The sequence below is a fragment of the Dendrobates tinctorius genome, unplaced genomic scaffold, assembly GCF_039654945.1.
Source record: "Dendrobates tinctorius isolate UK_male_01 unplaced genomic scaffold, ASM3965494v1 ptg000059l, whole genome shotgun sequence".
NCBI lineage: Eukaryota > Metazoa > Chordata > Amphibia > Anura > Dendrobatidae > Dendrobates > Dendrobates tinctorius.
In genome coordinates, this window is record NW_027361727.1 from 21,635,222 (window position 1) to 21,707,310 (window position 72,089).

At 44.9% G+C, this 72,089-nt stretch overlaps 1 long non-coding RNA gene across 1 annotated transcript; it reads left to right on the top strand.

The window, feature by feature from the left end:
* The first annotated feature begins 1,214 nt into the window (after window positions 1–1,214).
* LOC141092463 (uncharacterized) lies at window positions 1,215–58,263 on the top strand. Its single transcript, XR_012232807.1, has 2 exons — window positions 1,215–1,258; window positions 58,058–58,263. It is a non-coding gene; the product is annotated as an uncharacterized lncRNA (long non-coding RNA).
* The last annotated feature ends 13,826 nt before the right edge of the window (window positions 58,264–72,089 follow it).

Below are 72,089 nucleotides of genomic sequence, written 5' to 3' on the forward strand. Positions count from 1 at the left end.
AGTGAGTACAATAAATAAAAACATTTTGTGTTAGTTTTTTTTTTTTTTACCATTTTCAAGATTTCTGCTTGCTTTCAGTGAATGAAGGCATTATTGTCCGAAGTCTGAATCCAACACGGACCATAGTTTTTCCAGGGATTGCAAAAAACAGATTTTCTCCATTAGACAGTGTTCACATTCAAATTAAAGGCAAAGCTACAGAAATGGGAATTAAAAATGGGACTCAGGCTAGTTTCACACTAGCTTATTTTCCACGCAGCGCTCGGCGCCGCAAAGCCACGCCCCCTGCCGGCTCCCTGCCCGCCCCATCCGGTCATCGCCGCCTACTATCGCACACGACTGCATGCGATCTGCGCACCCTATCTTTAGCATAGGGTGCGCAGATCGTGCGCTAGTAGGATTTTAGTGTGCGCTGCGCACCTTTGAAGGTGCGCCGTGCGCGCCAAAATGCAACATGCTGCGTTCGGCGCACACGGGCGCACCTTCAAAAGTGCGCAGCGCATGGCAAAATCCTGCCAGCGCACCCTATGCTAAAGATAGGGTGCGCAGATCGCAAGCGCCCATGTGCGCCAGTAGGCGGCGATGACCGGATGGGGCGGGCAGGGAGCCGGGAGGGGGCGAGGGCTTAGCGGCGGCCGTGCGCAGGCCGTCGCTGCGCTATAAAGCGCAAATATGAAACCGGCCTTATAGACGGAAAACAAGCAGGTGGGAAGGAGTATTTCAATGACTGGCCCCGCAGTGAAGCACCAAATTTGAACAGTCATCCTGTGCTGACAGATTCCCTTTAAAATTCACCCAAAATTTCTAGAATTAACACAGCAAAACAGTATTTACCTGCCCAGGTAATAGAATCATAGAATCGTAGAGTTGGAAGGGACCTCCTGGGCCATCTGGTCCAACCCCCTGCTCAAAGCAGGATTCGCTAAATCATCCCAGACACATGTCTGCCAAGCCTCTGTTTGAAGACTTCCATTGAAGGAGAACTCACCACCTCTCGTGGCAGCCTGTTCCACTCATTGATCACTCTAACTGTCAAAAAGTTTTTTCTAATATCTAATCTGTGTCTCCTCCCATTCAGACCCCCTTACTAATGATGAAGGCAACACAGGTGCAAAATCCTGATGAGACAACCAATCACAACCTTCCATTTCATGGAGGGGTGATTGTGTGCAATTTTAATACTAAGAAAAAAAAAAAGGCTTCTATAGGGCTCTGGGCAGCACAGATGTAGTGCACGATGTCAGTGACACCTAGGCAGGTAGATACTGCTGCCCTTTTTTGCTGTGTTAAACTCTTAACATTCATGTTGCTTTTCTGATGGAAAGTGTGATGGGAAAATGACGGCACTGTCACGAAGAGAGCATAAAGTAAACACGCAGATCTCGAGTCGCTCCTGTCTTTATAGTTTGTTGCAATGTATCAGCGCAGGTAAAATGTATCTGCTTGGAGTATAACATATTATAATAGTGATGATACTTCGGAGGCTGGGATTTTTGGGATCTCCTCTTTAGTCCGCCTTGCACGTTTCTCATTTTTGGCTGTATATTCCCCCATTGTGTCGTGTCGTGGGATCAGCAGCCCTGGAGGGGTACAGATTTCGTGCAGGTTGTGTTACCGTCTTCTGCTTCCTTACTGCTTTTGGAAGACCTTTGTTGTTTGTTCTTGAGGGTAAGAGAAGCTTACAGCATGGCTTAACTATGTCGAATGGGGGTTTTAACTAATACAACATGTGAGGAATTTTAGGCAGTCATATTTCACTGGAGAAAACAATGTTGGAGCGGCCAGCCCTGGCCGCACAGATAGGAGGGCACTTGGCAGCGGCCTGCCCTGTGAATGTATAACACTCAGCACCGCTGGGATTGTGTATTATGTCTTCTCAGAAAGCTGGACTAATACTCCTATTATTAGTCCCTTATTTTCCTAATTGGGAATAATGGGAGTGGGGGGTGTCCACCTCCAGAGACCCCCCAACCGCTGCCTTATCCTTGTAGTAGAAAAACAATAAAGGTTGCACCATGATTTACCAAGAATGATTACTCCTTTACAGTGTTCCCCAACTCCAGTCCTCAAGAGCCACCAACAGGTCATGTTTTCAGGATTTCCATAGTATGGCCCAGGTGATGATTGCATCACCTACATAGGCAGGAATTCCATCACCTGTGAAATACTAGGAAATCCTGAAAACAAGTAGTAACACTTGAGGACTGGAGTTGGGGAGCACTGAGAAGATGAATTACTGCCATAGAAAATGGGGGAAAAAAGGGAAAAAAAGCACTATATAATGTATACGTGAAATATTCATCTGCAAAAATGGCTATGAAAAATATGGTAGAAAAGAAGATATTAACGCTTAAATTGGCCAATATGTGTGCCCAACTGCAACGTCAAGGCGTCCTTCGAAAGTTGGGTCCCTGTCCTGTTTTGTCACCTCTCCTGGGCAAAAAAGCCTACAATTTATGGGGCAGGAGTGCACCAGCTAGCTGCTTAAAATCACCTATGGTTGATGGGACTTGGGCATATATAATGGCCAATTTATATCCTACTTTTCTACTGTATTTTTCATAGCAATGTTTGCAGATGAATACTTCAAACTAGATGGAGGCCTGAGGGTGGTAATGTCACGATGGGGGCAGGCTTTGCAGCGTTGAGAATCTCTCCCCCGTGTGCTGACTTCTCCGGTCTGTGCTCTCTTCTTTGACCTGTCTACCCCATGTGCTATGCCCCTTGTCTGCTGTCTCTCTCCTTCCTGTGCTGTGTTCTCCCCTCATGTGCTGTCCCGTTTGAGCTGTCTCCTCCCTGTGCTCTGTCTCTCTCACCCCTGTGTCTGACCGTGTACAGAACATACCACAGCTCCTGGGCAGGGGAGGAAGCAAAAGACAACACTGACATTACAGCAGGAGATCGCAGAGGACACATTTTGAGAGGCAAAATATTGTTTAAAAACAGTCAGTAAAATATTTTACGTCGCAAAATGAATCCTCATCGGCCGGTCATTACACCCCTGACTCTCCCCCTATACCAGCCTTATCTGTGTGCATTTCGATGCTATGAACTCCTGCTCATGAATGAAGGATGTGTTAGTGGTTGCCCATCAGTATAGACGCTTGTGCTGTCTCTGCCTTTTATCATGTGAAGTGCACTCGGTTACATCTACGCTAACCCCTTATCTTATGGGCGATTTTTTTTTTTTATTTTTACATTTTTTTTCATTTTTTAAATTTAATTCTTTTCCTCCTTTACTTCCAAGAGATATATTGTAACTTTTTTTATTACATTTTTCCTTCCACATAGTAGTAGTAACTAAATATTCAGAACCTTGTAATAAAAAAAAAAATTGGTTTGTGTCGCCGTGTTCTGAAAACCATAACTTTTTCTAATTTTTTTTTTCCCCCTATAGATTGAACTGTGCGGGGGATTGTTTTATCGTGCACCAGCTGATGTTTTTAGTGATACCATATTGGGTTTATATATGACAATTTAATTGCTTTTTGTTGTATTACTTTGGATGGGGTTAGGTGTGGAGAGCAAAAGCTGGCTATATATATATATATATATTGCAGTTTTTTGGGGGGCATTTACCGTACAAGTTAAATTAATTTTTGATAGATCTGACCTTTATGGAGATGCCAATTATATTTATATTTTTATTGGTTACATTTTTTTATTAATTGGGTAACTAGGTAAAGTGAAGTGATTAAAACTTTTAACTTTAACTTGTTTTTTTTTTTACTACTTTTCATTTTATTTTTAGTCCCCAACTGTGAAGTTTTGTTCACTTGTATGATGCATATTTTTTTTTACAGCAGTATAAAGTTAATCTTGATGAGCGAACGTGCAAGGGATAGGGTATGTGCACACGTTGCAGATTTGCTGCGGATTCGCAAGTGTTTGACCAACCAATGTAAGTCAATAGGGGAAAAAAAAGCTTTGCACGTGCTGCGGAAAATTCCTCACGGAATCCGCAGCGGTTTATTTTCCGCAGCATGTCAATTCTTTTTGCGGATCCGCATGGGTTCTTACACCCATTCCATTAATGAAATCTACAGGGCTAAAAACGCAGGCCAATCCGCACAAAATTCCACCCCAAAAAAGCGCAGATTTTTACCTGCATTTTCTGCCAAGAGATGCAGATTCCGTGCAGAAAATTCTGCAGGCAAATCTGCAATGAGTGCACATACCCATGTGATTTGAGCACGTCCGGGCGCTAGCAGAGTATCTTCGGAGTGCTCGAATAACATGTTTGAGTCCTCGCAGCTGCATGTCTCGCGGCTGCTCGACACCCACAACAAATGCATGGATTGCATGTGTATCGGCTGTCAAACAGCCATGAGACATGCAGCTGCGGCAAATCGAACTTAGTACTCGAGCACGCCGAAGATACTCTGCTAGCGCCCTAGCAGGATCGGATAACACTTTATCCGAGCACGTTCACTCATCACTAATAGTTAAGGCTGGTCTTAATACGAGAGCAAACATGGAAGTGACGGGGTGCCATGAGTAGGCCCTCGGCTACCATGATAACTCATCAGCTCTCTGCGCAGGTAACTGAAAGGTGGCAAACCTACTGAACCGCACAATCGTAATATTTAAATGCTGCTGCCGGAGACTGATAACAATTTATTGGTTAAAATGCAAGTACCGGAGCTTATACTGGTGGATTGCTACTGTTCGTGGCAGGTACTGGGTCACTATTTGTGGGGTCTCGGATATCAGATGCCCAATGATCATACAGCTACAGTGGGGCAAAAAAGTATTTAGTCAGTCAGCAATAGTGCATGTTCCACCACTTAAAAAGATGAGAGGCGTCTGTAATTTACATCATAGGTAGACCTCAACTATGGGAGACAAACTGAGAAAAAAAAATCCAGAAAATCACATTGTCTGTTTTTTTTTCATTTTATTTGCATATTATGGTGGAAAATAAGTATTTGGTCAGAAACAAAATTTCATCTCAATACTTTGTGATATATCCTTTGCTGGCAATGACAGAGGTCAAACGTTTTCTGTAAGTCTTCACAAGGTTGCCACACACTGTTGTTGGTATGTTGGCCCATTCCTCCATGCAGATCTCCTCTAGAGCAGTGATGTTTTTGGCTTTTCGCTTGGCAACACGGACTTTCAACTCCCTCCAAAGGTTTTCTATAGGGTTGAGATCTGGAGACTGGCTAGGCCACTCCAGGACCTTGAAATGCTTCTTACGAAGCCACTCCTTCGTTGCCCTGGCGGTGTGCTTTGGATCATTGTCATGTTGAAAGACCCAGCCACGTTTCATCTTCAATGCCCTTGCTGATGGAAGGAGGTTTGCACTCAAAATCTCACGATACATGGCCCCATTCATTCTTTCATGTACCCGGATCAGTCGTCCTGGCCCCTTTGCAGAGAAACAGCCCCAAAGCATGATGTTTCCACCACCATGCTTTACAGTAGGTATGGTGTTTGATGGATGCAACTCAGTATTCTTTTTCCTCCAAACACTACAAGTTGTGTTTCTACCAAACAGTTCCAGTTTGGTTTCATCAGACCATAGGACATTTTCCCAAAACTCCTCTGGATCATCCAAATGCTCTCTAGCAAACTTCAGACGGGCCCGGACATGTACAGGCTTAAGCAGTGGGACACGTCTGGCACTGCAGGATCTGAGTCCATGGTGGCGTAGTGTGTTACTTATGGTAGGCCTTGTTACATTGGTCCCAGCTCTCTGCAGTTCATTCACTAGGTCCCCCCGCGTGGTTCTGGGATTTTTGCTCACCGTTCTTGTGATCATTCTGACCCCACGGGGTGGGATTTTGCGTGGAGCACCAGATCGAGGGAGATTATCAGTGGTCTTGTATGTCTTCCATTTTCTAATTATTGCTCCCACAGTTGATTTCTTCACTCCAAGCTGGTTGGCTATTGCAGATTCAGTCTTCCCAGCCTGGTGCAGGGCTACAATTTTGTTTCTGGTGTCCTTTGACAGCTCTTTGGTCTTCACCATAGTGGAGTTTGGAGTCAGACTGTTTGAGGGTGTGCACAGGTGTCTTTTTATACTGATAACAAGTTTAAACAGGTGCCATTACTACAGGTAATGAGTGGAGGAAAGAGGAGACTCTTAAAGAAGAAGTTACAGGTCTGTGAGAGCCAGAAATCTTGATTGCTTGTTTCTGACCAAATACTTATTTTCCACCATAATATGCAAATAAAATGAAAAAAAACAGACAATGTGATTTTCTGGATTTTTTTTTCTCAGTTTGTCTCCCATAGTTGAGGTCTACCTATGATGTAAATTACAGACGCCTCTCATCTTTTTAAGTGGTGGAACTTGCACTATTGCTGACTGACTAAATACTTTTTTGCCCCACTGTATGCTATATCCCATACAATGGAAGAATTGTGGCCTATAAATAAGGTTAAGGCCTCAAGTTTTCCAGGAAAACCTCTGTCGCCCATAGCAACCAATCACAGTGCAGCTGTCATTTTACCAGAGCAGGTGAATAAATGAAAGCTGAGTTCTGATTGGTTGCTATGGACAACACAGGCAGCTTTGTTTTTTTTTGTAAATGAGGCCCAATGTATGTACACTGCTTTACTGCACTCACTCCTAAAATAAAACCTAAATATTCTTAGCCTGTGTAACAACACATTTTATTCCTTAGCACTCCCGCAGGGATTGATACCCATCTTTTATAATGTACAGAATGGCAAACCTGTATTTTTACACAGCACTGGAATACATACTGTATATCAGAAGTAAAAAAAAAAAGCAAAATAAATACTGGGGGACAACCTCCAAAAGAGTACCTTGTTAAACATATGCCTTCGTTATTGACTCAAGGACCGTGAGGTGTCCTGTTTCTGTGACTGAAAAACCAGCCCAAATCATCCCCCCACCATTACAGCGCCGGACAGGTAGTATGAGGCATTTGCGCCGATACGTTGTGTTTGGTTTCCATCAAACGTAACACTGTAAATTAAGTCCTAACATCTCCAATTTGGCCTCTTCTGTCCAATGAACGTTGTTGTAGAATTCTTATGGTTTATTGAGATACAACTTTGCAAATTTTAGCAGAGAAGCCATGTTCTTTTTAGCTGTTTTTTTCTTTTCTTCTGGCAACCCTTCCAAACACGCCAGACTTGTTCAACCTCTTTCTAAATGTACCGCCATGAACGTTAACATTTAACATTCTATTTCTGACTTTAGTCTCTGAGCTTTAGCTCTTGATTTTTTTTTTTTAATTTCACTGAGCTTTGGACTTAGGCCTCATTCAGACATCTGTGTAGCATTTACGTGTTGTATCTGTTTTTTTCACAGGTACAACATGTACCCATTATGATCTATGCTGATGTTCACCTGTTTGCTTGAAAAGGGCAAATACAAGTCTACGGGTCCGTGAAAAACATGTACAACACACATGCTTTCCTTGTTTATAGGAGAAGCTTGTAATTTCTGTGTTTCTTTATCCATCCATGAAAAACACTGATAAAAACGGACACACGAACCATACACTGTTAAAAATGGTCTCATTGATGACACACTGATGGTAAAAATGGACACACTGATGACACACTGATGCATAACACTCATGACACTGGTACCATTTTTTCACGTACATTTTTAAAGACATATGTGTGAATCCTCCCTTAGGGTGAATTTGCTGGGATATCAATTCCTGGGAAGATTGTCAACTGTCTTGAACTTTTTCCACTGGATGGACTCCAAGTTGTTTGGAAATGTCCTTATAATTATAAATGATCTAATTTTTTGAAATTTGAAGTTGTAAGGTTGAGGTTGCATTTGCCCTGAAAATATGTGTATAACACTGAGGTTTCCTAGGACTGTATCCAACCTCTTTTAAACTATTTTACACAAACTCAGTCTTAGTACTGTCAGTGATCTCACCATAGAAATGGACAGTAACCCCCCCACCACTCCACAGAAACTGCCCTGACCAAAATTACTAATGACTTACTTACAGCCAAAGCTCCTCCTTGTCGACCTGTCCTCTGCCTTCGACACAGTCGACCACTGCATACTGATACAGATTCTTTCATCCCTTGGCATCAAAGACCTCGCCCTGTCCTGGATTGCCTCTTACCTTTCTGACCGCACATTTAGCGTTTCCCACTCCAACACTACCTCCTCATCCCGCCCTCTCTCTGTTGGAGTCCCCCTCTGTCCTGGGGCCCCTACTTTTTTCCATCTATACCCTTGGCCTAGGACAACTCATAAAGTCCCATGGCTTCCAGTACCACCTGTATGAGGACGACATTCAGATCTACCTCTCTGGCCCAGATGTCACCTCCCTGCTGTCCAGAATCCCAGAGTGTCTATCAGCCATATCCCCCTTCTTCACCTCTCGCTTCCTAAAACTCAATGTAGACAAAACCGAACTCATTATCTTTCCTCCATCTCGCGTATCTTCCCTACCTGATCTATCTATTATGGTAAACGGCATCATACTCTCTCCCGCACCTGAAATCCGCTGCCTCGCGGTAACTCTCGACTCTGCCCTGTTCTTCAAATCACATGTCCAAACTCTTACCCCCTCCTGTCGCCTCCAGCTCAAAAATATTTCCAGAATCTGTCTCTTCCTCAGCCCTCAATCTACTAAAACTCTTGTGCATGCCTTGATTACTGCAACACCCTCCTCTGTGGTCTCCCCGCCAACTCTCTTGCACCACTTCAGTCTGTCCTCCACTCTGCTGCCTGACTAATCCACCTCTTCTCGCTACTCCCCTGTTTCTCCCCTCTACAAATCCCTCCACTGGCTCCCAATTCCCCAATGAATCCAATTCAAACTACTAACACTGACTTACAAAGCCATCTATAACCTGTCACCTTCCTATATCTCTGAACTAATCTCCCAATATCTTCCCTTACACAATCTTCGATCCTCCCAAGACCTCCTACTCTCCTCCACACTTATTCGTTCCTCACACAACAGCCTCCAAGACTTCTCCCGAATATCCCCCATCCTCTGGAATGCCATGCCTCAACACGTCCGATTATCCACCACCCTCAGATCCTTCAGACGGAACCTGAAAACCCTTCTCTTCAGGAAAGCTTAACCATGCAATAACCATTCTGCCGCCTCACCACCACCTCACCACCACCAGATCTGCTGCACCGCCGACCTTCTGTCTCTTCCCCACTATCCCGTAGAATATAAGTCCGCAAGGACAGGGTCCTCTCTCCTCTGTACCAATCTGTCATTGTAAATTTGTCTACTGTAAACGATATCTATAACTTTGCATGTAATCCCCTTCTCATGTACAGCACCATGGAATTAATGGCGCTATATAAATAATAATAGTAACCAATAGCCTATTTACTAATATTTTTGTGCAAATGGAATTGCAATTTGTTCAAATTCACCGGGACCTACAAATTTAATAAAATTAATTGAATTGATTCACTACAAATCAATTTGCTCCTCTCTACTTATAAACACTTTTTAAAGACCTTCTAAGGACCAGATATTGATTTTATTTTGTCCTGCTATGTAAAACTTTGGAATTTAAAGAGAGTGTACTTAAGTTTTTTCATGACTTTAAGTAAGAAATATCTGATCAGAATTTGACTTTTTTTTGCTCTATTGCAACCTGTTTTGCACCTCCTCAGTGAGGCATCCTAGACTCCAAGCCTCATGTCGATATGAAGTCGGCTGCTCTAAGGAAGTGTTTGTCTTCCACATGTAAACAATATATAAGAAGTCAATGTCCGTTTTGCTCTGCTGCAAATTCCCTGGATGTGTTGATAAAACAGACAGACATGACGATGGTATCAGCCAGACCTGATGACTGCCGCAGACAGAGCCCTTTTATGCCGGCCTGACCTACAGATGATGATAAAGATCCTAACGTAGGCCGTGTCTGGCGCTTGTCACATGGCAATGCCAACCTGGGCAGCCTATTTATTCTCCATGACACCAGGCTGAACCTTAAACTAATAAACAGTCCATCACGGTGACAAGCGATAGACCTACAAACCTGGGAGATATTAAAAAAAAAAAAGTGCCCTCCAGCAAAAAAAAAAAAAGCAAATCACCCGTAAGTTCTTGAGTTGTTCACATATGTCACATTTCCCGTGGTTTTCGCTGCATGCGCCATACCTAAATCTGTGTCCATTTGAAGTGAAATTATCATCCAATGCAGAAGAATAAGGCTCCAGGAGGCCATTCACAGTACAAATGTTTGGGTTTGAAAAAAACATGCGGATTCCTGGAAGTGCAAGCTGTAAATCCAAAGTGATTTTTTTTTTTTCTTTTCCTCCTAGTTTTCCAAAAGTTATAATTATTTTATTTTTTGTTTAATAGACTTTGCGATATGACCTTCAATTTATATAATAATTACCATTTTCGGGTCCAAACAACTTTCTAATCCATTTTTACGGGGGGGGTGAAGTGACCATAAAATTGTGATACTTCATTTAGATTTGTTTTTCGCATTCTGGCATTCGCTGTATCAAATAAATATTACATTTTAATAGTTGGTACGGTCACGAAGAAGGTGAGATATATATATATATATATATATATATATATATATATGTGTATATATATTTAGCTTTTCTTTACGTTCTGGAACAATGGGTGTGATATGAACTTTTATATTTGTAAACTTTTTTTTTCAGTATCTTTTTTTTTTTTAAGTCCCCCTAGCATACTTGATCTAGGGATTGCTTGATCACTTGTTCTATACACTGAAATATTGCTGTGTATTGTAAAATGCCGATCTCCAATGAGACCAAGCCACAGGCTGGTGTTATGAATGAGTCAACAAAGGAGGAAAAAACAAAAATACCCCAGAGCAGACCCCAAAGCAATAGGCAGCCCCCAACATACAATGATGGTGAAGCAAGATGAAAACACTAACACAGATAGAAAGATAGGTTGAGCAAACGATGGGGCCCAAGCTAACTAAAAAGGACAGGATAGAAAAGCTGCTGTCTGCAATCCGCAAAAAACCCTACCAAAAAATGTCCCAACCGTCTGATAGGAAAAACAGGCCCTGAAGTCGCTAGGACTTCAAAATGACTATATCAGCACTCAGGTAAATTCTGAAGACAGAGCAAAGAGACAAACTGATCAGAGACAAAAATGGAACTCGGCACACCCCCAACCGGGGATGGCTGAACTCCAAAAAACAAAGTAAACAAAACAAAACTAATAAGTTCAATAGCAGAGCAAAAACTTATCTTTGGGAAGCAGGAATCAGACTGGTCTCCAAGAATCCAGCAGAGAAATCACCAGCGACTCAGAAGGGCGTCGGCTGCCTTATATCCAGTCAGAAGTTCCTGTTACCCAGTCATCATCTACCAGATCAGGTGTTTGGTAATCAGCCTCACTACCTTCCTTCACCAGAAGAGGGAGTTCATCAGACATCGACGGTGAAGGGGAAAATGAACTCACAACAGGCTGGGCTTCATAGGTGTTCAAACATGGCAGGCACAAGGGCCTTCATTACACCCCCAGCTGCCATGACTGTGCCATCGGCTCCCACAGTCATGTTGCAGAGGGACCCAATGATTTTCAGAAAGAATACTCTCCCTCTTTACAACCTATAAAGAACTGCCGTTCCGATTGATGATGACTGTTCCCAGCAATTATTCTCAGCTGCTCGCTATATAACATGTATGATGAATGCCACAAGTTGAAACCTGGCCAGAGTTGGAGCCCAAGTTGCTGAGGATCCCAGCCTGTGCCTAGATTTGCTTGGTGCAGGTTGGCCCTGCATAAATTGAATGTCTCTGCCTGGTGGTTTATGCTCAAAACCCAGACCCTCTGAAACGAATAGTACTTAAAGGGGTTGACAATTTCTTATTTCTTAAATGCATGTATTTGGGGCTAAAAATCATGTTTGCCTTCTATAGCCTCTGTTCTGCGCTGTCTATTGCTGGCTGAAGTATGAGTTATCTGAGAATCTGTCAGTGAGCTGCTTCTCATAGTTTGCTGGGAGGGTTTGTAACGCTTTTACCTTTCTTTTTCTGTAACGCTCTGAGCTAATGTATGACCACTGGTCACCTCAAAGTTTAATGTGAGGGAAACAAAGGAACCTGTAAAAGCCTACTGCTGCAAATTTTTCAATGAAATCCAATTGCAAAAATGTTGTTTGTCTATTTTTTTTTGTCCCAAATACATGCGCTTAAGTAAAAAATATAAGATTGTGTGCCCAAAGGTGGACAACCAACATATCAATAATTAGTTACCAATCCAATGTGTTTGCATAGTTTGAAGAGTTTATAGCATATTTATAGCATTCTACCTATCGGGAAAATCGAGGGTCCCATGCTCTCTCGAATGTAGTCTTTGGCTTGAGAAAGTATGTTTTTTTTTTTGTTTTTTTTTAATAAATATGCTATTTCAGCCATTATTTAGATATCTGGCCATAGGAAGGTTGGATGAGACCAAATTAATGGGATTACAGTTCTTATTTAGTTTGTCATCCAACTTATCTGCAACTCCAAATTACAAAAGTGCTTGGCTCAGTAGTCATTATAGACAAAGAAGATGCAGAGTAACATGTCCTTAAACCATTCAGAAGCCAGACAAAGGATGCATCATGGGGGCCATAATGGTTGCCACCTAATCAAATAGGGCTTTTTTAGTTTTAGGGGAAAAAGCAGACGGTAAAGCCCATAGACCATATAGGTGGGAGCTATCGGGTAGGTTATCTCCACTACAGGGTACAATTCTGCACAAGACAGTCCTTTGTCCTCTATCTTCATTGCCCCGGAGCTGATCAGTTGCAAGACGAGCGGATTTATCTTGGTACTTATTGAGGCTTTTTATTTCAGCCCATGTAATTATCAATTACAGAAAGGGAAGCTTCTTATAATTTGAACCATGAAGTCCGCTTGTTTCCTACCATCAGGTTAGAAGCTCTGTGCTGAATTAATGGTCCTATTAATTGACGGCATGTGACCACTTCAGGGGAAATATGTGGGATTTCAGTCTACTCCAAACTTTAAGCAGACTGCAGTGACCCGTGTCATGCGATAATCGCGTGAGGTCCCACTCTGGGAAGCAGATCCTCATGTCTACAACAGAAATGGGAGCAAATAATCATAATGACATTTTTCTTTATGGGACGTAAGAATTGGAAAACGGAGGCGTTGGTCACCAGCTCCTGGGAAACTAGAACTCTCGGCATGTGCCAAAAAACTTATTTGAAATTGGGACAAAGTTATTTTTAAAGACGAAACGTGAATAAGGTCTGGCTAACTGATCTAAAAAAAAAAAAGGAAGTGTAGCTAAGAGAATATTGGGCATCAAAGGGGCAACAACAAGCCAGTAATCTTTGTCCAGAGTTTGTACATGAAGGATTAGGGTTAGTAAGGTTAGAGATCAATACTTACTACACTAGAAAGTGTTCTTGCTGTGATGATGTGACACAGTGATAGTTTCACCCTTGAGTTAGTAAGTTATTTAGTTATTAAATGACATATAGTTCACTGTTGCACCTAGCCATAAAACTAATATGCACATGGAAACTCGAGAACCAATGGAATGAAACAAAAGGGAGAAGATACAGATTAGTCATTAGAAAAATCTTTTTGACAGTGAGGGTGATCAATGAGTGTAACAGGCTGCCACGAGAGGTGGTGCGTTCTCCTTCAATGGAAGTCTTCAAACAGAGGCTGACCGACATTTGCCTGGGATGATTTAGTGAATCCTGCAATGAGTAGGGGATTGGACACGATGACCCAGGAGGTCCCTTCAACTCTAACATTCTAGAATTCTGTTATACTAGACAGTCCGAAGACGTACCAAGTCTATCATGTAGCATTAATTACGGTAATAAGATTTGGCACATCGAACTCTCATCTGTTTAATTTTAAAGTGTTATTAAAAAAAGTTATCCTCTATTGATAGAATAGAGTATAATTTGCTGATCACTGGGGTCCAACTGGAGGGACTCCCAGCAATTTTGAGTACTAAACTTTGATATAGCAAGAACGGGGCTCTGCATTCTCATCTTGTTTAGAGCGGAGGTGTCCATGCTCGACCTCCAATTCATTGTCAATGTGACTGCCAAAGAAAGCGGAGCTCTGTACACAGCTGCTTTCAGCAGAGGAGGCTGAGCGTGCGCTCCTTCACTGCATTTAAGACCCGGCTGCTGCATGGCATTGAGTCCCACTGTCTTTTTTTTCCATAGCACCATTGGCCACTCTTATCCTTGGACTGTCTGGTATTGCAGCTCATACCAATCTCTCCAGCTACATTCAGGGTACGTTCCCACGTTCAGTAATTGCTGCAGGTTTCACGCTGCTTATTTATGCAGCGTCAAAACTGCAGCGGCCAGATGTTACAGCATAGTGGATGGGATTTCTAGAAATCCCATGTCCACTATGCGTGCATATGAGCCTGCGGATCTGGATCGCCCGCCAGGGCAGTGGGGTACTCGGTACCGGGCCGGTATATCACAGGGAAGTGTCACAGTAGCGGTGACCCGGTCCGTGGCCCTGGGCGTCCATGTAAGGGAGTGAAGTGATGGAATAAAGTTTATGAAGAGATGATTCGTGACGCCACCTGTGGTGTTCGGCAATGAAGATGTAAGCCGACGCTGCAGACAGATCCTCTGGGACAGATGGTGTGGTGCAACAATGATGTTATAGCCCTCCACAGGCAGGGCTGTAGTCCCAGGGCAGAGTAGGTGAAGTGACACTTAGATGGTGTAGTGTCAGGCGCAAGGGATGTAGCAGTTCTGAGTGGGTTGGCGCAGGAATAAGTGGAGGACACCAGGGCATGTAGTTCCAAAGCTTTACTCACAGTCTATTGCAGATAAAAAACACACAAAAGGAGCAATTGGGGAAACAACAGCAATCAAAATAGAGAAATCTCTAAGACCAAATGGCATATGTGCATCGGCAATCCCCAAAAGACTATATAATATTATTTAGGACAGTCAAAAAAACTGAGCAAAGCATACCACAATAAAACATTAAAAATCCATTTTATTGTGCCAATGCATATTAAAATTCCAGCAGGTACAGCATATCAGTCGGATGACTGCAGAACAACGCGTTTCGACGCCTCAGGTCTTAATCATGAACATGATTAAGACCTGAGGCGTCGAAACGCGTTGTTCTGCAGTCATCCGACTGATATGCTGTACCTGCTGGAATTTTAATATGCATTGGCACAATAAAATGGATTTTTAATTTTCCATTCCTTGCGCTGGAACTTTCTTCCCTTTTTTCTACTATTGATTGACTGCCTAGTCAAATCCGTGCGCAGGATTTGGATCCTACCAGCAAGGCAGTGCGGTGAGCTGGATTATTCTGTTCTTTTACTACAATAAAACATTGACCATAAGTCCATATATAAAAATATATTTTTATTAAGTATAAAATAAAACATAAAGTTTTCCACAATAGTAGCAACACATCAATGTACGTATATATTTATATCCTCATTACATAAAATAGGAGGGTATAACTATCCAGACGGATGGGACATAGTAATAAACATCTTGCTGGAAAAATAAATATCGTGCAAAAAAAATATAATAACAATGTGTATCACTGCAAAAAATATGTAAGTGTTTTATAATTATTATGCAAAAAACATATGAAAAATTTTTTTTTTTTATTATAACCAAAAAAGATATTTAAGAACCGTTCACATATCTGTGCAAATATACCAATATTATTCTAATAAAAAGTGAGAATTATAGTGCCAATGTGCATACAAAATAAAGAGACCAGCAGGTGTCTCAGTACTGATTGTGTGATAAACAATCAGCACCTATAATACCCATTAGAGTTGAGCGACTTTTGGTTTTTTAGGGTCGCGTTTCGTTTCGTGAAACCCGACTTTTCCAAAAGTCGGGTCGAGCAAGATCGTCCGATTATAGGGAAAAGTCGGGGTCGTCCCGAAACACGAAACCCAATGTAAGTCAATGGGGAATAAAAGTCGGCAGTGAGAGGAGGACAGGAAACACACCTACAGTGCCCATTTGAATGCCAAAAGCATCAATTCTTCTTACTTAAGCTTGTCAACCTTAATTAACTTCATAATACAAGTTACGCACTGAAAAATGGGGGTTATTTGGCTACAGACTGTGGGGGGGGGAGGGCTGGCTCCAGGTTTTCATGTGCCCTGGGCGAAAGAGCGCCCCTTTAACACATACCACAACTCATCATGCTCCGATACGGCAGAGAAATAGCGGTATAGTACAATGAAAAATACCTCACTTTTTACATCTCATGACGAGGCCCATCTATTTCTCCATACAGAATCATTGGTCCCATATAATGTTTGAAACAGTATATGATGAGCTCCACATAATGCTACAGTATATGTTGGTCCCCATGGATGAAGCTCTACTGTCTTATGGGCCCAAATAATGCTCCAAACATAATGGGCCCCATTTCTAATGCTCTAGTGTATAATGGGCCCTGTAAATGCTGCTCCAGTGTCTGATGTCCACCTTTGGAATGTTCCAGTGTATGGTGGGCCCCATCTATCATTCTCAGACGGTGTTAGGCCCAGTATGGATTGCACGTGATTGCACAAAGGTTAGAAAGGGTACCGTATCCCCGGATAACATGTATGGATAGCGTACACATTCAAAATATATGTCTCAGGAGGCAGGCTCAGACGGTGTTAGGCCCAGTATGGATTGCACGTGATTGCACAAAGGTTAGAAAGGGTACCGTTTCCCCGGATAACATGTATGGATAGCGTACACATTCAAAATATATGTCTCAGGAGGCAGGCTCAGACGGTATTAGGCCCAGTATGGATTGCACGTGATTGCACAAAGGTTAGAAAGGGTACCGTATCCCCGGATAACATGTATGGATAGCGTACACATTCAAAATATATGTCTCAGGAGGCAGGCTCAGACGGTGTTAGGCCCAGTATGGATTGCACGTGATTGCACAAAGGTTAGAAAGGGTACCGTATCCCCGGATAACATGTATGGATAGCGTACACATTCAAAATATATGTCTCAGGAGGCAGGCTCAGACGGTGTTAGGCCCAGTATGGATTGCACGTGATTGCACAAAGGTTAGAAAGGGTACCGTATCCCCGGATAACATGTATGGATAGCGTACACATTCAAAATATATGTCTCAGGAGGCAGGCTCAGACGGTGTTAGGCCCAGTATGGATTGCACGTGATTGCACAAAGGTTAGAAAGGGTACCGTATCCCCGGATAACATGTATGGATAGCGTACACATTCAAAATATATGTCTATACATCAGGAGGCAGGCTCAGACGGTGTCAGGCACAGTATGGATTTGACGGCCCAGATTACACAGCGGAGGAGCAGGGAGAGGTAAAGATTGCAAATGCTGGGGCCCTGCCCAAGCAAGGGGGGCCCACTCGTGGGCGTTGGTACTGGCACTGGGCCCCTCATAGTACAGCGGTGTGTCTGACGGCGGGTGTGCACCACCACCATCAGAGACACTTGATTGCACTATGAGGGACCCTGTGCCAGTGCCCGCGCCCAAGAGTCGGCCTACCCACCTGTCCAGGGCAACGGCACTCGCACGGTGTCGTGCGCTAGGTGGTGACCCCGGCCATGGGGGGGGAGGCAGCACAGTTAGGGAGTTTTAGAAAGTGGCATATGTTGATGTTGGACATTCAGCTGATGCAAAAGGCGAAATAGGTGAAGTACCAGGAAGAGGTGGACCAAAGCAAGCCATTTTTCTGTCACCCTATGTGTCATCAGGGGAAGGTGGGACAAAATCCTTGGAAACCCATGCGTGGTTCATTTTAATGAAGGTTAGATCATCCACATTTTGGGTTGACAGACGGGTCCTTTTTTCTGTCAGGATTGATCCAGCTGCACTGAAGACTCTTTCCGATAGCACACTTGCAGCTGGGCAAGCGAGCTCCTGTAAGGCATATTGGGCCAATTCAGGCCAGGTGTCCAGTTTAGCGGCCCAATAGTCAAAGGGGAATGACCTGTGTGGGAGAACATCGATATGGGAGGAAAAGTAGTTTGTAACCATAGTTGACAACTGCTGTCTCCTGTCACTTTCCATCGATGCAGTATTACCAGTTGTGTGAGCGGTATTTGAAAAATCAGTCCACAACATTGTCATGAAACCCCTGTCTCCAACGCCACTTCTGCTGTGTGCACCACGAACACCTCTGCCAAGCTGCCCCCGGCCCGTACGGCTCGTGTGAGAACCATCACCGCTGCTGTGTGCTGGGAATGCCTCAAGCAACCGATTTACCAGAGTTGCTTGTTTATTAGCCAATATTAGGTCAAGGTTCTCCTGTGGCATGATGGTTTTTGTAATTTGCCTTTATAGCGTGGATCCAGGATGCTGGCCAACCAGTAGTCGTCATCGTTCATCATTTTGGCAATGCGGGGGTCCCTTTTTAGGATCCGCAAGGCATAATCTGACATGTGGGCCAATGTTCCCGGTGTCAATGATGCACTGCGAGTGCTGGGTGGAGGAGCACTTTCTGGCAAATCCACATCCCTCCAGTCACGCACAAACCCTGTACCAGACATTGCCACGCCAACATTTTCACTTGCCCCACGAGATGCATCCTCCTCCCCTAAGTAATCATCCCCATCATCATCCTCCTCCTCCTCTTCTTCCTCCACCTCGTCCAGGAGAGGTCCCTGAGCAGACAATGGCTGAATGTCATCAAGGATTCCCTCCTCCTCTTCCTCCTCATCAACATTGGCTGCAGACGCCTGCTCCTTAAGGTGCGTCAAAGTTTGCATGAGCAGACGCATAAGTGGGATGCTCATGCTTAGGATGGCGTCGTCTGCGCTTACCAGCCGTGTGCATTCCTCAAAACACTGAAGGACTTTACAAAGGTCTTTCAGCTTCGACCACTGCACACCTGTCAACTCCATGTCTGCTCTCAAAGTGCCTGGCCGTGTATCCTCCCACAAATGCATTATGGCCTGCCTCTGCTCGCACAGCCGCTCCACCATGTGCAGGGTGGAGTTCCACCTTGTTGCAATGTCGATAATGAGGCGGTGGTTGGGAAGGTGGAGCAATCGCTGCAGCTTCTGCATACGAACGGAGTGTACAGGCGACCGGCGGATGTGCGCGCACAGTCTTCGCACCTTCTGGAGCAGGGCTGTTAACTCCGGATAATTTTTGAGGAAGCACTGCACCACCAGGTTCAAGGTGTGAGCCAAGCAAGGTATATGGCTGAGTTTTGAAAGGGCTATGGCTGCCACAAAATTACGGCCGTTATCACTAACTACCTTGCCTGCCTCAAGATGTACACTGCCCAGCCATGACTCAGTTTGTCGCTTCAAGTACTCGGCCAGCACCTCGGCGGTGTGTCTGTCGCCCAAACACATCATCTGCAACACAGCCTGCTGACGCTTTCCACTAGCTGCTCGATAGGGGGACACATCGTGTGCAACAGTGGCAGCTGCAGATGGAGTGCTCGTACGACTGCGCTCTGTGGACGAGCTTTCGCTTCTGGAGGAGGAGGAGGAGGAGGGTCGAACGCCTACAGCCAACTGTTTCCTATACCGTGGGCTAGGCAGCACTGTCCCACCACCGCTGTCCCCTGTGGACCCTGCATCCACCACATTAACCCAGTGCGCAGTGATGGACACGTAACGGCCCTGGCCATGCTGACTGGACCATGCATCAGTTGTGAGGTGCACCTTTCCGCTCACTGACTGCTTGAGTGCATGGACAATGCGGTCTTTCACATGATGGTGGAGGGCTGGGATGGCTTTGCGAGAGAAGAAGTGGCGACTGGGTAGGTCATAGCGTGGTACTGCATAGGCCATGAGATCGCGGAAAGCTGTGCTTTCCACCAAACGAAAGGGCATCATCTCAAACGAGATTAGTTTGGCAATGTGGGCGTTCAAACCCAGTGTACGCGGATGAGAGACTGAGTACTTTCTTGACCTACTCATAGTGTCTGGGAGGGTGAGCTGGACTTGAGAGCTGCATATGGTGGAAGTAGCGGTGGACAGGGCGGACTGAGAGAGGGTTGATGATGGTGATGGAGTTGGTGTTCTTTCTGATGGCCTAGAATCAGTCTTTCGTTGATATAACAGTGGGATTCCCTGACTGCGGTGGTCTTGCAACGACACCTCAACATTTGCTGCTGTGCTAACCGGTGGGCTTACAGTGGGGGAAACAATGTAGCGTTGCTGACTACCTTCGTTGTGATCAGTTGCACATGTGGCACTTGAGGTTTGGTGTTGTGTCCACGCTTGCAAGTGCATGCTGGTTAAATGTCTAAGCATGCAACTGGTATTCAAATTTTTCAGATTTTTTCCCTCGGCTAAAGGTCTTTGCGCACTTCTTACAGATAACCTTGGCCTGATCATGAGGATTTTGGTCAAAAAAGTGCCACACTGCACTCTTCCTACTTTGGCAGACATTTTGCGGCCTAGCACGCTGTGATCTTTTGACCCTCTGGACAAGCTGTCCAGCAACTCTTTTGATGTTTGGAACCTGTCTTTGGAGTGCTCCGGGCCTGCCAGATAACAGCTGTTGCGATGTCGATGTCTGCTGTGGATGCTCCTCATCTGAGCTATTGGAAGCAGCACCCTCTTCCCCCAATGGATGCCAATCTGGGTCAACAACTGGGTCATGCATCACCTCCTCTTCTATGTCATGTGCACCTTCCTCTGTGTCACCGTGTATGGTGGTATAGTGTGCGGGAAGGGGCACCTGAGTCTCATCAGGGTCAGAATCTGGCTCTGTACACTGCGAGGACAATGTAGTGCTCTGAGTGAATGTACCAGCAGAATCATCCATCAGCGGCTGTGCATCAGTGCACTCCATGTCAGATTCATCTTGGCCTGGGTAATTCACCATTTCACTTGATAATCCAGGCATGGTATGTGAAAACAGCTCCATGGAATAATCAGTAGTATGGCCTGCGTCATCCTTCAATCTTGGTTGGGGTGAAGGACACAAGGAAAGGTGTGGTTCATGAACATGAGCCTCCAATGACGTCTCAGTGCTTTTACTTTTTACAACTGAAGAAGAGGAGGCGATAGAGCTGGAGGCTGAGTCAGCAATGTAAGACAAAACTTTTTCCTGATGCTCTGGCTTTAAAAGCGGTTTGCCAACTCCTAGAAAACTAAGCGTTCGAGGCCTTATGTAGCCAGACGATGACGCAGGGTCAGCACCTCCTGCATTCGGTCTTATTTTGCTCTTGCCACTACCATCAGATCCACCACCAACACCATCATTACCAGCTGCCAACCCCCGCCCAATTCCACGGCCTCTTCCACCAGCCTTCCTCATTTTTGGTAGAAATGTAGACAAAATCCAACAAACTATATAGTAATGTAAAACAAGGTACAAGGTGTCTATAGGACAGGGGAGATTTTGAATTTCTGCAGACACTTGTGGACACTGGACACTTTTGGATTGTGTGAGGCCCAATGAATATCTGAGCGCTATGTGACAGGCTCGATGGCACAGCTGTGACAAAAGTGACTAGAGGATAAGGGAGATTTTGAATCTCTGCACACACTTTTGGACACTGGATGGACACTTTTGGATTGTGTGAGGCCCACTGATATCTGAGCGCTATGTGACAGGCTCGATGGCACAGCTGTGACCAAAGTGACTAGAGGATAAGGGAGATTTTGAATCTCTGCACACACTTTTGGACACTGGATGGACACTTTTGGATTGTGTGAGGCCCACTGATATCTGAGCGCTATGTGACAGGCTCGATGGCACAGCTGTGACAAAAGTGACTAGAGGATAAGGGAGATTTTGAATCTCTGCACACACTTTTGGACACTGGACACTTTTGGATTGTGTGAGGCCCAATGAATATCTGAGCGCTATGTGACAGGCTCGATGGCACAGCTGTGACAAAAGTGACTAGAGGATAAGGGAGATTTTGAATCTCTGCACACACTTTTGGACACTGGACACGTTTGGATTGTGTGAGGCCCAATGAATATCTGAGCGCTATGTGACAGGCTCGATGGCACAGCTGTGACAAAAGTGACTAGAGGATAAGGGAGATTGGATTGCTTTTAAAAAAGCAGTTTGCGGAGCAGTGGGTAAACAGCAATGCAGGAATGTCAGGAAGCCTTAGAAGGCAGCCCAACAACCAACACCACTGATACACCACTATATAGCCTCCCCTTGCACTGCACACACAGTGACTGGTGTGTTGTGCAGGCCAAATCGCTAGCAGCAGAAGCAGTTTTTTTGTCTTCTTCCCTGCCTAACGCTCTCCCTACAGAATCAGCAGCAACCTCTCCCTATACTAAGATCGGCAGAAGTAAGATGGCGGTCGGCGTGCACGCCCTTTTATACCCCCTGTGACGCCCACCAAAGCAAGCCAATCACTTGCATGCCCTTCTGAAAGATGGTGGTGACCCGTGCCTATGTCATCACATTGCCCACAGTGTCCGTGGATCCTGATTGGCTGAAAAAGAGCGCAAAACAAACTTTTGAAACGCGACTTTGGCGCGTAAGTCGCCGACCTCGTGGCCGACCTCATCCTAGGGTCGGGTTTCGTTTCATGAAACCCGACTTTGCCAAAAGTTGGCGACTTTTGAATTTTTTTGACTCGTTTCGCTCAACTCTAATACCCATCCATATAAAAGATGTAGAAGTACGGCGTGTCCTACCACAGGACAATCATCAGAACCTGCAGTCTAAAATTCCAAATACCGTTTATATAACTGATAATAACTTACAGGTATAAAATTTCCTGATCGCCTAGGGATAGTCACCCTTCCCCAACGCGCGTTTCGGCCTCTTGCCTTCGTCAGGGGTGTGGCGCTTATCAGAGACCAGTTAGATTATATACCTAGAACTACCAATCACATAGTGCAAACAGCAAAAATGGCCAATAGAAAAAAGGGGGCGTGCCAACCAGCCCACATGTTCATTCAGCATCATGTTTAACCCTTAATTGACTCATCATGGATACCATTAACATGCATACTAATCACACAGACGTCAGAAAAAAATACTTTAATCACATTAAAAATACCGCAACATGAGAGCGCATATCTGAATAATAAAAGGACGCTACTATTGGAATGTACCTGGCGTCCATCAAGAAAATATTGCGCATGACCAAAAAACAACTCTATCATTATACCCTAATTGCGCATGTCAAAAAGGAAAAAAGAGACAACGGTGTACCGTTACTAAAGTATCTCCAGTACACCGCGCTAAGATCTTACTGCGCATATCCGGAACGGTTGCAAAAACTTGACCAGAAAAGAATAGCCAGGCTTGCTCACCACAAATAGTGCGTCCTTAGGGACCACATTTAAACTAATATATGACAGTCTATTGCAGGTACTGGTGCCCGCATCCGTGCCGTGTCCTCCGGGTCAGGAGCTCAGCCAACTTCCAGGCAAGATGAAGTACTCCTTTCCAACACTCCGCCAACATATGTGCCTTTTCTGAACGTCTCCTCTTATAGCGCCTTAGAATGAAGTACTCACAGTACTGAGTTACACTGGAGTTCCTCCTGTCAGATGTTCCTATGAACTCTACTTGTACGGCAGACAGCTATAGCCTGCTTCAGGGACTCCTTGCTACCTAGTCCCGGCTCACTATCGTTGCTGTTGTACCCCCAAGTCTTGTGTGGGAATAAAGTGGTCTCTACTTCTATTCCTCCGGTGTCTGCTGCAGGACCATTAGTATCCGTACAACCTCGGGGACCGGACCCCGGCCTTGCGCTTAGAACTTGGGAAGGGTTCTCTCTTCCAACCCTGATCCTTAGTCCTCCTATTCTCCTTACGTTCCGTACTAATCCTTCTTTCCAATGGAGAATCAAGCTTCCTTTCTCTGTCTCTTTCCTGTGCCAGCAGACCCTGATCACTGTGCTGCAGCACTTCCTTCTTCCATCCCTCTCCCGGGGATCTTCTCTTTCTCACTCTCTGTCCTTCTACATCCTCACTCACTGACTGAATGAATGACTGACTGACTGACTCAACTCTTCCCGCTCTTTTATGTGAACTAAACTCCACCCACCTCCCAGCACGTTTCATGTTCCAAGCAGGGAGCCACCAAGGGGTGCTATGCTACACTCCAAGCAGGGAGCCGCCGAAGGTGCTTTGCTACACTACTTTGTGGTGTGGGGTGCAGGTGTTGGAGTGTGGTCAGGTGTCTCCACCTTACCTGGAGAGTAGGGTACTACACCTCAGGAGGAGGTGCAGTACCTCTGTGGCGACTGAACCCTCAGGGGCGCTACAGATCACCCGTGGAAACTGACATGCGGTGCGACTTTCAGGACCGCAGGATGTCAATTTATCTGGTCTCTGCAACAAACAGGAATGTTATCAATAGAATGTATTGAATGAGGTAAATCCTCATGCTTCAGTGAACACATGTGGATCTACCTATGTTCAACAGAAAGCAGCGCTTTGGATGCAGCGAAAATACGCCGCGTCCAAAGTGCTGCTACTTCCGGATCGTGGGAATGTTGCCTCATATGTCTTGCACAATACTATAGATCAGCTCTTTAAAAGTTCCTAGTAGTTCTATGCCAGAACTCAACACTGTCACGACTGCGGCCGCGGACACGGCCTAGCAGGCGCCTCCACGCCGACTGACTATGACGGCGAGGGGCAGGCGTCCCCCGGGGATGCAATATGGACACTCTATACCACAGAGGGGGGCCCGAGCCTACTCGAACAAGGGAAGGGCAGCGACCGGGATTCTGTGGCAGCTGATCATGTGGACAAGGACACTTAGAACTAGATGACACTGCACAACTTCAAGTATAAAGAACGTAAAGTTTACTAAAGTAAAGTCACACAGTACATATGTGGTAGGGGCCTGGATTGGGGGGGTGGTCCACTGGTTACCGCGCACAGCCGACACAGAGACGAGACAGAGGCAGATTTCAGTTGCAACAGGTCCGGGTTTTATTGGCCGTCCTCCGGACGACCGTAGCCATACACCGCAGTTCCTTTACAGCTCTCCGTATTCAGGCCCGGGTACCTTCACCTTTCCTTCAGTCGTAGTGACGTTCCTCGCGGATCTTTCGCTGGGGCTGTCCTAGACCTATCTACCGCCAGCGCTTCACCTGCCCGAGGTCGTCGTCCAATCGGTACCCCCGGGGCCTCGTCTGTCCTGCGGTGCTTGATATCAGGGCCACCCCCCCGACTGTCTCTTCCTGTCAGTCCCCTGGTTGAGCTCTCCACCGTTGTCAGTCTTCTGCTCCTGAGCTCCTCCTGAGACTAGAACCCTCTGGAACCCACTCCTGTTCTATTTATCTCCCTCCTTGGGAATTTCCCTCCTGGGTTCCTATCTCCCCGCCCCCCATGACTAAGCGGTTTCTATAGCCTTAAGCTGCTGTCAAGTCCTAAACTACGCTCCCCCCTGCCATCTTGTGGTCAAATCCAGGTATTGAACTCCCTTTTCTATCTTCCCCAGTTGTTACCCTTCTGTCATTGCCAGTCTCCGTCTATAGTGCACAAACCATCCCCTCTTCCTCCAGTCAAGTCCGTCCGTCAAGTCATCTTCCCCACACACAGACGAAACAGGGCTATGCCAGGCTCCCGATTCCACACCTCCCAGAAGGACCCCAGGGCACCAATGGATCACCGAGGCACACATAGGCCGGACATCGGGACTCAGGCAAGACATCAGGGTACATGAGGACATCAGGACACCGGCTGGACATCAGGACACCCACAGGACATCAGAGTCACCGGCAGACATTGAACAGGAGTTGTTCGGTTCCGGACATCCGACATAACCTACAGGCACCACTGCAGTCATCAGGTTCTAGACTGCAGTCATCAGGCTCCAGGCATCGGACCTAAGAAGGAACTCAATCATGATGGTACTAACACCGCAGGATTGCTGGGCCTGCATGGAGCTAACACCACATGGAAGTCAGAGCACAGGGTAGTAGATGCTCAGCAGAAACACCGGTTGCAAAAGACTCAGTCTCTGGGTTCAAGGCTCCAAACACAGAGGAATTCCAGGAACAGAACACAGCAGACACTGCTCAGACAGGGTCAGGTACAGGATCAAGGATTCAGGCTTGGATATACTGCCTCCAGGGCAGGGCGCAGGAACAGGACAAAGCAGGAATCAAGGCAGAGACTTTGGTACCAAAACATAGACAGGAGAGGTCCAGGGACACAGACACAAAACACACATGGCAAAGTTCAGGAACTCTGAGAGTAGCTCTGGCGACGCCCAGCAGGGAAGGGGAAGTTTATATAGGAGCTGCCCCTCAGCCATTGCCTGGGGACAGCATTTCAAGTACACACACTAACCCTGATAAAAGCAGGGGAGGTGTGGCCACGCACACAAACCATTGCAGCACAATCAGTGCAGGAACTGAGGCTTAGAGCACCTGGCAGTGTCTGCAAGCCTAGACACACGTGGAAAGTCATGCAGCTGCCACAAATGACCTTGCAACCCGCGGACAGCTTCCACACATGCGAATGGTCAAGCAGCAGAGCAAAGACCTAACAACACATGCACGGCTACGCAGCAAAGCAGGGAACTGAGCAGACTCCATACAGGTAACAGCCAACAGTATCCCAGCTCAATTAGGGGGAAAGGAGCAAAGGGTTAAAGCAAAGACATGCATTGTCACGCCAACAACCAAATACAGAAAGAAAGGCGTGACAAACACCACATATGTCCACATGAATGGGACAGAGGGGAGGGGAGATCTATAGCATGGCTCCAACCTACCAATACTCAGGTGAGGTCTTCTCATAGCGTAGAGCAGTGTTCCCCAACTCCAGTCCTCAAGACTAGAGATGAGAAAATTTGTTTGGATTCGGTTCCGAATACGATCGGAATCGAATACTGTTTTTGCAATATTTGTCGAACACTGCTGAACTTCATTAGAGTCAATGGGAGAAGAAATTACTGAATATGTTCGGAACCGATCATAAGACAAACATTCAGCACGAATAATGTTTGAATATGGCTTAAATATGTCAAAATGAGGAGGAAATGGTTGCACTCCATTGCATTAAGGTATGTCAATGTCAAATACATGAAGTGTGAATAGCATAATGGTTTTTGAAATTTAGGAAAAACACATGAGATGCTTAGCACAAAATTTGGCCCCCAAAAATTTGGGTTCGACCTTCCTATAAATACAGGCTTTGCCAAGTTATTAGCCAGAGGTAAGTGTTCACATTAGGCAGTCAGGTCAGGGACCCATTCGATGAGATCACCTTGACGTTGGTGAATGGGCTCACATTTTTTGGCCAAATTTTGTGCTTAGCATCTCATGTGTTTTTCCTAAATTTCAAAAGTCATTACGCCATTCACACTTCATGTATTTCACATTGACATGCCTTAATGCAATTGAGTGCAACCATTTCCTCATTTTGATATGTAAACTGTTTTTTGGTATGCACCTATTCAGACTAATTCTTGATGTGCCGTCAGTTTTCTGTAATTTGAATATCATACAAAATGCTCATGAACACAACCAGTAATAAAAGGCATGACCCTGGCATTGTGCTATATACCAAGGTGCCTCCAAAGAACCGTTGTGCAGGACATCAAATATAGATCAATCGCAATATAGTATCAACAAGGGGGTAGTGGAAAACCACTAATAAACGACTAAAGTTGCAGTAGTAAAAATGTTATAAAACTTTATTAAATATTTATGCAGGAAAAAGACAAAGACAGTCACAAGTGGATGCAGACACAGACAAACTGCGCCAATGTTGGGAGAAAAACGCTTGGACCCCCCAGACCCAAAGCATCAATTAGTCAGATATAAAAATAATAAACCCACGCCCCCTGACGAAGGACGAGCATCCGAAACGCGCGTCGGGGCAGACGCGCAGACCCCTGCGACCTCTACGGTGCCGCTCACTAGAGGTAATGTGAACAGTAAGATTGGGCAATTTATAGCATCGTATAATACATGACACTTGTCACTGATCTTAAAGTGATCGCTAATAAGCATGGCCCTGGCTGGCAGTCAATTGTTGACATGATATTTGTATGGTAGCTATATTTAACCCATTGAGGTGTTGTAGTAGTGACTTTGTCACTCTTTTGAGACGTAATTATCACCATGGGTTTATTATTATTTTTATATCTGACTGATGCATTGGGTCTGGGGGGTCCAAGTGTTTTTCTCCCGACATTGGCGCGGTTTGTCCGTGTCTGCATTCACTTGTGACTGTCTTTGTCTTTTTCCTGCGTAAATATTTAATAAAGTTGTATAACATTTTTATTACTGGATCTTTAGTTGTTTATTTGAAAAAATAAACCTTTAAACTCCAGCGGACAAAATCCAAAAAATTTGGATTTTGTCCGCTGGAGTTTAAAGGTTTATTTTTTCATTTGAATTTTTCGTGGCTGGCTCCTGCTCTGGTCTCCGTGCAGACTTTCTCCTGGATTGATATTGGATCTCACACACCGGGGTGTACGGGTAAGCTGGCTTTGAAAATCTAGAGTTTTCTTGTATTTTAGTTGTTTATTAGTGGTTTTCCACTACCCCTTTGTTCAATTTAAATATGTCAAAATCAGATTCGGGGACAAAATCCAAACAAATTCACTCATTTCTACTAAAGACCCACCAACAGATCATCAGAGCCATGCATACAGGATAGGGACTGGGGAGCCATGCATACAGGATAGGGACTGGGGGAGCCACGCATACAGGATAGGGACTGGGGAGCCATGCATACAGGATAGGGACTGGGGGAGCCACGCATACAGGATAGGGACTGGGGGAGCCACGTATACAGGATAGGGACTGGGGGAGCCATGTATACAGGATAGGGCCTGGGGGAGCCATGCATACAGGATAGGGACTGGAGAGCCATGCATACAGGATAGTGACTGGGGGAGCCATGTATACAGGATAGGGCCTGGGGGAGCCATGCATACAGGATAGGGCCTGGGGGAGCCATGCATACAGGATAGGGACTGGGGGAGCCATGCATACAGGATAGGGACTGGGGGAGCCATGCATACAGGATAGGGACTGGGGGAGCCATGCATACAGGATAGGGACTGGGGGAGCCATGCATACAAGATAGGGACTGGGGGAGCCACGCATACAGGATAGGGACTGGGGGAGCCACGCATACAGGATAGGGACTGGGGGAGCCACGCATACAGGATAGGGACTGGGGGAGCCACGTATACAGGATAGGGACTGGGGAGCCACGCATACAGGATAGGGACTGGGGAACTATGCATACAATGACAGGGACATACCACAAAAGGATGAGGGGACAATGCATACCCGGCTTATACTCGAGTCAATAAGCTGACCTAGTTTTTCTTGGCAAAAGTAGGTGCCTTGGCTTATACTCGGGTCGGCTTATACTCGAGTATATACGGTATTACCTGGGCAATGCTAACATAATCCTGAATACATGACTTTTTGGTGGTTCTTGAGTAGAGATGAGTGAATTTTTACATATTCGGTTCCGAATACGATCGGAATCGAACATTGTTTTTGCAATATTCGTCAAACACAGCCGAACTTCATTAGAGTCAATGGGAGTAGAAATCGCCGAATATATTCGGAACTGAACATAAGACAAACATTCAGCTCGAATAGTGTTCAAATATGGCCGGAATATGTCAAAATCAGATTCGGGGCGAAAGTCCGAACAAATTCGCTCATCTCTACTCTTGAGGACTGGAGGTGGGGAACACTTCTGTAGAGGGTATGTTGCTATCTATACAACCACTATAGCTCTGTCCCTGCTTCTAAAGGAGAATACCTCCATAATATGTTACTGAATTGCGGCACTGTGTCTTTGTGCCTTTGTCCAAAATTAGAGAATAAAAAGTTGTCTAGCATTATTATTGTTGTTGCAAAAATAACACCACTCTTGTCCACAAAGGTGTCTGTTATTGCATCTCATCCTCATTAAAGTGTGTAGGGCTGGGCTGCAATACCAGATACAACTCATAGACAGGAGTGGCACTCTCTCTTCAAAAACTTGACCCTGGTCTTAAGCTTTAGACATTGTTTCACTTTAATGAATCTATTATCTTACCAATGTTATTAATTTTTCCTGTCAATGTAGAAGCAAGGAGACCACGAGATGCCTCAACGACATTTGTCGAGTCCCATGATTTTTCCATAAGACCACTTTCCTAATTGTATCGCTACATGGGGGACACATTTTTATGGGCTAAATGGTGCTCATTTAGGAGATTTAACTGGTATACAGAGCTTTACAGGCAGTGATTCATGGGAAATGGTTATGTAAAGTAGCTCTTCTCCAGAAGAAAGAAAAATGTCTCTAGCGCCACCTATAGGTAGCTTTCCTGTATGGAGATACATTAGTATTTCACTGGTGGATCTTTTGATCTTGTCCCAAGCTGATCTCAAAACTCAATACTTTCTGAAGGATATTTTGGGCAAATTAAAGCTTGCCAGAACTATTATTCGCTGTACCACCTTCACGTTCTGGAGAATACTCTCTATGGGGTAGAAATGAAACCAGGAGATCTTGGCTGAAGATCAGAAGACATTTTGGCAAGAGTTGAGCGAGCTTCTGAAGGGAACTTCTGCATTTATTAAACAGCTTTAAATGAAACAAGTATAGAAGTGCAGCTATTTCCAAGGAGACACATGGGAAACTTGGGCATCCAGACTTTACAAAATCATAGGATTTCATAGTGCAGCGCAGAAGACCATATAGCATCAAAAAGTTCATGGGTTCAAGGCAATAAAGTTGAGATTTAAAGGAGACGTTGGATCCTTTACTATATAGTTTTGCTTTTGTGAAATAAAGTGTGTTTATGGAGGAGCTTATGCAAATGCCAGCAAGCAATATTTTTAACATTTTCCTTGTTCTCAGGCAGGCATCAGCGCTATACTGGGGCAGGAATGTATACCTATACCACCACGCATAATGCAAAAATGAGGAGGAAAATCCAGCTTCCTTTGCATGAATATTAATGAATATGAATGGTTATTGGTGCCTGTCTAAGAGCAAGCAATGTGTTCACTGCAATTTGCTTTTACATTCTTCTGGAAGAATGAAGTTTTGCCTCCTTTTTCTTTTTTGCAGGGTACGATGCATAGCTGTTATAATAGTGTAGGAACTCACTTCGGAAAATAGGTAACACACTAAAAACTGCAACTGACCCTGCTGGTTCCTGTACAGACTAGTGATGCTGACCCTGCCAATTCCTGTACAGACTAGTGATGCTGACCCTGTGGGTTTCTGTACAGACTAGAGATCTTGACTCTGCAGATTCCTGTACAGACTAGATATCTTGACCCTGCAGGTTCCTGGCAGACTAGATATCCTGACACTCACGGTTCCTGTACAGACGAGATCCTGACCCTGCAGGTTCCTGCACTGACTAAAGATCCTGACCCTGCAGGTTTCTATACAGACTAGAGATCCTGACCCTGCAGGTTCCTGTACAGACTAGAGATCCTGACCTTGCTGGCTCCTGCACATGTAGGGAGGAGGGCCCCCGCAGAGTGTCCAGGCCGGAACCAAGGGGACTGCCATCTAGGTTCCTAAGGGAACAGTACCCTGGGAACGAAGAAGGAGAGTGGGCTGCTGAGAGTGACAGGACGGCAAGGGGAGGGGCGAGTATAAAAGGGACAGGGAGCGCGCAGGGGAGTCAGTTGACTGAACGGCAGACACGAAGCAAGAGACTGCGGGACATTGGGAGAACCAGAGTGACAGACGGTGACCTGAGAAGAGACCAGCGGTAGAGGGGAGACTTTCAGTGGCCTGCGGAGAGTAAGCGACGAACCTACCAACAAGAGACTTGCGCTTTACTCCAATCCGGGGTCGCTCCCTGCCCACGGTCTTCCGCAGCTGTTACCGCTGTGCTTCAGCCTGTTGCGGCTGGTCCGCCGCCCCTCGCAGCTGCTGCCACTTCACTCTAGCCTGCGGCTGCGGCCTGCTTGCTGCTCCCCCGCCTCAGTCCGCGACTGCAGCCTCTTCATCATCGGCCACAGTGGACGTCACCCAGCCGCAGTTGGGGCCTACTCCCCACCTACAGGGTAACTCTTCGCCTAGGCCATGCACGTGCCCTGCCAACCGCCACTCCTGGGAACTGCGACACAACCCTGCTTGGAGACTGGAGTCTCATTAAACTCGCTCACAAGCCGAACCCCGCTGTGTCTACAGGGGGTCACCTCATCAAAGGACTCCTTCTGGGCCTGTTGTGCCCCAACTCCTCCTGGGCACTGGGGCGCCCGAAGACTACGACAGATCTTCAGCAGCTGGGCCCAGCGGCTGCGACGCCAATGCAGCCTCATCAGAGACGCCGAGGGACGTCAGGACGGATAAGAGACACTTTACAAAATAAGGACCCGTAGTCGGCCATATCTTGGCCCTATAGCAACTGGCTGTTGCCGGATTAGTCGCGTTTTCATTTAGAGTGCTTGTTTGTGCATAGTCCCTGCGAGGACAATATCTGTTATTGTTTTGGTTTGGTTGCTTAGCATAGCCCTAGCGGCTCAAATTTATAAAAGTTTCTTTAGTCAAAGTTCAACCCAGTCTCGCGTCTCGTCACTGCATCCTGCGTACCTGCTGTTACCTACATATGGCGTAGTCGGCAGGATGCAGTCTCCGAGTGCGGACAACGAAGCCCCAGACCAGGGCAGTGCCGTGAACTCGACAGATAGCGAGGGCCCCCGCTCCAGCATTTCGTTGGGGGCTATGCTGAGCAACCTGCCTAGGTTTTCCGGGTCTAATACCATGCTGTGGAGTTACACAGAACGGATGCGGGGGCTCTTTCGGATGCACCCGATGACTCCCAACCTAGAAGCCGAAGTAGCTCTTATGGTGTTAGACGGGGAGGCTCGGAATTCAGTAATGTTGAGGCCCCCGGGATATCGCAACATCTTTGATAAAGTTTTACACCTTTTAGAACAGACCCATGGGGACCCAACCAATGTGGGAGAGTTAAGGACCTGGTTGTTCAGTCGGATGCAGGGAGAGGGGGAGACCATCACCCAGTATATGAATGTCCTCCAAGAGTTGCATACGGCCATCGAAAGAAAGGACGGTGTAGGTGTAGGACCTATTGACATTACCCTACGCGACCTGTTGGTGACTGGACTGCGGGACCCGTTAATAAAGCAGGCATTATGGGAGCAGGTCAGAATGAATCCCCATATAGACTTTTCAGAGGTGGGAAGTCAAGCACGCGCTCAAGAGCAAGAGCAGGGGATGCCGGTCCCCGTGGGAAAGGTCCGGAGCGTGGAGGCTTTCATGAACGCAGTTGAGGAGCCTCAATGGGTGGAGGAGATGAAACAAGAATTGAAGAACATCAAGGGTGAGTTGGCCGAAGTGAAGAAAAGGACTGAGTCCGGGACTGGACGTCTAGTTTTATTCCCAATCCCTGGGGGTCCCGCTCCGCCCGGAGCAGTCGGTCTGCGCAGAATCGGTGCTATGAGTGTGGGGAGCCGGGCCACTTCGCCCGAGAGTGTCCGCGGCGTGGGAGATACCCACCTTGGTGGCCATTAACCCCTTAAGCCCCAAGGGTGGTTTGTACGTTAATGACCAGGCCAATTTTTACAATTCTGACCACTGTCCCTTTATGAGGTAATAACTCTGGAACGCTTCCATGGATCCCGGTGATTCTGACATTGTTTTCTCGTGACATATTGTACTTCATGTTAGTGGTAAAATTTCATTCAAAAATTCGCAATTTTCCAACTTTGAATTTTTATGCCCTTAAATCACAGAGATATAGCACACAAAAAATTGAATAAGTAACATTTCCCACATGTTTACTTTACATCAGCACAATTTTGAAACCAAAATTTTTTTTTGTTAGGAAGTCATAAGGGTTAAAAGTTGACCAGCGATTTCTCATTTTTGCAACACCATTTTATTTTTACGGACCACATCACATTTGAAGCCACTTTGAGGGGTCTATATGATAGAAAATACCCAAAAGTGACACCATTCTAAAAACTGCACCCCTTAAGGTGCTCAAAACCACATTCAAGAAGTTTATTAACCCTTTAGGTGCGTCACAGGAATTTTTTGAATATTTAAAAAAAAATGAACATTTAACTTTTTTTCACTAAAAAAATACTTCAGGTTCAATTTTTTTTAATTTACCAAGGGTAACAGGAGAAATTGGACTGCAAAAGTTATTGTGCAATTTGTCCTGAGTACGCTGATACCTGATATGTGGGGGGGAACCACTGTTTCGGCGCATGGCAGACCTCAGCAGGGAAAGAGCGCCATTTGACTTTTTCAATGCAAAATTGGCTGGAATTCAGATCGGACGCCATGTCGTGTTTGGAGAGCCCCTGATGTACCTAAACAGTGGAAACCCCCCCAAGTGACCCCATTTTGGAAACTAGACCCCCCATGGAACTTATCTAGATATGTGGTGGGAACTTTGAACCCACAAGGGCTTCACAGAAGTTTATAACGTACAGCGGTACAATTAAAAAATCATATTTTTTCCACAAAAATGATCTTTTCACCCCCAATTTTTATTTTTCCAAGGGTAATAGGTCCCTAAAAGTTATTGTGCAATTTGTCCTGAGTACACTGATACCCCATATGTGGGTGTAAATGACTATTTGGGCGCATGGCAGAGCTCAGAAGGGAAGCAGCGCCATTTGACGTTTTTGGCTGGAATTGAGATCGGACACCATGTCGCGTTTGGAAAGCCCCTGATGTACCAAAACAGTAGAAACCCCCCACAAATGACACCATTTTGGAAACTAGACCCCAAAGGAACTTATCTAGATGTGTGGTGAGCACTTTGAACCCCCCAGTGCTTCACAGAAGTTTATAACGCCCATGCGTGAAAATACAAAAATCGTATTTTTTCCACAAACATGATCTTTTAGGCACCAATTTTTTCATTTTCCCAAGGGTGCAAGGAGAAATTGGACCCCAAAAGTTGTTGTCCAATTTGTCCTGAGTACGCTGATACCTCATATGTGGGAGAAAACTACTGTATGGACACACGTCGGGGCTCGGAAGGGAAGTAGTGACGTTTTGGAATGCAGACTTTGATGGAATCATCTGCGGGTGTCATGCTGCCTTTGGAGAGCCCTTAATGTACCTAAACAGTGGAAACCCCCCACAAATGACCCCATTTTGGAAACTAGACCCCCTAAGGAACTTATCTAGATGTGTGGTGAAAACTTTGAACCCCCAAGGGCTTCACAGAAGTATATAATGCCCAGGCATGAAAATAAAAAAATCGTATTTTTTCCACAAGCATGATCAATTAGTCTCCAATTTTTTTATTTTCCCAAGGGTAACAGGAGAAATTGGACCCCAAAAGTTGTTGTCCAATTTGTCCTGAGTATGCTGATACCTCATATGTGGGAGAAAACTACTGTATGGGCACACGTCGGGGCTCGGAAGGGAAGTAGTGACGTTTTGGAATGCAGACTTTGATGGATTGGTCTGCGGGTGTCATGTGCGTTTGGAGAGCCTCTGATGTACCTAAACTATTGAAACTCCCCACAAGTGACCCCATTTTGGAAACTAGACCCCCCACGGAACTTATCTAGATGTGTGGTGAGCACTTTGAACCCCCAAGTGCTTCACAGAAGTTTATAACGCCTGGGCGTGAAAATAAAAAAATCATTTTTTTCCACAAAATGATATTTTTGCCCCCAATTTTTTATTTTCCTAAGGGTAACAGGAGAAATTGGACCCCAATAGTTGTTTGGCAATTTGTCCTGAGTATGCTGATACCCTATATGTGGGGGTAAAACACTGTTTGGGCGCATGGCAGAGCTTGGAAGGGAACTAGCACCATTTGACTTTTTCAACGCAGAATTGGCTGGAAATGAGATCAGACACCATGTTGCATTTGGAGAGCACCTGATGTGCCCAAACAGTGGAAACCCCCCAATTATAACTCCAACCCTAACCCCAACACACCCCTAACCCTAATCTGAGCCCTAACCCTAGCTGTTATGAATGAGTCACCGTAGGAGGCAAAAGCAGAAATACAAGCTAAGTCCAGAAAACCAGAGAAGTTGGCAACTATCAGATTGCAGACCCCTGAACCTATCAACACAACTAGCAGTAGCCGTGGGGGGTTCCTACGATGCCCTAGACCCCTCTATCACAGCCGGAGAATTACATAGGCCTAAAGAAAGAAAGGGGAAATCTAAACTGCCCCAGAGCAGACCCCAAAGCAATAGGCAGCCCCCAACATATAATGACAGTGAAGCAAGGTGAAAATACTAACACAGACAGAAAGATAGACTGAGCAAAGACGGGGCCCAAAACTACCTATATAGGAAAGGACAGGAAGGCTGCTGTCTGCAATCTGCCAAAACCCTATCAAAGACATAAGCCAACAAGCTGATATGAAAAAGGCCCTGAAGCAGCTAGGCTTCAAAAACTAAATCAGCACTCAGGTATTTTCAGAAGACAGAGCTAAATGAATTCAGCACACCCCAGCAGGGAATGGCAGAAATCCAGAAAAACAAAGCAAAACAAAGTCAAAGCACCAAAGCAAAAGGCCGAGCAGCAAACTTAGCTTTAGAGGAGCAGGAATTCAGACTGGTCTCCAAGGATCCCACAGAGAAATCACCCGCAGGGCAGAAGGGCGTCGGCAGCCTTATATCCAGTCAGTAACTCCACTCAGCCAGTCATCATCATCAGCCTCAGGTGTTTGATAATCAGGCTCACTACCTTTCTTTACCAGAAGAGGGAGTTCCTCGGGCCTCAGTAATGAAGGGGAAAATGAACTCACAACACCTAGCCCTAACCCTAGCCCTAACCCTAACCCTAACCCTAATGGGAAAATGGAAATAAATACTTTTTTTAAATTTTATTATTTTTCCCTAACTAAGGGGGTGATAACGGGGGGTTTTATTTACTATTTATGGCGGTTTTTATTTTTGGCGGCTGTCGCACGCTAAAAGACGCTTTTTATTGTAAAAATAGTTTTTGCATCACCACATATTGAGAGCTATAATTTTTCCGTATTTTGACCCACCGAGTCATGTGAGGTCTTATTCTTTGCGCGACGAGTTGACGTTTTTATCGGTACCATTTTTGGGCACGTGACATTTTTTGATCGCTTTTTATTCTGATTTTTGGGACGCAGAATGAACAAAAACCAGTGTTTCATGAATTTCTTTTGGGGGGGTGCGTTTACACCGTTCTGCGTGCGGTAAAATTGATAAAGCGCTTTTATTCTTCGCATCGGTACGGTTACAGCGATACCTCATTTAGGTTGTTTTTTTATGTTTTGTCGGTTTTTTGCAATGAAAACAATTTTATATAAAAAATAATTATTTTTGCATCGCTTTATTCTGCGAGCTATAACTTTTTTATTTTTTTTGCGGATGATGCTGTATGGCAGCTCGTTTTTTGCGGGACAAGATGACGTTTTCAGCGGTACCATGGATATTTATATGCGTCTTTTTGATCGCGCGTTATTGCACTTTTTGTTCGGTGGTATGATAATAAATCATTTATTTTTTGCTTCGTTTTTTATTTTTATTTTTTAAGGGGTTCGCTAAAGGGGTTAACTAATGGGACAGTTTTATAGGGTGGGTCGTTACGGACACGGCGATACCAAATATGCGTACTTTTATTGTTTTTTTTTTTTTATTTTTAAAAAATGAATTTATTGGGGAATATTTTTTTTTTTTTTACTAATTTATTTAGCGATTTTTTTTAAAATTATTTTTACACTTTTTTTAAATTTTTTTTTTTTACTTTATTACACAGTCCCAGGTGGGACATCACTGTCCTGTGACAGTTCGCTGATCTGTCACATCACAGATCACTGTGACAGATCAGCTATCTGTCACAGGCAGTTCTGCAGACTTCCTCATGCCTGTGCTTTGCAGGCAGTGAGAAAGTCAGCTCCCTACAGGCCCCCGAAGGCCCCTGTCGCCATCTTGGATCCGGGGGCCTGTAGGGAAAGAGTCCCCCGCAGCAGCGCTGCACATTGCGCTGCCGTGGGGGGCTTAGGGAAGCACGGAGGGAGCCCCCTCCCTGCCGATGCTTCCCTTTAACTCCCGGTACACCGCGATCGTGTTTGACACCGTGACCGCCCCTGACACATTGTTCCGGGTGTCAGCTGTGATAATCAGCTGACACCTGGCCGCGATCAGCGGCGCTCACCACGTGGGCGCCGCTGATCGCATTAGACGTACTATCCCGTCCTTGGGAATTAAGTCCCAGGGCACATGGAGTACGTCTAATGGCAGAAAGGGGTTAAACTAGAGGGCTCTGGGCTGGGGGGACGCCGCTCGGAGCCAGAAACCACGATTAGGGGTGGTGGAAGTCCCGAAGATTTGGTCGCAAAATGTCCGGTGGTATGGGCAGAAGTAGAGGGCCGGTCCGTCCGGTGCCTAGTGGACACGGGGTCACAAGTGACAACTATGCCTGCAATGTATTTCCAGCAAAACTTCCCTGAGGCAGCGAGACCCCAGTGGGGACCCATGGTCAGACTAGTAGCCACCAATCAACTATCGGTACCTGTTGCCGGGGTGGTGTGGGTACAGGTGACACTGTGCGGTAAATCCCTCGGTAGCAGAGGAGTGGTACTTACTCAAAGGGAAACCGATAAGCAGCATCCAGTCATTATTATTATTATTATTATTATTATTATTATTATTTATTTATATAGCACCATTAATTCCATGGTGCTGTACATGAGAAGGGGTTACATACAAATTACAGATATCACTTACAGTAAACAAACTAACAATGACAGACTGATACAGAGGGGAGAGAGGACCCTGCCCTTTCGGGCTTACATGCTACAGGATGGTGGGGAAGGAGAGAGTAGGTTGGTGGGTTGCAGCAGTTTCGGTGTTGGTTGATGTGAGATCACCGGTAGTGGTGAGAGAGAAGGAGGTAGCGGGGTCATTGCAGGCTGTAGGCTTTCTTGAAGAGGTGGGTTTTCAGGTTCCGTCTGAAGGATCCAAATGTGGTTGATAGTCGAACTTGTTGGGGCAAAGAATTCCAGAGAATAGGGGCTATTCGGGAGAAGTCTTGGAGGCGGTTGGGTGAGGAGCGAATAAGTGTGGAGATCATTCTGGGCATGAACATACTACGGCAGTTTGGCAATCTGCTCCTCAATGATCCCACGCACAAGATCCTGAAGCAGTGGGGTTCCCGCATGGCCCAAGAACAGGTATTCCAGCAGTTGGTGCGGGAAGCGTGAGTACATCAGGACTGCCGGGAAGGCGAGGCTCTGGGCAAAGTCATCGCGCCAGCGGCTCCCCTGCTTGTACTGCCTCCTGGGCAGACGGTGATGGCTCTGCCAATTCGAGCCTCAATACCCTTGGAGGGCGTAGAGATGCAGGTGGAGCCATGCTACTCGGAGCGCTTGCCTCCTGGCATACTGGTGGCCCGCTCCCTGACCACAGTGCAAAAAGGGACCGTCCTGGTGCGCTGCGTCAACCTTGAAGACCAAGACATCGTCCTGAAAGCCCGGACCGAACTGGCCAAGCTAGTAAGGCCTTTGCAAGAAGTGCTGCCGGCCCCTGTGGTCCAATTGAGAGTGCAATCCGAGGACCCTTGGGAAGTACTGTAACTATCCGGACTCTACAGGCTACCGAAGTCTCGTCTCAGGAGAAGGGCCGAAACATCCTGGAACAAATGCGGGCTGAGCTCTCCGGACTAACTTCAGCTCAGCTTTCTCAGATAAAAACACTGCTCGGACAGTACCACGAGGTATTTGCAAGTCATGAGGAAGATTTTGGATGTACCACCGCCATCACCCATGAAATTCCCATGGCAGGAGCGGCCCCCATCCAAGAACGATATCGACAGATGCCTCCACAACTCTACCAATAGGTGAAAACTTTGCTGGCCCAAATGTTGCGAAAGGGAGTTATTCGAGAAAGCCAAAGCCCCTGGGCGGCTCCCATTGTGTTGGTCCGCAAAAGGATGGCACCTTACGATTATGCGTGGACTATCGAAAGCTGAATGTTTGCACCATCAAAGACTCGTATCCACTACCCCGAATAGAAGAATCCTTGTCCGCCTTGGGGAAGGCGACGTATTTTTCAACTTTGGACCTGGCCAGTGGGTACTGGCAGGTGCCCATGTCAGAAGAAGACAGGGCTAAGACGGCGTTCATTCTTCCTATGAGACTATTTGAGTTCAATCGTATGCCGTTCGGACTGGCTAACACCCTAGGAACCTTTCAGTGGTTGATGGAGCGGTGTCTGGGAGATCTCAATTTTGAGGCCACGTTGATATATCTAGACGACATTATCATCTATGCTGCCACGTTTGAGGACCACCTGAAGCGGTTGGGGCAGGTACTCGGCCGGCTGCAAAAGTACGGGTTGAAGGTAAAACCCCAAAAATGCCACCTATTTCGCACCCAGATTGAATATCTGGGCCATGTCGTCTCGGCAGAGGGTGTAAGGCCGTCCCGAGAAAAGGTTGCTGTCATTCAGGGATGTCCTACCCCCGAGATGATAAAAGACGTGCGGGCCTTCCTGGGGTTGGCCGGATACTACCGTCGTTTTGTAAAGAATTTTGCATGTCAAGCTCGAGCCCTGCATGACCTGCTAAAGAGGGCTCCCGCTGGGGCAAATGGACGAAAACTCCAGTGGCTACAACCTCAAGAAGAGGTCTTCCAAGACCTTAAGGCTACGCTCTCTGATGTTCCGGTGTTAGCTTATGCGGATTTCTCGCAACCGTTCATCCTGCACACTGACGGGAGTCTTCACGGGCTGGGGGCTGTGTTGTCACATGTTCAAGACGGCTGGGAGAGAGTGATCGCGTATGGAAGCCGCTCACTCCATGATTCCAAGCGCAACCCTGACAATTACAGCTCCTTTAAGCTCGAGCTCCTCGCAGTAGTGTGGGCCATAACGGAGCGGTTCGCAGAGTACCTGGTGGGTTCCAAAGTAGTGGTGCGGACCGACAATAACCCTCTGGCCCATCTGGAAAATGCCAAACTGGGGGCTCTGGAACAAAGATGGGTGGCCCGGATGGCGAAATTCAACTATAAAATCATCTATAAAAGGGGGGCCGGGAATGTACACGCTGACGACCTCTCCAGGATTCGACATACAACCCCAGGGAAGAGTCGAGATGACGAACTAGAAGGGGAAGAGATACCGTTCGCCCTCACCACTGCCATGCTCATAGCCGCCTCCCAGAAAGCACTCCCCTCAGAGACCCTAAGGGGAATGCTGGAGCAATCCCGTGATAGATGGATTCAACAGCAGCAAGAAGACGAAGAAATTGGACTTGTCCGGACATGGGTCGCCGCTGGCAAACTCCCCACTGACTCCCAAAGACAGACTTTGACTCAGGACATGTCGCTGATGTTACGACAATGGGAGAGGCTGGTTATCCGAAAGGGACTATTGTATAGTAAAATGACATCAAGAACAACATCTATGACGATTTGGCAGGTAGTTGCGCCCGGAGCCCAACTTAACGAACTGGCTCGAAAAGCCCACGAAAAAGGGGCTTATTTCGGAGCTCAAAAGACCTTACAATGGTTACAACAGATAATTTGCCACTCACGCTTGCATGCTGTTGTGGATGAGACTTGCCAGGCCTGCCGCCTATGCGAATTAGCCAAACCGCCTGCTCAGCGAGCCTCAGTACAAACAATCGTGACCTCAGCACCCCTTGAGCTTCTGACGGTGGATTACCTGACCATTGGGCCTGCATTCCAGAGGTACGAACACTGCCTCGTCATGGTAGACCATTTCACTAAGTTCGCTGTGGTCACTCCCACTCGAGACCAGACCGCGGAGTCGGCCGCCTCTGCAATTTGTAGAAACTTTATACAAGTTTACGGCTGCCCTCAACGGATACATACCGATCAAGGAGCATGTTTTTTGGGAAAGATTATGGAGGAACTACACCGTCTCTACGGTATTGACAAATCCCGGACCACGCCATACCACCCGCAGGGAAACGAGGCCTACGAACGATTTAATCGGACATTAATTCAAATGTTGGCGTACTTTGGAGATTGACAAGAAGGCCTGTTGGCCCGAATATGTCCCTGAATTAGTATGGGTTTATAACAACAGAGTACATCGGGTTACCGGCTATACCCCCTACTCCCTGTTGTTCGGACGAGAAGGCAAAGGGATTACGGAGGTAGAGTTGGGCCCAGAGGAACCTCAGCCCTGGACCGGGGTATCATCATGGGTCTGAAATCACCAGCACCGGCTGCAAACTCTTCATCGAATCGTACATACTAAACTCCAAGACTTAGAACACCCAGGAAAGAATGTATCTCCACCTCCCAACCTCCAGAGCGGAGACCGAGTGCATATACTTGACCAACGCCCCCAAAACAAATTAGAGCCACGCTGGGAAGAGAGCCCCTATCGGGTCCTATATCGTATAAACCCTGAAGGACTTGTGTACGAGATACGACGAGAGAAAGACACGCTGCCTACTCGCATTGTGCACCGTAATATGTTACGCCCATGTATTTCCACCGACCCGAAACAACCTGAACCTACTCCTCAGATCTCCGAACCATTGCCTGTGTACTGGGACCCGGACGATGAAGAAGACTTCCCCACAATATCCAGAGACACTCTACTCAATGACAAACCAACTGACACAATTAGCCTGGCCGAAACAGCTAGCCCACCACCCCAGAAGACTCCACCCTAGTTGAACTAAGATGCTCCGAGCGGTCAACAGCTGGCAAACCCCCCGAACGATACGAACAGGATCAGTTCATATGGCAACAAAAACTGACACCTCCGCAGACCAACCGAAGTATACTGAGGCCCTCGCCTGAGGACTGGCGAGCATACAGGATGGGGAGTGTAGGGAGGAGGGTCCCCGCAGAGTGTCCGGGCTGGAACCAAGGGGACTGCCATCTAGGTTCCTAAGGGAACAGTACCTGGGGAACGAAGGAGAGTGGGCTGCTGAGAGTGACAGGATGGCAAGGGGAGGGGCGAGTATAAAAGGGACAGGGAGCGCGCAGGGGAGTCAGTTGGCTGAACGGCAGACACAAAGCAAGAGACTGCGGGACTTTGGGAGAACCAGAGTGACAGACGGTGACCTGAGAAGAGACCAGCGGCAGAGGGGAGACTTTCAGTGGCCTGCAGTGAGTAAGCGACGAACCTACCAACCAGAGACTTGCACTTTACTCCAATCCGGGGTCGCTCCCTGCCCACGGTCTTCCGCAGCTGTTACCGCTGTGCTTCAGCCTGTTGCGGCTGGTCCACCGCCCCTCGCAGCTGCTGCCACTTCACTCCAGCCCATGGCTGCGGCCTGCCTGCTGCCGCCCCGCCTCAGTCCGCGACTGCGGCCTCTTCATCATCAGCCACAGTGGACGTCATCCCGCCGCAGTCGGCAGTTGGGGCCTACTCCCTGCCTACAGGGGAACTCTTCGCCTAGGCCTAGACCATGCACGTGGTCTGCCAACCGCCACTCCTGAGAACTGTGACACAACCTTGCTTGGAGACTGGAGTCTCATTAAACTCACTCACAAGCCGAACCCCGCTGTGTCTTCAGGGGGTCACCTCATCAAAGGACTTCTTCTGGGCCTGTTGTGCCCCAACTCCTCCTGGGCGCTGGGGCACCCGAAGACTACGACAGATCTTCAGCAGCTGGGCCCAGCGGCTGCGACGCCAACGCAGCCTCATCAGAGACGCCGAGAGACGTCAGGACGGATAAGTGACACTTTAGAAAATAAGGACCCGTAATCGGCCATATCGCTGCCCTATAGCAACCAACTGTTGCTGGATTAGTCGTGTTCTCATTTAGAGTGCTTGTTTGTGCATAGTCCCTGCGAGGACAATATCTGTTATTGTTTTGGTTTGGTTGCTTAGTATAGCCCTAGCAGCTCAAATTTATAAAAGTTTCTTTAGTCAAAGTTCAACCCAGTCTCACGTCTCGTCACTGCATCCTGCGTACCTGCTGTTACCTACACACAGACTAGAGATCCTGACCCTGCAGGTTCCTGTACAGACTAGAAATTCTGACCCTGCAGGCTTCTGTACAGACTAGAGATCCTGACCCTGCAGGTTTCTATACAGACTAGAGATCCTGGCCCTGCCAGTTCCTGTAGAGACTAGAAATCCTGACCCTGCAGGTCCTAGTGGTAATTGTGTGAGCTGAGATAGGCCTAACCACAGAGTATACAATGGCAACTCAAACATATGCTGCTTGACAGGCCGTCAAGCGCTTCACGTTCTTCCTAAAGAACCTTAGAGCAGAGTGTAAATTACATACAGAAGGGAAAGTGTGCTGAAAAAGAAAAAGATCCCAGAGTGAGTAAAACAAACCACAAAATACAAAATAAAGTATTAAAGGCTTTGTTCGATCCAAATCGATAAGTTTGCAGTCACTCTGAGTGACTGCAGACTTATGAATCCCCACAGTGCACACACTGAGCCAGGACCGGAGGGTATGTATGAGTTATCATGATAGGTGGCATATCGTGCTGAAAGCTGTCATTGATGGCACTTTTATTCCTGGAACTGGATACTTCAGTTTAACTGATTTCTGAAATGGTTCATCCCATGAGTTCCCACCACATACTGGCTCTCATAAATAAAGGTGACCCTATTCTCACGGTAAGTCTCATACTGTGTTAATTCAAGCAAAAAGGAATTTTCCTCTGGGTGATATAACATGAATGTAGATTGTGTTGGCTGCTTGGTCCAGGTTAGACCTATCTGACAAGCCAATACTTTCCCAGAGCCTCTGGCACCGAACAAGGGAATTACAGAAACTGGGGATTGACACATAGAAGACCTAATAAATAGCTGGCAGTCATTTACACAGAGAGGATGAAAGCTCGGGGCAATGGTCGATTTGTTGGTTCCATCAAAGTGGAGTTCATAATTAAATTAGGAATAAGGGGAAGTCCATCTTCCTCCAGCCAGAGGCGCTCAATGACCCAAAAGGCTATTTTTAAAAATAGGAACAAGGGCCCAGCTCAGAAGATTGAGCGCAGCTTGTCGGAGTGATGGACACGTTTTCCACGGTTATCCTGTCCATCACTCAGGACAAGGTGCTTTCTTTACAGACTTCAATGTGTTTGCAATAGAAAAACAAATCTTTGCGATTCATTTACGGTACTCTCCTGGTTATCTATTATACCCTAAAACATGGCATAAAAATTAAAATTACAGATATCGTTTGACATAAATAATTCTAAATCACCGGGAAGCAATTTTCAGTGAACTCGTGCCCAAAATTTACTGCAATTTTAGTGCAATTTTCAGCATATAGTAAAGGCCTATACCAAAATTATAAATGTTTTACGCCATCTAGTTCATCTATTTTAATACATACTCAAAAACTTAAAGCTGAAAAAGAAAAGGGGGTGTGGTTAACCTCTGGGTGCGAAGTGAGACATATTATAAATGCATTTATCCATAAGTTGCATATTCTGTACAGGACATGGATATTTTAATGAAAGGCTTGGAACAAATACATATATGTTGTAACCATTTTTTTTTTTTTTGCAATGTGTAAAAAGTGACATTTTGCTCAAAATTCTAAAGGGGTTGTTTCCTACTTTTAAGTTAATGAGTTAAAAGGTGGACAATCTGTCATGATCCCAGTGCAAGTTTTTGAGCTGCACGTCAGGGGTTAATGTCTGGAGCTCAGTGCAGGCTTTGACCTGCACACCTGGGGTTAATGATTGTGGCCTCTTTCTGGTTCTGGGAGAGCTTCTTAAACCCCTGGTAAGCTCCAATCCCTGCCAGTTATACTTTTGCCTTTGGCCTAGTGTGATGACCCCTGTGTGCCTGTTCGTTGCTATAGCTTGTTTATATGGTTCTGACCCAGTTCTGTTTCCCGTTGTGAGTTTGCCTGTTGATTCTGTACTGCGCTACCCTCTCTGTGTATGACTCATTGCCTGTGATCTGACTACTCTCTGCTCGCCCCTCTTGTACCTTGCAGCTATCTCTGTGTGTGTGACTCATTGGCTACGTCCTGACTATCCTCCCTGTCTATGCCCCTTGGTAACTTTGTCTCGCAGTTACCCTGCTAGGAGTTCTCTTGCAGCTCCTAGCTCTCCGGAGTTTAGGCCACACCCCTAGCAGTCACATGCCTCAGGTCCTGCAGTTCTGAAGTACGCACCTACTCGGCTGCTGCCCGCTCCACAGGTATCTTTGATCACAGTTCGCTTTACTCAGGACACGCGCGCTCTCAGTGAGCAAGTTCAGTGCGGTGTTTCTGACACAATCCCCTTCGGGGCCCGGCAATTTTCAATCTCTTTTCGCCCCATTTTCCAAGAGCCATAACACTTTTATTTTTTTATCTACATAGCAGTATGAGGACTTGGGTTGTGTGGGACAATTTGCAGTTTTGAGTGACACCATTCATTTTATTTTATAAAATTCAAGTGGAATGCTGGAAAAAATACAATTCTAGCATCTATTTTTTTTTTTTTTTTGGGGGGGGGCTTGATTTTACGGCATTCATTGGATAGTAAAAATGGCACGGTGGCACAATTCTTCGTTTCAGTATCAGTACTGCAAAACAAAATTTATACGATTTTAAGACCCGGTTAAAGGGTTGATAGCGACTTGTAGGATTACTGCTTCCAACAGGTGGCGCTATAGAGTTTAAGACCTCTTTCTGAAGAGGGAATTTGCATATAAGTTTTTTTTTTTCCCCCATTTTAGAACTGTAACCAAAGTTCTGAAGTTTGAAAAACAAATAGATATAAATTTGGTTTGCGGCGCTGTTTTCTAGATCCAATAACTTTTTTTTTATTTTTCCATGGATGGACCCGTGCGAGGGTTTGTTATTTTGTATGGCTAGTTGTAGTTTTTCTTGGTAATATTCTGGAGGGAAAAATGGCAATATTTGATTATTTTTTTTATGCCATTTTTTTTTTTTTCATTTGGATTAATTTGTTGCATATTTTGATAAATCCGACAAATGGACAGCATGCTTATTTTTGGATTGGAAATAGGGGGTGATTACGTTTTTTATTTTCAGATTTTTACAATTTTTTTACTTTTCACTGCATTTGCCAGTCCCCCAAGGATTCTTGAATTTGCAATAATTTGATTACTTTTACTATATTCTGTAATAATTTGGTATTGCAATATATTGTACAAATCACTATCTTCTATGGAGCCAAGCCTGGGCTATTCCTCACAGGAGCGACGTGATGTCCAGCCAGCACTATGACATGTCATTGGGGTGTAGGGTGGTGATGGGCAACTGAATGGGCATCACAGCCATTGATATGCCGCTGTCAGCGATTGACAGAGGCATTTAAATGATTTTACAGAAGTGATCAGAGCTAGCCATGGTGGCTGCTGTACCAGACAGGTGTCAGCTGTATAGCACAGCCTGAACCTGTCATGTACGGACACTTTTAAAAGTAAAGACAATTTGAAACGTTGTCCTAATCAGTGGCGTATCCAGGGGGGGCAGCCGGGGCAATTGCCCCGGGCGCAGGCAGCAGGGGGGCGCAGTCGGGCCGCCCGGCCGCCTAATGCAGCGGTCCGCAGTATGCCAGTATCTCCCCCTCCCCCCGGCGGCTGCGCTCTGCCGCTACCAGTCCTGGGAGTCGGCGGTTCTCTGTGTTTTTGCTGTCAAGCTGACAGCCGATGCAGAGAAGGAGGCCGCGCCGACTCCCAGGCAGCAATTGTACTTGGCCGTCTATACAGACGCCAGTACAATTGAAGCTCTGACCGCCGGGTCAGAGCGACGTCAGCAGCGTGATCAGGTCATGTGATCACGCTGCTGACGTCACTCCCGGCGCCCAGAGCGAACGCTGGTGGTAAGTGTGCTCCTCTGTGGAGCTGAAGAACCACCGAAGATGGGGGATGGGGGATGGGGGGGTGGGGGGTGTTCATGAGTGGAGATGGGGGTTATTGTGGGGATGGGGGTTAATGTGGGAATGGGTGTTAATGAGTGGAGATGGGGGTTAATGTGTGGGGGTTAATGAGTGGAGATGGGATTAATGTGGGGATGGGGGTTAATGAGTGGGGGGGTTAATGAGTGGAGATGGGGGTTAATGAGTGGAGATGGGGGTTAATGTGTGGGGGTTAATGAGTGGAGATGGGATTAATGTGGGGATGGGGGTTAATGAGTGGGGGGGTTAATGAGTGGAGATGGGGGTTAATGAGTGGAGATGGGGGTTAATGTGGGGATGGGGGTTAATGAGTGGGGGTTAATGTGTGGAGATGGGGGTTAATGAGTGGAGATGGGGGTTAATGAGCGGAGATGGGGCTTAATGTGGGAATGGGGGTTAATGAGTGGAGATGGGGGTTAATGTGGGAATGGGGGTTAATGAGTGGAGATGGGATTAATGTGGGGATGGGGGTTAATGAGTGGAGATGGGGGTTAATGAGTGGAGATGGGGGTTAATGTGTGGGGGTTAATGAGTGGAGATGGGATTAATGTGGGGATGGGGGTTAATGAGTGGGGGGGTAATGAGTGGAGATGGGGGTTAATGAGTGGAGATGGGGGTTAATGAGCGGAGATGGGGCTTAATGTGGGAATGGGGGTTAATGAGTGGAGATGGGGGTTAATGTGGGAATGGGGGTTAATGAGTGGAGATGGAGGTTAATGTGTGGGGGTTAATGAGTGGAGATGGGATTAATGTGGGGATGGGGGTTAATGAGTGGGGGGGTTAATGAGTGGAGATGGGGGTTAATGAGTGGAGATGGGGGTTAATGAGCGGAGATGGGGCTTAATGTGGGAATGGGGGTTAATGAGTGGAGATGGGGGTTAATGTGGGAATGGGGGTTAATGAGTGGAGATGGGATTAATGTGGGGATGGGGGTTAATGAGTGGAGATAGGGGTTAATGAGTGGAGATGGGGGTTAATGTGTGAGGGTTAATGAGTGGAGATGGGATTAATGTGGGGATGGGGGTTAATGAGTGGGGGGGTTAATGAGTGGGGGGGTTAATGAGTGGAGATGGGGGTTAATGTGTGGAGATGGGGGTTAATGTGTGGGGGTTAATGAGTGGAGATGGGATTAATGTGGGGGTTAATGAGTGGGGGATTAATGTGGGGATTGGGGTTAATGAGTGGAGATGGGGGATTAATGAGTGGAAATGGGGGATTAATGAGTGGAAATGGGGGTTAATGTGTGGAGGGGTTAATAATGAGTGGGGATGGGGGTTAATGTGTGGGGGGATTTGGGAGTAGGGACGAGGGGTTATTGAGTGGGGATGGGTGTACTTAATGTGTGTGGGGGATTGGGGATGGGGGGATTTGGAGTGGGGGGTACATAATGTGTGGGGGGATTTGGAGTGGGGGTACATAATGTGTGGGGGGATTTGGGAGTAGGGACGAGGGGTTATTGAGTGGGGATGGTATTTAATGTATGTGAGGAGATTTGAGGACACAAAATGAAGAGTATGTATGAGGAAACAGTATGGGGGATGGGTGCAGACAGTAAGGGGTGCGAACGGGTGAATGCATGTGGACAGGGTATGGAGAGTCGGGGATATGTGTGAGCAGACAGTATAGAGAGAGAGGGGGTAAATATATGAGGAGACAGTATGAGGAAGGAGGGGAATAGTGTGAGGAGACAGTATATTGCAGATATTTGTATTTAGGGGCATTATAATGACACTTCTATCTTTAAGGGCATCGTGTGGGGATTTGCTGCAGAAGACCGGAGAAGATGGAAGTCTACAGAGACGGCTGTGGATGAGAAAACTCATCATGGGGTCTGGACAAGAAGAAGAAAAGGAGACCGACTGCAGAGACGACGGCATCTATAAGGTACCTGGATGTAAATATTATTTGTGATACTGACTAATTCTCATGTTTTTATTCGTTAGGAACATTAAAGGGGTTCTCCAGGTTTGTACGGAGTCTGCAGTCATTCTATGTGACTGCAGACTTCTGAATTCTCACAGTGCTCACTGAACGCTGTCAGGATTCTCTCGTGCCAGTAATTTACATACATACGGTCACATGCTGACTAGACACATGTGGCCTCACTCAGTGAAAATGAACGGAGCAAGGCCGGGCACGTCTAGTCGGAATGTGGCCAGTATATAAATCACATACTTGTGCTGACATGACTGTACATCGGCAAGGGAGAATCCTAAATGTGTGCAGTGCATTAGTTGTGAGAATTCAGAAGCTGCAATGTCAGGATTCAGCTCTGCAGGTTCCAGTACTCATCACATGGACACTTCACTCATATGCGATTTTCATAGTTATGGTCCTGTGACATCGAGCTTCTCTTCCTGCTTTCAGTTTTTTACTGAACATTGAGAGCATTAGGGAGAGCAGCTCGTGGGTACATGGCTAAGTGTGCAAGTCGCATATGTACTTGGGGGGGGGGCGCCGAACCAAATTCTTGCCCCGGGTGCCAGAAAGCCTAGATACGCCTCTGGTCCTAATGATAAACTAACTTTAAAAATTGTTAACAAAAACTTTGCAAAGTAAAGTATTAAGCTGCTATAATTAACAAACTTTATGAACACATAATATACACTATTCCTATACAGCTTATATCATATGCAGACATTTTTTTTCTGATATTTTTCATTTTTTTTTTTTCCGTTTAAATTTCCAGAATTGCTGAGTAAGATCGTAAAATTTGGTTTGTGAAGTTTTTCCCATTTCATTTCTGGAACAAATATCCTCGTTTGTGCCAAGTTCTTGGTTTAGACTCCTCTTCAGATGTTTTCTTTTTTATTATTTATAGGTTTTAAATAATTTTATGCTTTTATAATATAATTGTATAAAGTTTATGCTTCCAAGTTTTGTATAAGAGCGTAGTTCAGGGTGAGTGCTGGACTTTGGCATTACAGGTGTATTTCACAAAATTATTATATCATCAAAAAGTGAATTTATTTCAGTTCTTCAATACAAAAAGTGAATCTCATATATTCTATAGAGTCATTACAGGGTGATCTATTTCACGTGTTTTATTTATGTTAATTTTGATGATTATGCTAAGTCCTGCTGGAGAATGACATTTCCATCTCCAATAAGCTTAGCGGCAGAGGGAAGCATGAAGTGCTCTAAAGTGTCCTGGTAGACGGCTGCGCTGACTTTAGTCTTGATAAAACACAGTGCCTACACCAGCAGATGACATACACACGCGGTCAAAATTGTTGGTTCCCCTCGTTTAATGACCGAAAAACCCACAATGGTGACAGAATTAACTTGAATCTGACAAAAGTAATAATAAATCAAAAATCTATAAAAATGAACAAATGAAAGTCAGACATTGCTTTTCAGCCATGCTTCCACAGAATTTAAAAAAAATAAAACTCATGAAATCGGCCTGGACAGAAATGATGGTTCCCTTAACTTAATATTTTGTTGCACAACCTTTTGAGGCAATCACTGCAATAAAATGATTCCTCTAACTATCAGTGAGACTTCTGCTCCTCTCGGCAGGTATTTTGGCCACCCCTCAAGAGTAAACTGCTCCAGTTGTCTCGTGTGTGAAGGTTGCCTTTTCCAGACGGCATGTTTCAGCTCTTTCCAAAGATGCCCAATAGGATTTAGGTCAGGGCTCAAAGAGGGACACTTTAGAATAGTCCAATATTTTCCTCTTAGCCATTCTTGGGTGTTTTTAGCTGTTTTGGGTTGTTATCCTGTTGCAAGACCCATGACTTGCAACTGAGCCCAAGCTTTCTGACTCTGGGCAGCACATTTCTCTCTAGAATCTCTTGATAGTCTTGAGATTTCATTGTACCCTGCACAGATTCTAGACACCCTGTGCCAGATGCAGCAAAGTAGCCCCCGAACATAACAGAGCCTCCTCTATGTTTCACAGTAGGGACAGTGTTCTTTTGTTGATATGCTTCATTTTTCCGACTGTGAACATAGAGCTGATGTGCCTTGCCAAAAAGTTCCATTTTCGTCTCATCTGTCTATAGGACATTCTCCCAGAAGTTCTGTGACTTGTCAACATGTTGTTTGGCAAATTCCAGTCTAGCTTTTTTATGATGTTTTTTCAACAATGGTGTCCTCCTTGATCATATCCCATGAAGTCCACTTTGACTCATGCAACGACAGATGGTGTGATCTGACACTGATGTTCCTTGAGCTTGAAGTTCACCTTTGATCTGTTTAGAAGTGTTTCTGGGCTCTTTTGTTATCATTCGTATTATCCGTCTCTTTGACTTGTCATCATTTTTCCTCCTGCGGTCACGTCCAGGGAGGTTGGCTACAGTCCCATGGAGCTTAAATTTCTGAATAATATGTGCAGCTGTAGTCACAGGAACATCAAGCTGCTTGGAGATGGTCTTATAACTTTTACCTGTAACATGTTTGTCTATAATTTTCTTTCTAATCTCCTGAGACAACTCTTTCCTTCACTTTCTCTGGTCCATGCTGAGTGTGATACACACCATGTCACCACACAGCACAGTGAGTATCTGTAGCCTCTATACAGGCCACTCACTGATTCCAAGATTGTAGACACCTGTGATGATAATTAGTGGACACACCGTGATTTAACATGTCCCTTTTGTCACATTATTTTCAGGGGTGCCATCATTTCTGTCCAGGACTATTTCCTGAGTTTTATTTTTTTTTAAAATTCTGTGGAAGCATGGCTGAAAAGCAATGTCTGACTTTCATTTTCATAGATTTTTGATTTTTTTTGTCAGATTCAAGTTATTTCTGTCACCATTGTGGGTTTTTCTGTCACTAAACGAGGGGTACCAACAATTTTGACCACGTGTGTAGCTCCCCAAACCATCACTGATTGTGGAAACTTCACACTAGACCTCCAGCAGCTTGGATTGTGGCTTCTCCACTCTTCCAGACTTCCTTGATTTCCAAGGTCTAGTGCGAAGTGTCCACAATCAGTGATGGTTTGGGGAGCCATGTCATCTGCTGGTGTAGGTCCACTGTGTTTTATCAAGACCAAAGTCAGCGCAGCCGTCTACCAGGACATTTTAGAGCACTTCATGCTTCCCTCTGCCGACAAGCTTTTTGATGATGGAAATGTCATTCTCCAGCAGGACTTGGCACCTCTCCTTACTGCCAAAAGTACCAATACCTGGTTTACAAACAACAGTGTCACTGTGCTTGATTGGCAGCAAACTCACCTGATCTTAACCCAGCATTTAGGCGATCAGTCTGTGGCACTGCTGAGGGGTTATGGAAGCCCAGGTTGCTTTGATAGCAGTCTTCAGCTCGTTTGCATTATGGGGTCTGGTGTCTCTTCTTCCTCTTGACAATACCCCATAGATTCTATTTCAATAAACACAAGAAATAGATCACTCTGTGTGTAATGACTCTATATAATATAGGAGTTTCACTTTTTGCATTGAAGAACTGAAATAAATTAACTTTTTAATGATATTCTAATTTTGTGAGAAGCACCTGTAGTATCTCCAGGTATATTTATATTATTTAATGAGGGAGTATTCCTTAATGAGGCATTATGATGAACGGCACATCATTGTATGACACTTCCGTGTATTGCACGGCAGTAATTAGGGGTAGGGGCTCTGTCACAAGTAGATGCAACTTTAATATTAAAACAAGGTCTGCAATTGCCGTTTTCCGTTATAAAACCGCAGCGCTCTCCAGAAAACAACAGGTTAACACAATTGTTTGCGGTCTCGTCCTGACATTGGCTTGTCATGCAAACTCCTTCAGTCTCTGCACAGAACAATAGCAGCTTTGTTGCCTGTAATGATGGTAATTGGCTTGTACAGAGGATCCCAGCTTCTTTTTAAGAAGCCACTAATTTAATAGGTGAAATGTCAGGCCAAAAAAAATCCCAGCTTCATCTTTTTCGTCTTTCTCCTTCATTTCAGAGCAGTTTAATCAGCTTTTATGGTTTGTTTCTCCTGCATCAAAACATTTGGGTTGCGGCAGAAAAAAACAAAAAAAAATAAATTGAAATATGTCAAAATGAGAATGAGGTCCAGGGGTAATAAGAAGATGACCAAAGACATTTTTGAGTCGCACTACTCTCAATTTAAAGGCATTTTTTCAAATTTTTTTCTTAAATAGTCTAACAGCATTAAAGAGCAGTTGCTTTTAATGTTGTAGTTTAGTCTTAGCCTTACTTAGACTTCTGGAAGAAGAGTGATTGTAGTACGGAAAGCACGCTGCAGGAAATATTTCCCGTAAACACGCTTCTTTCCAAACCACACTCTTTATCTCTCATGTCCCCTCAATGTCTTTCCTACAACCTCTAAATGTAAGTGCCTTTATCACAGTACCACTCGGTGGAGTGGTGGGGGCAGAAGCCAGATTGGAGGTTGTCAAGAAGAGAGTTAGATGAGAGGTGGGAGGAAAGTTGAGCATGGACATACTGCTCAAGGAGTTTGGAAGCAAATGGGAGCAGTGATATGGGGCGATAGCTGGGCATAGTAGTTGGGTCAAGGTTTGTTTTTTTTTGAGGATGGGTGTGATGGTGGCATGTTTGAAGGCAGAGGGGAAGGTACCAGAAGATAGCGATAGGTTGAAGAGCTGGGTTAGGGCTGGAATGAGCATGTTAGTGAGGTTGGCGAGCAGGTGGGAAGGGATGGGGTCAAGTGTACTGATGTGAGGTATGATTTGGAAAGGAGATGAGCGATCAGCGATGTTGGAGAGGGAGCTTATTAGGGTAGGGCAGAGGTCTGGTGTTATGAATGGGTCACCGAGGAGGATAGCAGGACCAGGCTAAGCCACCAGAAAATCAGAGAAGTTGGTAACTACGCGGATTGCAGACCCCTGATCCTATCCACACAACTAGCAGTAGCCGTGGAGCGTACCTACGATGCCCTAGACGCCTCGGCACAGCCGGAGAGCTAACTCAGCCTAAAGCAAGAAAGGTGAAATCTAAACTGCCCCGGAGCAGACCCCAAAGGAATAGATAGCCCCCAAACATATATTGTCGGTGAGACAAGATGAAAACACAAATGCAGGCAGAAAAATAGACTGAGCAAATGATGGGGCCCACACTGACTAGACAGTACAGGAAAGGAAAGGCACTGTCTGCAATCACGCAAAAAACCCTGAAAAATCCAACACATCTCATGCACAAAAAAACACTGAAGTCACATGACTTCACCCCCACTATATCAGCACTCTGGTATATACTGAAAACAAAGCAAAAAGAGACCAATATAATAGGGGACAGAACAAACTGACACAAGCAGTAACATATGGGCGGTGATCCAGCACAGCCCCAGCAGGAGCAAGCTGACCCGCACAAAGCAGAGATAGACAAAACCAGATCAAATGCAAAAAGATTAGCAAATTAACCACTTAGCTGAACCATGCAGAAACAGAGCAGGAGACATCAGACCTCAGAAGGCACTGGAAGAAAATCACCAGCAGGGATTGAAGGAAGTCAGCTGTCTTAAATACTCCAGTCAGAAACCCCAGATCTCCAATTGTCATCATCATTATCAGGTGGCCAGCCTCTTTCAATCTGACAAGCTCCACTACCTCCAGTAACCACCAGAGGGAGCCCACAAAGAGAACTCACAACACCTCTGTCAATCTGACCAGCTCCACTACCTTCAGTAACCACCAGAGGGAGCCCAGAAAGAGAATTCACAACAGTCTGGTATGTGGAGTGGTTGGGGTGGTGGAACAGTAAAGGTTTGCTTTGTTTGGTCAAACTTATTTTTGAAGTAGGTGGCAAAGTCCTCAGCAGAGATGAGGGGAGTTCGAGGTGGCAGTGGTGGGCGTGGGGAGAGAGTTAAATGTGCTGAACAGTTGTTTTTGGTTTGGGATGATGAAGATACAAGGTTTGAGAAATAGGTCTGTTTAACAGAGGTGAGGGCTAATTTGAAGGCAAGTATAGCTTGTTTGAAAGCAGTGAAGTTGTCTGGCAGGCGTGTTATCTTCTAACGCCGCTCCGTGACCCTGGGTGCTTGTTGAAGTTTTTTGGGTGAGGTTGTTGTGCCAGGGTTGCCTATTGATTCATCGCACTTTGTCATGTGTGAGAGGGGCGACTGAGTTTATGGCTATGAGTCTGAGTTCTCCCTCAATGGAGGACTTCAATCAGAGGCTGGACAGACATCTGTCTGAGATGATTTAGGGAATCCTGCTTTGAGCAGGGGGTAGGACATGATGACCCTGGAGGTCCCTTCCAACTCTATCATTCTATGAATCTAGGATTCTACATCAGAAGAATAACAATTTTGTTTCTCGCTCCTCTCAGTACCCATTAATAGTGGGTTGTCCAGTAATGGCATTTTCAGAAAAATGCTCAGTTTTATTATCAACATTTATAATTATTCTAAGGGTCTGAATTTGTTTTTATTGTAGCTTTACTTGATATTCTGCAGTGATGCAGGGCTTTCATGTATGCAATTTTTTCCTTGAGCAATTTAGGTTCCAAAATTCCAGCCATTGAAATAAAAAAGATATGCATTCCTGGCAATTTGCTGATTGCTGGTCCCCTGAAGAATAAAATTGCCTGGAATCGCTCAGTAACATATGTATTGTTAGCAAAGAACAACTCACCAACAAACTGGAAAAGAGAATGTGCAGGAGTGTTATACATGAGACAACGGCCACAGGGCCACCACATACTCCTCTTGTTATTGACCAAGGTATTCGCCATCAGCCTCTTGAACAAAGGCTACCTCTCTGTCCACAGTGGCCAGTCAGAGTCCAGCTTTCATGATTCATAGTTAAAAACATCTAAACAAAGCTCTGATTGGATACAAGTGTGATACATGAGACCCAGTATGTTCTTCCAACTAGTAATAATCAGTATTTGTCTTTAGAGACCACATTATGGACTGAGACTGGCCAGAGATTTACTAGATACACTCAATGGTTAGCACTGCAGCCTTGCAGCGCTGGGGTCCTGGGTTCAGATCCTTCCAAGGACAACATCTGTAAGGAGTTTGTATGTTCTCCCCGTGTTTGCGTGGGTTTCCTCCGGGTTTTCCGGTTTCCACCCACATTCCAAAGACATACTGATAGGGAATTTAGATTGTGAACCCCATCGGGTGCAGTGATAATAATGTATGTAAAGTGTTGTGGAATTAATGGCGCTATATAAATGAGTAAAATAAATAAATATACTTAAAGCGAAACTGACAGCTGATACATGCTACCTACGGATCCGGGAGAATGTATCAGGCACTGGCAGTATGATGGCAGCCAGCTATGTTGACGTTGATACACTGAAACATATGCTTTAAAAACTGCCCTAGCTCAAGCCAAGCTGGAGACTAGTCAGATAGGCAGGTCCCCAGTGGAATCTCCCTGCCCGCTGCCCTGGATTGACAGGTTTCTGCCTACATGTGAGCGTTTATAGGATTTTAAACTTTTATTGACAGCTACATTGCATTTATGAAGTGCTCGATAAGAGGAAAAACTTTGCATGAAGTACAAGGTTAGTGGTGCAAAGGATTGGGGAAAGTTATTTTCTCTGATGGAGCCCCTTCCATGGATGAGAAGACCCTACATATGAATGGTCTCGGAGTACTTTACTGTTGACATGACACAAGACTCGCGGTAGTGTCACTTCCAGATGACGATACTCCGAAACAGTCTAGAGGGGCTTCATCACGGAATATGACTTTACTCCAATCCTTTGTAGCAATTTTGCCTAAGAACACGGTCGTGAATAAATAAGGTAATCTAAACATTCTCCAAGCTCAAGTTCTCCCAATGATCAAGGACAATGCTTTTTTCAACATGACGGAGACCAAGACGCAAGGCAAAAGTGATAACCAAGTTGCTCTGTGAACAAAACATTGGGTCCGTGACAAAGAGACTCCCCAGCTCTCAGTCTCAATGAAAACCTATGGACAATCCTCAAAAAGTGACAAACAAAAACACAGAAATTATGATAAACTCTAAGCTTTAATTAGGAAAGAAATAGGCCCAGAAGCAAATATCAAAATGCCAGGGCCAATTGCATAAATCTTTAAAAATAAGGGTCAGCACTGTAAATATTGAGTCTTTACATAAACTTCACGTATTTGTCAATGAAAGTGTAAACACTTCTGGAATGTTGATAATTCTAGTTCAATGGCAATAGAGATATCTGACTAAAAGTTCTAAATGCACTGAAGCAGCAAACTGTGAAAAACAAAATTTGGCTCGGTTTCAAAATTTTTGGCCACGATTGTACATTATTATCATTTAATTCAAATAATTTAAAAGAAAAGCAACTTTTCTGCAGGCTTTTTTTTTTTAACATCAGGCTTATTGTTACTCAATAGTGCTGTTCAGATGTACATTGTTTTTTCTTGGCACAACTATCCGTGAGAAAAATAAAATCCAGCGCGCGTTACTTTTTAGAGACACGGATGAGGCTCGCACATTCTCAAGTCAATATTCTATTCTAAACCTAGGAAACGATACCTGATCATGTGCATTTTTCTTACTGCAGTTGTATGAAAACGGATCACACACCGATGAAAACAGACACGTGGCTCACAAAAGAAAATTGGATGAATATTGGAAGAAAACTAAATTTGAACCATTTCTCATGCACTCGTCTGCAGCTGCTCTTAAGGACGCTAAATATGTGCATATGTGCATGTTACTAAATACATATTATTACACATGTAATAAAGATTATTTGCTGTATAGTAACATCTTATGATGGTTTATTTTCTAATGAATTTTTCATATTTATATTTTTTTTAACCATATCAACTTTTTTTTTATCAGATTGTGAAATTTTTAACGCTATAATATGTTTTAACTATAATGTACCGATACAGATCTGTTTGCCAATATATTATCCTGTGTACTTTTTAGGGGCATACAAGGGGTGTAGAAGTAACAGTTGCATTTGCGCCCTTACCCTTGAATGCTCAACAGTCCTATGACCATTTAAGAAGATCCCAAGTATTATAAATGGTACATAATAGTTCGGAGGCCTGTTACAGATTATCAGTGCTCAAGAGCAAATTTTCCTCTAAAGGGGCGGACCTATTATTGGGGCAACCGATACAGCCACACAGGAGCCCAAGAGGTACAGGGTCCACATCCACCTCCAAAACAGGTGGAATTGCACATTATGATGAGCCACTGGGATGCAAATGGCCCATATATCATACTGGGATGCACAGAGGCCATTTTCTGTCTGTTTCCCCACTGCTCCTCTACATTCTGTACTGCAAGTACTGCATGAGCAAGCCTAAGACTATGTGCACACGTATGCAGAAAATTTCTGCATAAAAACAGGACTCCTTCCCTGAAAACGCGCAATTTTTATGCGTTTTTTTTCCAAGCGTCCCCAGACACAGAAAATAGCAAGAAATGCGGAATATTACGTGACATTAATGAGCATGCTGCGTTTTTTTTTCGCAGAAAAAAACATCAATATGCACAGAAATTGCGGAATTCATGAAAATGAATGGGAAGCTTCTTTTAAGCGTTTTTGAAGCGTTTTACTTGGTAAAAACGCGAAAAAAATGCAACGTGTGAACACAGCCTAAAACTGAGTCATTCGGTTCAGTTTGGTTACTATGGATACACTACCAACAGTTACATTTCTTTAAAAAAGGTTGTAACAAAGTGTATCCATAGCAACCAGTCTGTATCAGAATTCTCAGGTCTTCAGTTCATGGGGAGAGAGGAGAGAAAGAACAAGGAGGTTTGACACACTTAAAGGTGTTTTCACTATATCTCGAAGCTGTTGATCAGAATTTGTTTAAAGCATTGTGCAGCACCTCTCATTTATGTATCTTTCATGGAAAGATGCTGCTGCATGCCATGCAAGAAATTTGCCAAAGCAGCCATTGGACGTCTAGCAGACATTATGCAACCGTTAATGGGAAACGTGGCAACTAGTCCTTACCTAAAAGATATGGATATTGGAATGGGAGACCAGCCCAAAGTTTCCAGATGCTGAACATGGTTGTTCCGGAAAGTGCTGGGGCTCCACTCTAGGTTTTACTATGAGGCCATATAGTCACATTACACCCCTAGTCAGCGGCTCAAATCAGTCTCCATTCACCTGTTACAATGCTTGGCAGGTATTTAAAAAAAAAAAAAAGTCATTAAACCCCAATATTTTTTTTTTACCCGTGATCTCCTGAAGAACATGACTGAACCTGAAACTTCAAAAACCCAACAAAACAGTGAATTAATTCTTATCAACATTTTGTTCTCATGTAGTTTTCTTTTGATCCACGCCCTTGGAAATGTCGCAGAATCATCTTCCTTCTCTGTCTCCTTCATTGTCGTGATGCCTTTATTCCTTCTCCGTGACAGAAGATGAACTAAAAGGGATTTCAAAGAAATATAATTTCATCAACACAAGAGGAACAGAGAGTTTCTTAATGACAGATACAGAAATTAGACTCACATGAAACTTGTTCAGGACGACAGGCCTCTGATTAGAGGTGACTTAGGAAATCATATGATTGGCGGAGGCGGAATTAGGTAACGGTTTTAATTCAGTAGGACGAATATGGAATCCCACTCATGTTGCAGTTTTGACTGAGGTTTATGTAATTTTTTTATTTTTTGAATGTTACGGAGAAATAGAATGTTGGTAGCCACATCCCAATATACTATGGAATTCACACTCTACTGAAAGTAGGGGTTAAATAACTTGAAAAGTTTCACTCTGATCCATAGTGAGCGTAAAATTGTAATGTGCAACAATTTGAAAGATTACAAGCAAGAATATTAAAGGAGTTGTCCAGCCGTAAAATATAAGCCCGCAGTCGCTCTGTGATGATGTAGATGGTACAAGCCAGTGATTGACTGCAGTGCTCACTGAGTGATGTCACTGCTGCAGTTGGAGACTGGAGGACTGGCGGAGAAGCAGCACTGAATTCAGGGAGGGTAAGCACAGCTCAGATTGTTATTTTACACATCAGTGAGCCTACAGGGTAAAAATAGTTTAAAGTAGGGCAATCCCTTTAAACTGTAATATCCCTTTAAATGGTTTATCTTGCTTTGGCATACAAGTCTGGGAGTCACTCTATGTGACTACAGACTTCTGAATTCTCACATCGTATGCAGTGCATGTTGTGAGGATTCTCCGGTTCCAGCGTTGGAAGCTACGGCTGCATGACTGTATCTTATTTGCATACATTTCACGAGCCAACTAGATGGACAAGGCTTCACTCAATGCAAGTGTGTTATGCGAGGCCTGTTAAGTCTAGTCTGAATGTGGCCGGAAATATGCATATCACATTCTTGTGGTCACATGACCGCCTGCTCTTGGTGCCGGCGTCGGAGAATCCTCACAGTGTGCACAATGTGAGGATTCACAAGTCTGCAGTCCTGCTATGTGACTGCAGACTTGTAGCTAAGATTGAACAACCCCTTTAAGATTTCCAAAATATGAAAATATAATAATCATACCTTCATCAAGCACAAAGACACCTGGGTCCCGTCATACATGCAAAACCCATCAAGTTTTCTCACCATGCCAGACGTTTTGCATTTATTAAACTCTAACGCCAATCTCTGCACTATTGCAAAGTTATGGGAAAAACAGTAAACAAATATTTTCTTAAGGAAACTTAATTTTTCTTTTAATTTTTAAAATAGAAATACACTGGATGCTAATGTCATTGTGACATCTTTTGTCCAATTTATTTTGATACATTGTAGAGCAATCCCCCCTGCAAAATGAAAAATCTGATGCTTTTATTTTACAGCTGGATCGTAGGGGGTTAATCTGAGTTGCAATATCTTTGGGGGTTACTTCCAGGCCTCTCCTCCCAACAGCTTGTTGCTCTGTCTACTCCAACCTAACAAACAATGAAGTCTAATAATGATCGGAATACTTAACGAAACCCCAATTTTAAAGGGATTACTGCTAGACCCTTGTAAAGAGTGTTCAATAAGTAGACGCCTTAAAAACCCGGCCTGTTATGGGCTGAGTGCCTGTCTCGCAAAGCAGATCATTTCCTGAGGGTAAAACGTTCAATTTTATTTTTGTGCAATCAAAAATGCAGAACGAGCTCAGGTCAATAATGGACACTTATGAAAGGCGGTCCAACAGCTTTTGATTGAGACCAGGTGGCCAAGGACACACGAGAGCTGCTGGTGGGAACTTTAGTCTTTGTGCTAATTTGTCGCCAAGTTTTGTGACATGAAAATTAAGAATAAACTCTAACCCCCCTCCTTCCCCTCAACCCTCATTACTGGACCACTGGGCCATAAATTTTTTCATCTTTTTCATTTTTCTAGGACATGGGGTCTCATAACGGAAAATTGTCACAATGGATTTTGCTCAGGCAGACGTTAGTCATGTTAATTAAGGACCTGGTAGTCCCATTATTGGGGGTAGATGTAAAAAAAGAACAGGTTTGGAAATGAAAGGGCAGTTGACAGTGCACAGAGGTAGGAAGCGAGGCACGTTAATCCTGCAGGAATCTTAAAGGAAATTAGTAGACGACGGAGGTTGAGCGTTCGTGGTGTCTACGAGCAGTGGGTGAGCATGACGCAGGCTAACATTTTGGGCAATAACCGGACTCGCTGAACGAGCTGAGCCTGCTGCAGTATATTCTTTTTTTTCGCAAGCTAAGCTCCACCTAATGACTTCCAAAGTAATTTCCTACTCTTCCCATTGGACTCGCTCTCAAAGACGGCAGATTTTATTGTGGAAAGTTCTTTCTTGTGTCTCGCTTGTGGGTGGTCACAATGACCTGCCGGGACTGTTCATGCTGCGATCGTCAGGTTAACCTGTTACTGCTCCATGGTCTCTAGAACACATCATATAACTTTTTCTAAATACAATGAAACATTGAGGCATAGGATATTGGTGGGGGATGAAGACTGAATGCTCCATAGTCTTCTGGGCATCATGCCTGCTACTGCTACATAAAGGTTTATGGGATTGGAATATCCATTTTACCCCACATCCTACAATTGTATTTTAAATTCCTTATCCAATAAAGTGTATTTCCAGACGTTTGGTCCGAGACTGTTCCATCTTTTGTATCTCGGAATGGATAGTTAATGTGGGGTAACATAATGACAAGGTAATAATTAAACATGAAAACCCTTTCAAGGCAGCAGCATAGTAGTTTTTTGCTTACAGTTTGGCAACAAGCTTGATGGTTACACAGTTTTACATGAGGCAATGAGCTTGATTGTTTCATTTATCTCACAGGAGGTACAGATTAATTTGAACAGAGGTAGAAAATGGACACATGAAGTGGGCAGACACTTGTGACACTTGACAGACGCATGCGACGCTTTACAACAGCATCTTTCTTACTTTGCAAAAGTCTTTGTATCACTGTGCTTAGCAGTGTGCTTGCTTTGCACATATCCTCTTTCCTCAGCAGTACAGCGCAAAGTAACACTACTGGCCACAACCCCAGTCATGGTTATCTCTAGTATAGGCAGAATCTCCTGCAGTAGCACCTCTGGTACTTTGCATACTCTTGCAAACTACCCCAAAACTTATATAACCTATTAGGGACTAGGAGTCAAGGTCCAAAGGTTTTTTTTTTTAAGTATAAACAAATTAATTGCAGAATAGAAAAAGCAGACAAGATACAATAATACATTCCATGGTGATGGCACAGGAGATCAAAATGCAGTGGATCCATGCAATAGTAACGGGCACAGGTTAAAAGAAAAGCCAAAAAAACATGCATATCCTACAAAAGGCATCTAGTATCTGTGGTGCAGTCATGTATATTCAAATAGCAAAGATAAACAATCAAACAAAGTATTTATCTCAAACCACAGTAAAGAGTAAACTATATGTTAGTTACTAAATCCCCCCCAAATAGTGTAAGCAAACAAGTGTATGCAAGCAAATTCAAGTGGCAAAGGAGAGTCAGTCCTACATGGTAAGTTGCAAAGATTAGAGCTGCAAACAAACATAGGAGGAGGGGGGAAAATCTGCATGTCAGAGGCCTATCTTACCCATATTGTCCCGTGTTGAAATGTGCAAAAGCTGGCAGCCCCAACATGCGTTTCACATGGGCTTCCTTGGGGGGGTCCTTTTATAATTTTGGCTATTTATTGACACAACGTCATAATATTGGTGATATATTACCATATTATGTTTTTATTTTGGATGATATCGATTAGACCCCTAATACTTACAGCGTCACAGTCTCTCATACCCTGGGACCAATCTCCAGCCATGTCTAGCATGGCACTCCTTTTCACACTGCATGAGCTTACAGACTTCTTGGCTATAACTTCACTTTTCCCCTTATGGGCAGCTAATCCCTCCTCTATCCTTATTGCTTCCTTCTGCTTAGCAATCCTTGCACTCAAAGAGTGCTACTCACACAGGTGGCCTAGTCTCCTGTATCTGGGACAAGTTATACCTACAGCAGCTCAAGCTGTAACTTCTTATATTCTCCTCTGTGGCTCTCACTAAGACCTTCGCTTACCGCATTGTTAGTCAGTGTTACTCACCCTCACTTACTAGTTAGCTGTAGCGTTTGACTAGGCTGCACAGGTTCTACTCTCCTATCTTTGTTTGCATGACTTCTACTGGCTTATATGCTCTCAGGAATGCAACTAGAGAGCATGCTTAAGGTACTGATCCCAATCTACCCTTTCAACCAGCCATATCGCCAAACATTTATTACAATAGGGCAACGCAAGACCCTTACTTACAAACAATATTTCAGATGAAACATCCACGTAATAACACTTCAACTAAGCATTTCTTGAATTTCTTGACTCTGGGTGTATCTCCTATCAACATCTTTAATATTGTGCCGCAGCTTTATTACATCACATACTTTGACATGGAATCAACATGTATCGGTTTGCTGAAGATATTGAACTATAAAGCATTATACTATCTGGCAACAATAAATTGCTGACGGTGAACAGTAATCAAAAGGAAGCATGATGTAACACATGGAATAGTAAGGCAAACCACGTCCAGAACATGAAACTTTGGAAGTGAATTCTGCAAATGTATGAAACTGAAGTGCAATACCGATGCTGCCATTTTATATTTAACCGTCTTTATTGGATAAGGTACTGACCAGGTTTAATAAGATCTACAACAAATAGTATATTGTTTCTAAAACAAATGTACTAAAACTAAACTTGAATGCACTGATCTATAAAAGATAGATCAATGCCTACCTGAAGCGCGGTCTGACTGTGTAAACGGTATAAAACGACTACCGCTCAGCAAACAAGTAGCCAACGTAAATGGACTGTAAGAAACATGGTTAAGTCAAGACCGCAGTGTAAAAAGTAAGAAGACGAGATAATTGCTTTGCCTAAACAAGGAAAGAGATACAATAAGATACATAAGCAATGAATGTTCCTAGAGGTTCAGCTGGAAGCAGAAATCACAAGTTCAAAGTTATAGGAATACCGACTACGCTACCTAGAAATGGCAGAAAGGCTAAACTGTCTCCGGCTGCCACCAGATTCCTGAGAAGGTAGGTGGTCAAAAACCTCAAGTGAATGCAAAAGTCCTGCAGCAAGACTTGGTGGCACAGGAGCGGAGGTTTGAGCTTGTATAGGAAGGTGCATACTAAACATAGAAGGTCTCCATAAGAAAAGAAGGTTTGTGGATACAGCTCACCCTATCAAATATATGTACGTTGTTCAATCAGGTTCCAATCTGGACAATTGTTTGCTTTTCAGGTGCTGCCATCTACGATTAAGAGTCAGCCAGAATCGAAACGCATCAGATATTTTTCTATGCCCATGCTACTATATTAATGAAGTCACAATAACCAACTTTTTGCTTTTAATTTGCTGTGCTGGATTGAAAAACCTTTTTTTTTTTTTCTTAGCACTGAAGGTCTCAATGTCCAAACTCCAAGTCATCACCTGAAATGACCCACAACTAACAGAAAAGTTGCATCCAATATGCTCAAAACCATATAAATAACCATAGAAGTTTTGGGAGTTTGTTTTGTGGAGCAAAACTGGCACTTTGTATGTCTATCGATCGGCGGTATGTCTGGAGGAGAAGAATAAAACATGCTTTAACGATAGATGATTGATAATAGATACGGTAATAGATAGATGATATAGATAGATAATAGAGAGATAGATGGAAAGATAGATAAGAGAGATAATAGATTGATGATTAATAGATGTAGAAAATATTGGAAGCAGCACACCATTTCAAGTGAAAAAAAGTATCGTTTAATGGCCCATCATGCGACGCTTCGGCTCCATGTGTGAGCCTTTCTCAAGCAGTCTACAAGTGCACATAGAGAGTATATAAGGTAAGGTATACAATAAAGTGAATATATTTGACATCAATTATTCTCATAAGAGCACATTTTTGTAGTGTTATACAATGAGCATATATAGTGTCAGTACATCTTATTACCAATGTGAAGCGAAAAAAGAAGAAATATGCAGCACTCACCGATAGAGCTGAAAAACTGTGCGTCTTTATTTCACATGAATTCCATCAATGGATATGTGGACATGCAGGACGTTAGAGGAATACTAGGGGAGGGAGGTGCCGGGCAACGGCCGTTTCGCGATTACTCGCTTCTACGGGTCCATCTTATTACCAACAATATAAAGTGCATTACAATAGTGCATACAGTGCTAGTTATGCACAAAATGAAATAATCGATCAATTGATCATCATAAAATTGACTGTAAGGAATAATTATAGAGCATGACTCGCCCCAGTCATATTAGTGCTGATATATGCGTCCTGCGATACAAAATTTGCATGTAAGGAAGTAGCAAAAAAGAATATAAAACCGCGCATGTGGTTGAGCTCAAAAGTATCTTGCGCCATCTTAGTATATCGAAAAATCCTCTGCTCATGCGTACAGACGTCACTGCAACATGATGCGACACTGCGCATGCGCTGTTGTTACGATGTATTCATAGATGCCATCTCAGTTAGGGCAATTAAGGTCCATACCTTATCCACAGTGTATGAATACACAAAGGTATTTTAAAGCGCACATCCCTCAAATTAAAGGCCTATTCTTTAGTACCATGTATGTTATTATTTTATGTATATTAATTTCATTAGAACATTATAATCAATTCTCAACTGCATTAGGGATCGGATTTTTAATTGCAAAAGTGATAATTGCTACGGATTAAATCCAATTGGTACAGAAACACCCCCCATTCTCTGGGGCTGATAACCTGTTCACCATGGAAACAGTGGGAGATATGCACCCCGTAAGGGGCACAATTCTTAACCTCCGCCTCTAATTGGATACACATACCATATATTGCCTTATATATTTCACAAATCCATTTACCCTGCAGTGGCGTAACTACAAAGTTATGGGCCCCTGTGGGAACTTTCAAATGGGGCCCCCCATGCCAAAATACATGCATATCTCCGCTCCGTACACCTCGTACACTCGCGCCTCCGCTCCGTACACCTCATACACGTGCTGCTCCGCTCCGTACACCTTGTACACACGCGGCTCTGCTCGGTACACCTCGCACACGCACGGCTCCGCTTCGTACACCATAGACCTTGTACACTGGTGGCTCCACTCGGTACACCTCGTACACGCGCGGCTCAGCTCCGTACACCTCGTACACGCGCGGCTCCGCTTCGTACACCTCATACACGCGCGGCTCCGCTCCGCACACCTCGTACACGCGCGGCTCCGCTCTGTACACCTTGTACATGTGCGGCTCCGCTCCGTACACCTTGTACACGCGCTGCTCCACTCCGTACACCTCGTACATGCGTGGCTCCGCTCCATACACCTTGTACACGCGCGGCTCCTCTCGGTACACCTTGTACACACGCGGCTCCGCTCCGTACACCTCGTACACGCGTGGCTCCGCTCCGTACACCTTGTAGATGCGCGGCTCCGCTCCGTACACCTTGTACACGCGCGGCTCCGCTCCGTACACCTTGTACACGCGCGGCTCCACTCCGTACACCTCGTACATGCGTGGCTCCGCTCCATACACCTTGTACACGCGCGGCTCCTCTCGGTACACCTTGTACACGCGCGGCTCCGCTCCGTACACCTCGTACACGCGCGGCGCCGCTCCGTACACCCTGTGAACCCCTTCTGACCCCACACATAAACTTACTCTCATCCAGCACCATGACAAACAGTACAACAGCGGCCTGCATACACTGAGGCCCCTGATCATGTGACCCCTGACTCCTCCCCTCCTGTGACCTCATCACAGGTCCTGTCCGCACAGAAGAGAACAGCTATCGCGCACTCCTGAATGCGCGCCTTCCATCTTCTAGCCTGCCTGACAGCCAATCAAAGCACGGAGCTGCCTGCAATGAGCGCCTGCAGCTCCCAGAGGCTGCTGATCCCCTGACACGACCAATACACATCTCACTTTTGAAGTGCAAACTCGTGAACAGGCCCCTAAGCACTCCGGGTCGTTTAATGTTGTTTAATGATACTAGTTATTTCCTTACTTTCTTCACAGTAAGTGGTTACTAGTGGTGTCCTATTTAGTGGTCTATCCTTTTTAGTCACATTATTTAAAAGGATAGCGTGTTCTATATCCATAACTTTCTCCTTCCATTTATTCAGCAATGTTCTGGGATATTTTCTATCTTTAATTTTTTTTTTTCATACCTTCTAGAGATATGTTTAATGTATCTACATCACTGACAATCCTTTTAGTCCGTGATTACTGGCTGTATGGTAAGTATCTTTTTTTTCTATAGATGGATACATAGATACAGATATGAGATATCTAAAGTGGGCAAAATACGGTATACGATGCACTGCAGAGTTTGCAAGTTTTCCAACCTAGGAGAGGTCTGTAATTTTATCGTAGGTACATTTCAACTGTGAGAGGCAGAATCTAAAAATAAAAACCAGAAAATTACATTGTATGATTTTTACATCATGAAATTGCACGAAATAAGTATTTGATCGCCAACCGACAAACAAGAATTCTGGCACTCACAGACCTGTTAGCTTTTTTTCTTTTTTTTTTTTTTAAGAAGCCTCCTACTCTGCACTCATTACCTGTATTAATTGCACCTGTCCACACACTCTGTCAATCACACTTCAAACTCTCCACCATGGCCAAGACCAAAGAGCTGTTTAAGGACACCAGGGACAAAATGGTAGACCTGCACAAGGCTGGGATGGGCTACAGAACAATAGGCAAGCAGCTTGGTGAGAAGGCAACAACTGTTGGCTCAATTATTAGAGAATAAATAAAAATATAGACATCTCCAGTCTTTGTAGGTGGGAAGATGTCAGTGTGGAGTAGGAAAATGGCTGGTAGGAGCAATGCCTAGTAAAAGACTGTGAAGATGAGGATGAATGAACTTATGGAGATCAACATCCAACACTGCGGAGACACCATCACGTGTTTCTCAACGCAGTGATTCTAGAGCACTGCCCCCATCCCTTATGGGAAATATGCAAAACATGCAAAACAGAAGCCGCGGAGACACCATCACGTGTTTCTCAACGCAAGCAATGACCAGCCAGGTCTTTCATCCTCATCTTCACAGTCTTTTACTAGGCATTGCTCCTACCAGCCAGTTTCCTACTCCACACTGATGAGGGGCAATACCCGAAACAGCTGTCTGTGGATGGATACCAAGTTTTGGCATAAGTGGTTTCCTTCATTGGAGACTGCCCTTCCCGTGGTTGTTCCTTCCCGGGGAAAGACCTGGCTGGTCATTGCTTGCGTTGAGAAACATGTGATGGTGTCTCCGCGGCTTCTGTTTTGCATGTTTTGCATCTTTCCCATAAGGGATGGGGGCAGTGCTCTAGAATCACTGCGTTGAGAAACACGTGATGGTGTCTCCGCAGTGTTGGATGTTGATCTCCATGAGTTCATTCATCCTCATCTTCACAGTCTTTTACTAGGCATTGCTCCTACCAGCCAGTTTCCTACTCCACACTGATGAGGGGCAGTACCCCGAAACAGCTGTCTGTGGATGGATACCATGTTTTGGCATAGGTGGTTTCCTTCATTGGAGACTGCCCTTCCCGTGGTTGTTCCTTCCCGGGGAAAGACCTGACTGGTCATTGCTTGCGTTGAGAAACACGTGATGGTGTCTCCGCGGCTTCTGTTTTGTAGGTGGGAAAGCATGTAAAATCAGAAGTGTATCAAATACTTATTTCCTTCTCTTAGATAATATATAGATATGAGTGAAAGAAAGATAATAGATGATAGATAATAGATCATAGATAGATAACAGATAAAGAGATCATAGATAGATAATAGATAGATATACGGTAGATAATAATAGAGCTTCCTCTTTGGCCCAGACGTCACCTCTCTGATGTCCAGAATCCCAGAGTGTCTATCAGCCATATCCTCCTCCTTCTCCTCTCGCTTCCTCAAACTCAATGTGGACAAATCTGAACTCATCATCTTTCCTCCATCTCACAGATCTTCCTTATCTGATCTATCTATCTATCTATCACAATTGACGACATCACGCTTTCCCCGTACGGAAGTCCGCTGCCTCAGAGTAACCCTTGATTCTGCCCTGTCCTTCAAACCGCACATCCAAGCTCTTTCTACCTCCTGTCGCCTCCAGCTCAAAATTATTTCCTGAATCCGTCCTTTCCTCAACCCTCACTCTACTAAAATGCTTGTGCATGCCCTCATCATCTCCCGCCTCGACTACTGCAACATCCTTTTATGTGGTCTTCCTGCTAACACCCTCACATCTCTGCAGTCCATCCTTAACTCTGCTGCCTGACTAATTCATCTCTCTCCTCTGCTTCTCTCCTCTGCAAATCCCTTCACTGGTTCCCATTCCCTCAGCGTATCCAGTTCAAATTACCAATATTGACCTACAAGGCCATCTATAACCTGTCTCCTCCATGTGTCTCTGAACTAATCTCCCGATACCGTCCCTCACGTAATCTCCGGTCCTCCCAAGACCTCCTTCTCTCCTCCACACTTATTCGCTCCTCACCCAACGCCTCCAAGACTTCTCCCAAATAGCCCCTATTCTCTGGAATTCTTTGCCTCAACAAGTCCGACTATCAACCACATTTGGATCCTTCAGACAGAACCTGAAAACCCATCTCTTCAGGAAAGCTTACAGCCTGCAATGACCCCGCTGCCTCCTCACCACTACCGGAGATATCACCTCACCCAACAACGGAACTGCTGCAACCCACCAACCTACTGTCTCCTTCCCCACCATCCTGTGGAATGTAAGCCCGAAAGGGCAGGGACCTCTCCCCTCTGTATCAGTCTGTCATTGTTAGTTTATTAAATGTAAGTGATATCTGCAATTTGTATGTAATCCCTTCTCATGTACAGCACCATGGAATCAATGGTGCTATAGAAATAAATAATAATAAAATAGATATGAGATATATTGGTAGATTTGTCTTCTTGTAAACTCGTCATCTCAGTAAATTCTGGATTCCTAGATAAAATGGTCTCATTGTAAGTTCTTGATCAGTCCTCACATAGACCCATTTATCACCATCTCAAGCGATGATGTCCAGTTCTGTTCCGAGACCCCCCACAATTCTGTCTCTTGCATGAACGCTAATGGGATTGTTCCTTTAAATACACCCACATGGATGACTGGTTTTGACTATTAACAATGATAATAAATACAAGTCCAGGCGCACATTGCAGGCGGGCCAGCAGGAAGCCGTCCAAACCTCGTATTCAGAGCTGTTATTAATCTGTCTTCAGCACATATCTGCGGTGTATTTCATTCCAGGCTCACAGCCCGGGCCAGAAAATCTTCATTTAGACCCAAGCGAGTATAATAATGTGACTTGTGGGTCAGATCACAGGTAATTCATATAAGATTGTCACATCACTGCCATGTGGAGGACTGACTCAAGTGTGCAAGGATTTTGGGATTATCAGTTCTCCATGGACAATGGAATGACGTGGAGAAGAATAACCAGAAAGCTGAAATTCTGAAATTCAGATCCTACTGGAGCCTTCCATTGTCCCAACATAAAACCTCTGAAGGGTCTACATCGCTACAGGGGGGAATAATGACTGCTTTGCAGCCTTAAAAATGTTATATTAGGGAATTGGTATTTACTCAAAGGTATCTTTACTTTGCAGGACTTCCATATTGGATTTAAATGTAATATCCACCTGTTAACACTATTTTCTTTTTAAGTCTAGCGCGCACTTTTTTATTGAAAAAGGAGAGGCAATGCACATAGGGTAATAATGTTTGGTGGCAGTAGATGGTGGGTGAGAGTGATTCTTACCTGATTAGGATGTGTATGTCACAAATCCAATAAATACCAATAAAAAATGGAGCTGCTGTGGTCATGTCTACAGAGAAAAGTTCTCCTTCTGCATACATGTTGAGACAAAGTAGAGAAATTGACTTATACCTGACCACGTTGCTGAGCAGAAAAAGTGGCACCACGCTAGTAATTGTGCTTCAAGTAGTTTTATTACGTGTTTCGAATCCATTCTGGTACTAAATATTCTTCAAACCCTGAAAACTACATTACAGTAGATACTGATCCTGTTCACAAAGTCCAACAAGCTTATTCTTCCTTAATAAATAATGCCTACACAAAAGGTACCCTTAATAAAACGAGAAAAAA